Raw genomic sequence first — 72,089 nt, 5'->3', positions numbered from 1 at the left:
AAGGCATTTAGGTTGGAAAGAAAAATTAAAAGTGGAATTATGGAAACAAGTAATTCTACCACTCACAACTATAAATATGGAAGTGTTTTTGCTCCTAGCCTTCCATAACCTACAAGGTTTACACCACAACAATTGGAAGAAAAAAGAGAAAAAGGGCTTTGTTACATTTGTGATAGCAAATACACTAAAGGTCATAAGTGTGCTGAGAAGAAATTATTTTACATAGATTGTGAAGAGGGGGAAGAAAAGGATCAAGAAACATCAAAAGAAGAGGATATACATCGGGAACCAACCCTGGAGAAAGAAGAAATGAATCTAACCATATCTTGTACTACATTGTTAGGAATTACCACTCTTGAAACTCTCAAGATAGAAGGACATATCAAGAAGAAGAAGGTTCAAGCAATGAAATTTCAGGAAGAAAAGGATTAGGAAACATCAAAAGAAAAGGAGGCTAAAAGCCCATGTTAAGTCAATTTTTGTAATATAATTATAAAGACTCTACATTTCGTGGTTGCCGATTGCGAAGGTGTCATGTGTCAAAAAGGGTAGCCCACCCTTAGTTTAAGTTGGTTGGAAGAGACCTACCCATGGTTCACAGACCATGGGATTGTATAAAAAGAGCTAAGCTCTAAGTAGTTTAGGCATCAATCAATAGAATGGAGATCATGTAATAGAGTGATAGCTCTGAAGAAGAAGTCTAAGTCTTGGGTCGTAGCATAGGTAGAGGCTTTGCAGCTAAGTGCACAGAGGCTTAGGGTAGAAGTCCGCACCTGAGTGCGCGGACCCTTGCAGTTGTGTGCGTAGGGTGGATAGAGTATGTAACACTTAGGAGATATTAATAAAAGGATTTATTCTACAATTTTTGTGCCTTTGTTCTATTGATGGGTTTGGATATTTTATGTATGAATTTCCTTTATTATGCTTATATAATGCACGAATGAATGCAATTGCATTGAATAATTAAAAACAATTACGAATATCTACTTACGCAGTGATAACTTTAAGTATTTGACAAGATAAGAAAATCACATAGGATAATTGAGGAATCTGCATGGCATGCTGCCATAGTAGCACAAAAGTACCTGAGCCACACGTTAGGGCTATGCAAAGGTTGATCATATACTTTCATGAAGGTATTGAAGGCCGGAATAGAGGGTTTGTCTTGCAAGCCCTAGAGCGAGACCACTTGCACGAAGGCAGAGATAGAAGCAATTAAAAAACATCACAACCATCTCAGGGTGCAGAAACTTGGTTCCAGCATCCCCCCCGATACTTCTTTACGTGAGACTTCAATCTGCGCTCCGCGGGTTGATGCTGAAAGGGCCAATAGTGTAGGAATTTGTTTGGCTAATTAACGTTGAACCTAGGTCAGGCCCCCTCAATCCAACAAATGGTTCTGTTGTCGGGACCGAAATCTGCATAAGAGATGTGTGATGTCATATCACTGGAATCGAACTAAGAGGGAGATTGGATACTGGTTGGATAGAAATATCCACACATTCGTGGCGCAAGAAAATAGAAACCTGCGACTGACAAAGGAATAGTGGTTGGACATATACCTGTATACAGAGATCCACGAGATCTTTTTCTTCTCCTTCGCTATTTACCTATACGAGTGGATCGCAAAGCTAGTAGATAGCCAAGGAAGGTGGAAACTTGATGGTCCTATTGTGTGGACCCCCGAGCTAGTGCGACGGTTGGAAGCATCAGAGGATAAGATCACTTGCTCTGTTGATCATTAGCTCGATAACGTCATAGGAGGATTTGTGACTAAATTCACGGCTGACACCGCAATCAGCTATAGCGAGGCTGAGCGGCGCTTTTTCAAAGGACCGTGAGGTAAGTACGTAAAATATTTGAATGCCTGGATTAAAATGCTATTGTGCGAAAAATGAGTTTTGCAGCTATCTTGATGTTCAGGACTATGCGAAGCAGAAAAACTTACATGAACGAAGGAAAAAAGGGTCTGGAGTATATTCCCTTGATTTCACCTCTATGAGGTGACAAAGAAGGGATAGCGAAGGTTTCTCCGTCAAGTGCTATTCAGTTAATAAGACAAGGATTCCTGCAAATACCACCTCCGAATTCACCACCCTCCCCTCCAACTTCACCCATACCACCTCCACCTCCATCGCAGTTCAATATGGAAAACACAATGAAGTTGCCTTTGTTCAAAGGCTTGGCAAATGAGGACCTGAACCAATTTTGGTTTGTTGTGAGGGCTATATGGGAAGCTCAAGGTGTTACAGATGATCATATCAAGAAGGTGACACTAGTTAGTGCTCTGCAAGATCATGTGCTAACCTGGTATATTAAGTACTCTAATGATAACCCGAATGTTGGAGTAGCATACATTTAGGTAGCACTGAATAAGGAACTTAGTAGGCCTAAATCTGAGGTGTAGTCGATTGTGGGATTGAAAGAGATCGTGATGCAACTAGGTGAGATGCCTTGGGAACTAGATTAGAGGCTGAAATGTACAATCCGCGAAGCCAACATGAATTTGACATTTGGACAGCATCGCGAGTGGTTAGTGGCTTCACTACTACCACAATTAAGGAGTGCAGTATCGCAGTAGAAGATAACAACTCAGGCAAAGGCCTTGGAGATTGCCATGAGACTACATGAAACTCCGATGCAAGATCTTAATCTAGGAGTTCAACAGATGCATGCACAGCTGAAGAATCTGTGCCTTGAGATGCAAAGCCTGAAGCAGTACAAGATGGATCGACCAAAGGTACATGAGGAGGTATGGTGCTTGAAATGCAAGAGTCAGGGTCATGACAAAGACCATTTCCCGGCCTTTGCAGACTATATTTCAAGAAGGGGATTGATGCCTTTAAGGCCGGAAGCTCAAGCAGGACTTAGCATGGGGCCTGCATTATGGTTTGTTATCTGTCAAGTAGCCAGAAAACATGCCACGGATAACTGTCACTTGCTACAAAAGTTTGTACAGAAACCACAACAGTTGTTCTACAACTTTTTTTGGTCGATAGGGCATGATGAGCGTACTTGCAAGAGCTATGAACTGATGATGGATAGAACTCATGCCTATAGGGTTCAAGCCGAAATGTGGCCCCTTGACCAGAGTGCAGGAATGGCGTAGATAGGAATTCAGGGGCGTGGAAGAGGTCGAGGTGGAGGAGAACCTGGTAGGGTTCGAGAACAGTTGATTTGCTACAATTGCGAAGGACTAGGACACTATGCCCATGATTTCACTAATACAACGCGTCCATCATGCAAGTACTGCACATTGTTTGATCATGAAACAAAAGATTATCCTACGCTGATAGCTAGGATACGTGACGAAGTGGCGCTACCACCTCTGTCGACTCAGAACCTACAAATGATGAGATCTAAGCTGCGAAAAGAGGATCCAAATGTAAATATAGTGCTCAGAATTGGAATCACAACAAGGGATGACAAGGGAAAATTGCTAGAAGACAGTACATGGGTTCACAAAGCCCCGACAAAGGAAGATGAGTTTGAATTGGAGCATGCACGTGAAACCTTCATGGAAGCTAAGAAGATATTCGCCGAGGCCTCCACCTCAGGAAGCAAGGATAAGCCTAAGCAGGAGATGGACCCCTCTATGCTCACAAATTTCCTGGAAACCTGTATGAAGTTACTACGCGACAGTAAGGTTGTGAAAGGGTTACAAGAACTCATCAATAGATGCGTTGGAACCACACAAAGTGAGTTGCACATAGTATGAAATATTGGCAAGCATAAAACAAGAACGGGATGGGATATGAGACTGATCACATAGATAAGAGAGTGTGAAATGGATCACGACATTTTTGACCTGGGGTCAAATGCGAATGTCCTACCAAAGCAGGCATGGGAGTGAATGGGAAGACCTGCGCTACAATGGTGCCTGATTCAGCTAAGGATGGTGAATAAGCAGAAGATCATCCCCATGGGGCAACTGCAGGGGGTGATCGTGGATATTGAGGGAGGGAGCGCGCTGGCTGATTTTGAAGTAATAGAGATAGTGGATGATAGCAATCCCTATCCTGCGCTCCAAGGAATTGACTGGGCTACTGATATGAATGGGGTAATCAATCTAAAGAAGAAAAAGATGATCTTTGAGAAGAAATCGCTGTGCGTAATACTACCCCTCGATCCTGTTGAAGGATCACGCTATACTGAACCTGTCCGCGATTATGAGAGTGATGACGACTTAGACTGTATCTATAAGATAACTGCAAGAGACCAAGATTGGGTGTGTTGGGCGTGGAATCCCCCCCAAGGCATGTTTTGGGGCTTAAAGCCCAAGTTTTTACTAAGCCCATTGTAAATAATCCACGATTTGTGGGCGTGGAGCGTGAAATCATAATAGAGTCACAGGGTTGTCTGCCCTTCTTTTTGTAATGTAATGTCGGCTTGAAAGATATACCCATGGTCCGTATACCATGGGATTGTATAAATAGAGCAAGGCTCTAAGTGTATAAAGTAGTTAAGTTAATAAATAGAAGCATGATGATTCTAAAGAAGTGTTTGAGTCAAAATGTAAAGTGTGTCTTTGGCTCGTAGAGTAGGAGAAGGCTCTGCAGTTAAGTGCTCAGAGGCCTAGTAGTCCAAAGATGAGTGCACAGACCCCTCCAGCTGAGTTCACAGGGCAGATTGAGTCTGTAACCATGGGAAGAATTAATAAAAGAGAAGTTATACCTTATTTCTGTGTATATTTTCCTGTTTTATGTATTATTGGGTACAAATTGCAAGTTTACTATTTATTTGTTACGCGAACTCATATGAATGTGTTGTATAAATAAATATAACATAAGGCATCCATTTATGTGAAGATAACTAACTGCTGTAAGAAGATAAGTAAGATCTCAGGTGTGACTTAGGGAAACAGTGTAAAGCACTACTCTAGTAGCGCGGAAGCGCCACAGCCCCCGATTAGGGCTATGCGAAGGTGAATATATCAGGGCACGCAGGTCAGGGAAGTGCGCGAAGTAACCTACATGCAGGGACTAACAATTGGACCGAATCAACCTCTCAGACATCTCAAGGGTGCGGAAACCTGGTTCCAGCACCCCCCCATACTACTTCGAGTGAGACCTCAGTCCATGCTCTGTGGATTGTTGCTGAAAGGGCCAGTAGTATAGGGATTTGTTTGGATAATTAACTCTGAACCTGGGTCAGGCCCCAATAAGCCAACAAATGGTTCTGTTACCGAGAGGAAGAGAAGGACGGCACAGACCCACAACCGCGTCAACACAACTGAAACGCCAATGCCTGAGAGAGCGGGTGGGGCCACGCAAGAAGGTCAAGGCATCAAAGTTTTCTATTGACCCAATCACCCTTACTAAGGGTGATCTGCACGACATCAGTGAGACGGTACAAAATGTCACCTCCGAGGCCCTCCAGAACTTCGTGCAAGAGAATCAGATTGTGGTGGGGGCCCTCAGAGTGCAGCTTCAGGAGTTGTAGGTGCAGACTCCTCAGGCTGGTACCCTTTCAACCAGCCTTGTAGTAGGGACAACTGTAGTAGAGCAGATGCTGCGTGCTCGGATAAAAAACATAATAGTGTTGCCAAAAGGGGCACTGGTTACAACAAATGAGATCGACAGACCTACAATTAGCACACTGAAAGGTATCAAGATCAACATGGCTACACTCCCACGGGAAACTTTGTATGTTCTGCAGGACAGGATTACTGCAAAATTGTGGGCTAGGGAAAGTCACGCGCTGCAAGTGCTGAGTGAGCAAGAGATCAACATGGAATAGTTGATATTGCAGTATGATGAAGTGGTGTCACAAAATAGGCAAATGGTATAGGTACTGGAAGAAGCCTATCAGATGGTCCCTGAGCTGGCCATCCTAGCAGATGCACCAATAGAGGCGTGCATCCACAGACTAGCAGTAGGGTTGTGCAAGGCGCGAGAAGAAATGACCAAGGTTCAGCTAGAGCTGAACCTTCAAATATTAGAGCTATGTTTGAAGGCACAATCGTCCACCCCTCTAGAGGTAAGAGAACAGCGTGCCAGCGCTATTACATCAGGAATGGAAGAGATCAGCAGTGTAGTAAGGAACTACACCAGAATGTTGGAGGAGTCATTTGAGGTCCTCACTAATCTGCAAGAGGACCTTAACATCCAACGCTTGAAGACAGAGGTGAGTGAGCTCCAACAGTAGTACAATAGCATCAAAGGGACCACGCAGATGGTGGCCCTCACTCAGAGGCTCACGTGAATGCAACAGGCCAAAGCGCTAAAAGAAAAAGTTGACACCGCATGACACTGAGAAGCAATTCTAAAGGCATGCATTTAGCCTTGGATTGACAAGGCCTTCACCATTACAGCAACAACTGAATGCAAGATCACACAAATGCAAGGGATGCAGGAAAAGATGTAGGGAATCAAATCTAACACTACAGTCTCATAACAACGGGTATAGGATATTCAGTAGGCAGCCACTCAGTGCGTTGCTGACCTTACAGCGGTTCGAGCAAAGTTGAAGGAACTCCACGCGAAGATCTTCGCACCAACAGAATGACTCGAGGGCAAGTCATGATGTTTGTGTTGGGGGCTTGTTGGGCGTGGAATCCCCCAAAAGGCATGTTTTGGGGCTTAAAGCCCAAGTTTTGACCAAGTCCATTGTAAAGACTCCACGATTTGTGGGCGCAGAGTGTGAAGTCATAATAGAGTCACAGGGTTGTCTGCCCTTGTTTTTGTAATGTAATGTCGGCTTGAAAGATCTACCCATGGTCCGCGAACCATGGGATTGTATAAATAGAGCGAGGCTCTAAGTGTAGAAAATAGTTAAGTTAATAAATAGAAGCATGATGAGTCTAAGGAAGTGATTGAGTCGAAGTGTAAAGTGTGTCTTTGGGTCGTAAAGTAGGAGAAGGCTCTGCAACTAAGTGCGCAGAGGCCTAGTAGTCTGCAACTAAGTGCGCGGACCCCTGCAGCTGAGTGCACAGGGCAGATAGAGTCTATAACCGTGGGAAGAATTAATAAAGGAGAAGTTATACCTTATTTCTGTGCATATTTTCGTGTTTTATGTATTATTGGGTATGAATTGCAAGTTTATTGTTTATTTGTTGCGTGAACTCATATGAATGTGTTGTATAAATAAATATAACATAAGGCATCCATTTATGTGAAGATAACTAACTGGTGTAAGAAGATAAGTAAGATCTCGGGTGTGACTTAGGGAAGTAGTGCAGAGTGCTACTCCAGCAACACGGCAGCCCCACAACCCCTAGTTAGGGATATGCGAAGGCAAATATATAGAGAAGGCCAGGGAAGTGCACGTAGGGACTAATAGTTGGACCGAATCAACCTCTCAAACATCTCAAGGGTGCAGAAACCTGGTTCTAACACCCCCCCATACTACTTCGAGTGAGACCTCAGTCTGCACTCCGTGGACTGCTGCCGAAAGGGCCAGTAGTACAAGGATTTGTTTGGCTAATTAACTCTGAACCTGGGTCAGGCCCCAACAAACCAATAGGGTGAATCCCACTGTGGATGGACAAATTACATGGGATTGCGAGAGTTCCTGCACTTTGGACTCCAATGAAGAAATAGAATGCTGGAAAAATCGGTTACATGAAGTAACTATGCTGAATTGCAACATGATGACCCAGTCGTTGCGCTATGTGTCATCAGAGGTAAGAAATCTGCCTACTTAGGATAGTCTGAATGAGGTAGATATCTTTTTGGATGCATTTGAAAGGGAGGTACCAAAAAATCATTGCTTCCACGCATTGGACTGGGCACTGCGCACTATGCCTACAAGATGGTGGGGTATGCACAAGGGAAGCTTTGATGATTGGCGTGAATGTAGGAGGACAATGAAAACACGATTTGGGAAGCCTAAGATACGACTAACAGACAAGTATGATGGGAAGAATGATCTGTGCGCACATCTGGCCAAATGGACCCAAGCTTATGGAGAAAAGCCCCAACCTGAGTGGGTGCACTTTTTCTATCATACCCTGGATGTTGTTCCAATGAATTGGTATATAGAAATAGAGCTTTGCAATGGGACAGGAGAATGGGATATCCTGCATGAAGGATTCCTGACGACATTCAGTTTTTAGGATGAGTTTGATAGTATTGATGAAGCACTACAAGAGGTGAAAGCAGCAATCTTTAGGATACCGCAGGATCCTTTAAACCTGATTTGGCCTAAATGGGTTACTCAGCTGAGTCATGTGCTGGAATGTTATAATGTAACTATTGAAGAAGAGGACGAGGATCCATGGAAGATTAACATTCCATAAACAAAAGGTCACTGCAAGGTTAAAGGATCGCAGATTGAGAACCCTGATATAACTACGACATTGAAAACGAAACAAGTGAACATTGGTACGAAGGCAGAACCCAAATTTGTGAAGATTGGAGACTACTGGGATGACGTGATGGTGGATAAGGTTGATGAATTACTCTATGAATACTAGGATTTATTCCCTAGCAAGTTTTCGGATCTGAAAGGGATAATTGAGGACCTAGGAATGATGAAGAGCACGTTAAAGCCTTATGCGAAGCCAGTTAAGCAAAGGCCTTAACGTCCCAATTTGAAATATAAGGAGAAGGTCTGCTTATAGCTAGACAAGATGCTCGCAGCAGGCATCATTAATCTTGTGGAAGAATCTGATTCGGTAAGCCCAATGGTGGTGCAAGAGAAGAAGCAGAAGGATGAGATAAGGATATGCATGGATCTCAGAAAACTGAATGATGCTTGTGTGCATGATCCTTTCCTGACTCCATTCACTGATGAAGTGTTGGACAATGTAGGTGGTGAGGAAGCATATTCCTTCACTGATGGGTTCTCCAGGTACCACCAAATCAAAATCGCGCCGGAGGATAGGAGCAAGACAACCTTCGCAACTGAGTGGGGTTGTTTTCAGTACACTGTAATGTCATTTGGATTGAAGAATGTGCCTGTGATCTTCTCGCGTGTGGTTGTTGTGGAATTCAAGGAATTTATTCATAAGTTCCTGGAGGTATATTTTGATGACTGGACTATATTTGGGTTGGTTAAGCGCCATGTAGAAAGCTTGCGCCTAATGCTGGATACCTGTCGAAGGTACCAGATCGCGCTCAATCTCAAGAAGTGTCTATTTTGCATTCCTTTTGGAAACCTATTGGGGCATGTGGTTTGCAGACAGGGACTGATGGTAGACCCCACGAAGATCATGGTGATACTAAACTTGGAAGCGCCGAGGAGTGTGAAATAGTTGTGCACTACTCTGGGACATACGGGATATTACAGAAAGTTTATCAAAGGCTACACCCAGATCACCGCGCCTATGGAGAAATTGTTGAAGAAGGACGTCACGTTCTACTGGAATGATGATTGTAAGAATAGCTTGGATATATTGAAAGAAAAGATGGTTACTGTGTCGATTCTAGTTTTCCTAAACTAGAAGAAATAATTTCACGTACATGTCGACGCATCATGTATAGCGCTTGGAGTAGTACTGGCACAAGCTAGTGGAGAAGGATTAGACCATCCTATCATGTTCACAAGCCCTAGATTATCCAAAGAAGAGAAGAACAATTCCACCACTGAGCACGAGGGGCTAGCTATGGTGTATGTACTCCAGAAGTATAGGCACTACTTGTTGGAAGGCCATTTTAAGATGTATATGGATCACTACACGCTAAAGTACCTGGTCAATAAGCCTGTGTTGGGGGGGAGAATCTGCAGATGGCTCTTATTGTTCCAGGAGTACGATTTTGAAGTTGTTGTGAAGCCTAGACAATTGAACGCGGGACCAGACCATCTGTTGCACATCAAAACAGGGAGGAACATACTAACTTGGAAGAAGGATTTCCTGACATGCAACTATTTGTAGTGCGTGTCGCAGATGGTTATTTTGAGGATATAATACACTTCCTAACAACAAGAACTGCACTGGAAATATACATTGTCCAGAAAAAGAAGGAATTAGTGGTGCACGCAATAGATTTCTCTGTCATTGCTAGGCATCTGTATAAAATGGGGACTGATGAGATATTATGATGGTATGTACCTGAGTTTGAAAGAAGAAGCATCCTTTTGGACGCTCATGTGGGCGCCACGGGAGGACATTATGCAGGAAGAGCAACCGCACAGAAGATTCTACACGCAGGGTTGTGGTGGTGAACCCTTCATTGGGATTCAAAAGCATATTGCAAGGCATCTGATGTATGTCAAAGAAAGGGCAGGCCATCGTAAAGGGATGCAATGCCTTTGAATCCACAAATGATGTTGCAACCCTTCGAGAAGTGGGCAATAGATTTTGTAGGACTCATTCAGCAACAAGGAATGACATGAGCAAGGTACAATATCACTGCAACAGAGTATTTGACTCATTGGGTAGAAGCATAGCCGGTGAAGGATTGCATGGGCGCAACTGCCGTGAAGTTCCTATTTGAGCATGTACTGACGTGATTTGGTTGTCTGAATATCTTGATTAGTGATCATGGTATGAACTTCCTGAATGAGACGATCAGTGCACTGATGGAGGAATTTCATGTATACCACCAGAAGAGCACACCCTATCACCCACGGGCTAACGGGAGAGTGGAGGCATTCAAAAAAGTGCTCGAAAACGTGCTAACTAAGGTTTATAATGCTCATTGAAGTAACTGGGACCTATGCATACCTACAGTACTGTGGGCTTATAAAATGACATGTAAGAAGTTGACTGGACAAACCCCTTTTAGGCTTGTTTATGGTGTGGAAGCGGTAATGCCTATGGAATACATTGTACCTAGTCTGCACATATTAGTGCTCATAGGTATGACAGACCGCGGAGCCCTGGAGGAGAGGCTCGCACAGCTAGATGAGCTCGAAGAAGAAATATTTTTGGCTGGATTTCACCAACAGGTCCAAAAGAAGCGTAAAAAGGCATGGCATGATCGACACATGCTGTGCACATCTAAGGTAAATGACCTTGTTTTGTTATATGATAGTAAGTTTGATAAATTTCTAGGGAAATCCAAGATGCACTGGTTAGGGCCTTATGTTATTAATGAGATTACTGACAGAGGAGAGGTACAGCTGGTCAAATTAAATACAGAAATTACTTGCATACGAATTCTAAAACACAGAAAATAAACAATGCAAGAGAATAACACATATACACAGAGATTTCCCCCTGGATCCCAAAACCGGGACTACCAGCTTGATTTTTCATTATGTTCCTTTCAATGTTACAATACATATTTATACATGTCGAAGTATCCAATACCATGGACCGAAAACCATCGAATCCAAAACCATGTTTGAAAATCATGCACAAAACCATAGGTAGGTCCGTACATTGTTGTTTTCTTTCCATAGGGGGCCACAAGAGAGCTTAATCATTTATCCAGCCTTGCAATGCCCATTGTTTCTCTACACCAAGACAACTTCTCAGAGCTCACAGATTTTGTCAATGCATCTACAATATTCTTCAAAGTGTCCAACTTTACTAGTAACACCTTTTTGTCTTCTATCATATCCCTCACAAAGTGATACTGAACATAAAATTGCTTTGTCTTTGAATGGTAAGCAGGGTTCTTTGCCAAGAAAATTGCACTTTGGTTGTCACAGTCTATCCTTATAGCTCCCTGTACTAACCCCATAGTTGAACACAATCTCTGCAACCAAACTGCTTCTTTTTCTTGCATGAGTGGTTGCCATGTATTCTACCTCTGTAGTTGATAGTGCCAATACAGATTGTTTCTTACTCATCCAACTGACTACACCTCCAAATAGGTTAAACACATACCCACTTGTAGATCTTCTCTAATCCATATCTCCAGCCCAGCTAGCATCAACAAAGCCATGGCTATCTAAAACTCTGTCCAATCCTGGTCTTCCTTGGTAGCACAAACCATAATCACTAGTGCCACGCAAATACCTAAAAACCCGCTTCACTGCTCTCCAATGCTCCTTCCCTAGTTTTGACACAAACCTACTAAATACTCCCACTGCATGTGAAATGTCTGGTCTAGTACAGACCATCGCATACATCAGGCTACCGACTGCACTTGCATATGGAACACAGGACATATCCTCTTCCTCTTCTTGTGTCTTGGGACACTGTTTAGTAGATAACATTACACCTACTAGAATAGGAACCTTCACCGGTTTACTATCCTGTATATTAAACCTCTACAATATTGTCTAGACATACTTCCTTTGGTTTAACCAGGCTTCCTCTTTGCCCAATCTATTTTAATTTCCATGCCCAAAATATAGTTTGCAGCAACAAGGTCTTTCATGTCAAATTTGGAGGACAATTGGGTCTTCAAACCCTTGATAATTTATTTGTCATTTCGAACCAGCAACATATCATCCACATACAAGACCAGATAAATAACACAGTCACCAATTAATTTAAAATACACATAATGATCTGCTTTGCTTATGGTGAAGCCAAGCCCCCGTATAAATGTATCAAATTTCTGATACCACATCCTTGGTGATAGTTTTAACACATACAAAGACTTCTTTAACTTGCATACTAGTTCTTTCTTACCCTTCATAGCAAAGCCTTCAGGTTGCTTCATGTAGATCTCCTCTTCTAGATCCCTGTGAAGAAATGTTGTCTTCACATCCATCTGTTCTACCTCAAAATCAAAAGCAGCAGCAATAGATAAAAGTAATCTAATAGAAGCTACCTTGGCAACAGGAGAAAAAATATCACCAAAACCAATTCCCAGCACTTGGGAATAACCTTTTACTACCATCGGAGCTTTGTATTTTTCCACCTTTCCTTCTACATTTGTCTTCTTCTTGAACACCCATTTGCTGCCAATGGGTTTCCTTCCAGCCAGCAACGCCACCAAATTCCAAGCCTCAGTTTTGTGAAAAGATGCCATTTCATCTACCATAGCCTCTTTCCATAGTTTTCCATCCTCTAAATCTACTGCTTCCTTCACAGTTTTGGGATCATCATCAATGATATATAAAGAATAATTTGAACAGAAAGCAGATGGACTATACCTTTCTACCTGCCTTCTTTCTTGAACTGATATTCTCACACCCAGAGTTTGTGGCTCTTCATCTTTTGATTCCTCCTCTGTTGTAGAGTCTAATTCTTCCTCCTTTAGCTCAAACTATATCTTCTCAGGTTCCTTTGGTTGGACTTCATGTTTAATAACATCTTTCACCTCTCTGAACACCATATCTTGGCTCTACACAACCTTCCTTGTTACTGGATTCCAAATCTTATAATCCTTTAAACCATCCTTATACCCAATAAAGATGCACTTTTCAGATTTACTATCCAACTTGGTTCATTTCTCCTTTGGAACATGTATATATGCATCACATCCAAATACCCTCAGATGTGAAAGAGAGGGTTTCTTACCAGTCCATACCTGTTGTGGAGTCTTATCCTCCAACGCTGATGAAGGTGATCTATTGACCAGGTAACATGTTGTCTCCACAGCCTCTGCCCAGAACTCTTGTCCTAACCCATCACCACTGAGCATGCTTCTTGCCCTTTCCATCAACATCTTGTTCATTCTTTCTGCAAATCCATTTTGCTGAGGTGTATATGGAGTAGTCTTCTGCTATGCTATACCACATTTCTTACAAAATTCTTCAAATTCCTTACTGCAAAACTCTCCACCATTATCTGTCCCCAGCACCTTTATCTTCTTCTTTGCCTAGTTTTCTACCAGAATCTTAAATTCTTTTAACCTATCAAAGACTTTAGATTTATTCTTAAGGAAATATATCCATGTATTCCTTGAGAAGTCATCTATAAATGATACATAGTACACAAACTTACCCAATGATGGAACCTTCACAAGTCCAAACACATCACTGTGCACAAGCTCTAATATTTGTTTCGCCCTCTTACCACCAGAGGGGAAAATCACCCGATTCTGCTACCCATATACACAATTTTCACAAAAATCAAAATATAGAGAGAAATTACTCATGCCTTTTACCATACTTTTACCATGAAGTATTCGAAGGCCCTTCTCCCCAATATCTCCAAGCCTTTGATGCCACAACATGGTCTTCTCTCTAGAGACAACAAGATTTTTTGCTCCACTTTTAGGAACCATAGAACTGTTGCATCCATCAACAACATTGCTACCTTGCAACTTGTACAGAGTTCCAATCCAAACTCCCCACATCAATACCAATGCTCCCCAAACCATCTTTTAGGTATCCTTCTCAAACACTTTTTTTACACCTACATCATCCAGCTTGCTTACAGAAATCATATTTCTAGCCAATGTAGGAATATGTAGAACACCCAAAAGTGTTCTAACCCTTCCATCTTGCAACTTCAACTTTAATTTTCTGCAACCAATAATTCTAGCCTTCCTATCATCCCCTAAGAAGACATCACCACCATTTTATTTCTCATACTCACAGAACCACTCTCTATGGCGAGTGAAGTGAAAGGATGCACCTGAGTCAATCAACCATGCCTCATGATCTACATGTGTACTTGAAGAAGCCAAGTACATGTCCCCACCTTCATCTGAGGTGGTTTTCACCTCTGCAAAAGGAGCATCATTAGATCTCTTTCCTTTGTTGGGAGCTTTATATTTACAGTCCCTTTTGTAGTGCCTTTCCTTTCCACATTTCCACCACACCACCTTTACAAGTTTTCCTGGAGATTTAGATCTCCCACTCAATGACTTATTTTTGTTTCTGTTCTAGGACCGTCCTCATATAGACAAGGCACCACCATTCTGGCTCTCCATATTTTTCTATCTCGTCTCCTTCATTAGCAAAGATAAGACTATTTTATCAAACTACAAGGTAGTTGCATTGTTACCTATTGCAATAATGAGACTATCCCACGAATCTGGTAGAGAACACAACAAACTAATCGTCTTATCTTCATCTAAAATTTGTATATCAACAGAAGATAACTGACTTACCATAGTATTAAACACATTCATATGCTCTGTCACCGAGTCTCCATCTTTCATCCTCAGGTTATACAGCTTTTTCCGTATGAAAATTTTATTCACCAGAGACTTAGATTGGTACAAAATCCCTAACTTGTCCCACAAATGCTTCGTCGTAGCTTCCCCTAATACATTCAGCAATACTGAATCTGAGACACACAATCATATTGTGCTCTTTTCCTTCCGATCCAACTTCTTCCATTATTCATCAGACACTTCCGTTGGTTTAGTACCCAGATCTACCATGATCCACTGATATTTATCTACCAATAGATCCTCCATCTTGAGTTTCCACAACTCAAAACTATGACCATTAAATTTCTCGATCTCTATCTTTCCACTGCTCGCCATATTCTTTCACCACCAGAATCAATCCTACAGATCTCCCACTGAATGGGGTTTACCACATGCTCGAGAGAAACCCCTCAGCAACAAAGGCGTCCCCTTGAAGCCAAAATAGCTCTGATACCAAATGTAGATTCTAACCCCGTATAAAAATTACCTGCATACAAATTCTAAAACAAAGAAAATAAACAATGCGAGAGCATAACACATATACACAGAGATTTCCCCCTAGATCCCAAAACCGGGACTACCAGCTTGATTTTTCATTATGTTCCTTTCAATGTTGCAATGCATATTTATACATGCCGAAGCATCCAATACCATGGACCGAAAACCATCGCGTCCAAAACCATGTTCGAAAATCATGCACAAAACCATAGCTAGGTCTGCCCAACCTAATGTAGGCTAGTCATGGAAAGAATAACACAACCCAACATCTGAGGTATTTACGACTTTGCTAGCAGACATAGGAATTCTTGTAGAAGATCATGTGAGTGCCCCCAAAGTTATCAATACACAGCAAGTAGTAGAGGAGCCGACACAGGAAATGGAGAGAGAGGCCAAAGTAGCTACCCCAGAAGTGGCCGAAGTATTGTCAGAGGTCCCTAAATCTCAAGAACGTTGAGACCGAAGCCAACCCCAACCAAGGAGACCATGAAAGACAAGAAGGGAAAGCAGCCTTCCATATCGTGCGCACACCGCCAAGATGAAACCCACAAAATCCCACTGCCCAAGAGAAAGGCAAGGCTATAAACCTAGAAGCAGAGGAGGAGGATATCGAAGACATCCCAATGGATGATGAGGATGTGGGAGTGGAAATAGAGGAGGTTGAAGCCCAGGGTGCAGACCCTATTACACGGTTTCCAAAGTATGTCCCTCTGTGCAAGCCTAAGTCCAAGGTCCCCAAGGACATTGATGAAAGTAAGACTCCCCTGCAAACCCCTCTGCTACCAAATGAAATTGCTTTTGACGGTCCACGTTTGGCACGGGTGCTGATATTGCAGCTCGAAGACTAGGACTTAGCAGACCACAAGAAGTTCTCACGCCTGGCGACCGACTAGTTGATGCACCGCATCATATACACGAATATGTGGATGACTGCATTGGAGCCGTAGAAGTAGCTCAAAGGAGTAGAGAAGGCAAGATTACTCAACTTGCTCTGGGTGACGCACTATAACAGCACCCCCGTGATAGTTTTGGTCATCAAGTAGTTGTTGTGCTTGGTGCATCATGGGTGTCTGTGGCTGGAGGAGCTTATACCCATCACTGATATGTTGATTCATAGAATAACGCTTCTTCCATATACAGGATAAAATCCAGCTATGATATTTGGCGATAAGGGTGGCGAGAGAAGTTCAAACTAGTGAAGGAGTTGCGCTGGTACGATATCTCCAGCATCTGCGACCCTGCTGTGAAGGTGGCAATGTAGATCCTTGCAGGAAAGGTGATGTGGAAGTGCCGCACTGATGAGGTGTCGGCGCTTGTCATTGCACTCACATAGCAGTGCGTGGAAAGGGTCCAGTTTAACTGGTCGAACTACCTTTGCGGAGACTTCTTGGCGAACTGCCGCGAAGTGCAAGAGCAAAGCAAGACCTCGCACTACGCGTGGCTCTATTGTCGATCATTCTAATAGCATTGGAGCTGCAAGAGGAGATCCAATTCCCCTCAGTCACTCTAGACCTTCCTGAAGTAGCGAAGTACGCTTCGCTATAGGCGACCAAGGATGCAGAACGGGTTCAAGATAACAAGATCTTCTAGATCTTTATGGAAATGAATATCAGGATGGCCATCAATCGCAAGCCGCGATTTTCACCCACGGTATATGCTAATCTGCAGAGTTATGCCGAGTTTAAATCTAATTTCCATCGGATATCAATTAGGGCGTAGAAGGACCCTCCGCATAAGTGGCATGATTTGTCGTACCTAGCCACAGATGCTATTATCGATGCAGTGCTTGATAAATGGTTGGCGGAGTGGCGCACTACCATGGACTTGGCGGTGGGTGGAAGCAAGTCCGCCACACAGAAGAAGAATGAAGATGCCAAGCTAAAGATGGCACACCTAGTCTAAAAGAGGAAAAAGGAGACCGCTAAGAAGGCCCAGGTGGAACAGGCAAAAAAGGAGGCAGGAAAATAGATAGGTGGCACAGAATGGGGCTTTGACAAAGGCGTGCAGTCGCCTTCACCTCAGACCAAAGAGGAGGACACAGAGCAGCATGGTGTAGACCCTTAGGAGATGTCTGCCAGCATTAAGCGCCCGAGAGAGCTGGAGAAGGGAGGGTCCAGAAAGAAATCCAAGGCAACCAAGGCCTCACTGGACCCTATCACATTGATGGAGGGCAATTTATATGACATCGATGACACAGTCAGAGATGTCATCGCAGAGGCCCTTCAACGATTTGAAAAGCAGCAGCAGATCATCATAGGGGCCATCCATACCGAGATGCAGGAGTTGCAGATCTGTGCGTCGCAAACTAGTACGATGTCCACCAGCTCAGCTATTGGCACATCAAAGGCTGTCGATATGTTGCGCATGAAGGCTTTCAGTGCAATAGTGCTTCCAGATGGAGCACCCACCACGGAAAATGGGGCTAATAGGCCCTCTATTAGCACCTTGAAGGGAGTTAGACTGAACCTGGCAGCTCTTCCGTGTGAAGCACTCCACCTCTTGCAGGATGGAGTAATTGTAGAGCTGAGGGCCCGCGAGCACCGCACCCTCCAGGTGATCAGCGAACAGAATATAAACAATGAATAGATGGCCGTATAGAAAAAAATTTCCATCTTCGTTGAGGCCGCGGCGACCAGCCAGAGCAAAAAGATCATACAAGTCATGGAGGAGGCATGTAGAATTGTCCAGAGTTACCATTCCGGAGGAGGAGTCAGTCAAGGTCTGCATCCGAAAATTGGCCATAGGGGTGTGTGACACTCGAACAGCGATGGTGCAGGTTCAGATGGAGTTGAACCTATAGATTACAGAGCTCCAATTGAGGGCCCAACCTTCAACATTACCAGAGGTAAAGGAACAGCGGGTGGCTGCTGCCATAGAAGTAGTCGCAGCAGTAGAGAGTGTAGCAGTAGACTACACACAGTTGTTCGAACAATCATTTGAGATCCTGACCAACTTGCAGGAGGACCCAAACATCCAGAGGCTAGACACGGAAGCGCACGAACTCCAATAGCGCTATGACAAAGTTAAAGGCACAACGCGAACTGTCACGATGACACAGAGGTTAGCCAAGCTACAGGAAGCCAAGCAACTGAAGGAACAGGTGGACGCAGCGCTGCACAAGGAAGCAGTGCTAAAGGCATGACTAAAACCCTGGCTGGAGGAAGCTTACGTAGTCACAGGAAACATTAAAGGCAAGCTTATGACTCTACAAGCGATGCAACAACAGCTTCAGGCTAACAGCGCAGGGGCAGTAACCGAGAAGACAGTTGAAGACACGAAGTAGGAAGCAGCGCAGTGCACGATCGCAGTTGGGTCATCCGGGTCAAGCTAGACAGGCTTCATGCAAAGATCTCTGCACCTACCAAGTGACTCGAGGGCGAGTCATGATGTTTTTGTTGGGGTCCTATTGGGAGCAGGATCCCCCAAGGACAGTTTTGGGGCTAAAAGCCCATGTTAAGTCAATTTTTGTAATATAATTGTAAAGACTCTACATTTTGTGGTCGCGGAGCACGAAGGTGTTATGTGTCAAAAATGGTAGTCCACCCTTAGTTTTTTAAAGTAAAGTTGGTTGTAAGAGACCTACCCATGGTCCACGGACCATGGGATTGTATAAAAAGAGCTAATCTCTAAGTAGTTTAAGCATCAATAAATAGAATGGAAATCATGTAATAGAGTGATAACTTTGAAGAAGAAGTCTAAGTCTTGGGTGATACAGTAGGTAGAGGCTCTGTAGCTAAGTGCGCAGAGGCATAGGGTAGAAGTCCACATCTGAGTGCGTGGACCCCTGCAGCTGTGGGCGCAGGGTGGACAGAGTCTGTAAGACTTGGGAGATATTAATAAAAGGAGTTATTCTGCAATTTTTGTGTCTTTGTTCTGTTGATGGGTTTGAATATTTTATGTATGAATTTCCTTTATTATGCTTATATGATGCGTGAATGAATGAAATTACATTGAATAATTGAATGCAATTATGAATATCTGCCTATGTAGTGATAATTTAAAGTATTTGACAAGATAAGCAAATCACTTAGGATAATTGAGGAATCTACATGGCACGCTACCATAGCAACGCGAAAGTACCTGAGCCACAGGTTATGGCTTTTCGAAGGCCAATCGTATACTTTCACAAAGGAATTGAAGGCCGGAATAGAGGGTTTGTCTTGCGAGCCCTAGAAAGAGACCACCTGCGCGAAGGTAGGGATAGAAGCAATTAAACAACATCACAACCATCTCAGGTGCGGAAACTTGGTTCCAGTATCCCCCCATACTACTTTAGGTGAGACTTCGGTCCGTAATCCGCAGGCAGATGCCAAAAGGGCTAGTAGTGTAGGGATTTTTTGGCTAATTAACGATGAACCTGGGTCAAACCCCCTCAAGCCAAAAAATACTCACCAGGAACCAACCCCAGAGAAAGAAGAAATGAATCTGACCATATCTTGTAATGCATTGGCAGGAATTACCACTCCTCAAACTCTTAAGATAGAAGGACATATCAAGAAGAAAAAGGTTCAAGCAGTGAAAGATCACATCAAGCATTGACAACAAGTTATCCAACTTTTAAAGGATAACCCCACTTTGGTGTAGAATCGAATGAAACAATAGGCAGATCAACATCACAATGAAAAAAGTTTTGATGTAGGCAATTGGGTATTTTTACAGCTACAGCCATACAAAAAAATGTCCCTCAAGCAAGCTATTTATGAGAAGGAAATGTTGGCAATACTACATGCACTTAAGAAATGGTGACCTTACCTAATGGTAAGACACTTCAAGGTAAAAACGGATCATGGTAGTCTTAAACACTTTTTAGAACAAAGATTGTATTTAAAAGAAAAGAAAAAATCGGTCACAAAGATGTTGGGTTATGACTTTGAAATCATCTACAATAAAGGGAAGCAAAATTTTGTTTCATATGCACTCTCAAGAAAAGATGAGGATGTGGAAACATTGTTTTGTGCCATTTCTATTATCCAACTAAATTCGACAAATGAAGCAAGGGATGAGTGGAAGAATGATGAAGAAGGGTGGGAACTCACTGAAAAGTTGCAGAAGATCTTAGTTCAAATAGTATTTTGAGAACTTGACAAGGAAGGAAAAATCATATTGGAACCTGAAGCAGCCACAAAATCGAAAAATCAATAGCTATGAATAGATCAATTTCAGAGTATCTCATCAAGTGGAAGAACTTACCCGCTGAATATTCCATATAGGAGGACGAGAATTTTATACAGAAGCATCCAGAATTACTCAAGCATTGAGGACAACACTTTTTGAAGGAGAGGGGCATGTTAGGTCCCTATACTACTAGTTTAACCCCTTATTGTTATTAGAACAACCCCCTTATTATATTGTTGTACCCATGTAGTCCCCATATTTTTATTATTGTGCCCCATAGAAGCCCACTATTGTTATTATTGTGCCCTTACATTATTATTTTTATGTTGGGTCTGATTATATTATGTCCCCTTAGACTCCTATATATAGAAAGGAGGTCTTGTCATTTGTATCATCCAAGAATTGTTTATTTGTGTAATGTAAAGGAGGTTTCCCCCTTGAAGAGGCTGATTTCTAAGGCGTTCATCTATCTTTTCTATCTTTTTGTGAGCTGGTTTCATAACAAAAAATATCACCTTAATAGTTTTGTGAATGGAAAGTGGAAAGGACTCAAAATCCCATGATAAATTACTCTTTTAGCCAAGAGGTCATCATGGTTCTAAGAAAGGGAGAAAAAACCATTTCAGGAAAAAAAGAGGTGGGTCCTACTAATAGTATTAGTACTATTTACACATTGGATAATAATTTTTTCCCAATTAGCAATAAAAATGTCATCTCATATCAGGTAAGAAAAAGTGATTAATAATAGAGAATGGAGGAGTGAAGGGTGGAATTCAAGCAGGGTTTAGTAGGAAACCTTATCTTTCACATGCATTGAAGCAGCCATTGATTTTTTATACAGTAAACAAGTGAGAATTAAAGGGACCCTTAATGAAAATAATTCCTAGTCTAAAGGTTTAAAATGATTGTTATCTCCTAAGGTATAAGGGAACTAGGGAGTGCTAACAAAAGAAACTTGAATTATTAATTTTAGCTATTTGTGAAGAGGTTATGTCGATTCAAGTGATCATTCTTGAGGCTACCAAGGCAAAAGATATTTCATTGGATATTATTTCTAGGTGAATTTTTTAATCACTTAGTCACCAAGAGGATATCAAGAGGCTTAGTGGTATGTTGGTATAAGACTATATACGTTAGAAATTGTTGCTTTCTTAATTTTGTTAGTTTTTTGGAGTTATTAGATTATAATATTGATTTAGTTTGTAATGTCATTAATGGTAATGACACTTTCCTTGCTAGAGAAGGTTTCTAGGAGGCTCTTTTGGGGGATATAGCATTGATGGGGAGTGCGATAATGGAATATGACATGATTTTGATCTTAACATATGGTGAATTTTGGGGTGAATTTGAGAGGATGAACCATTTGGATTTCTTTTCTTACTTTGGAAGATTGATGAAGTAGTGTAATATGACTTAAAGCATGTATAAATGAAGCCAAGATAGGGGAGAAATAACATAGGGGATGGACTCATACCCAAAATATTAGTTTTGTTCTTGTTGTAGATAATATTATTGATAGTAAGGGTAGTATTAAAACTTGGACTAGGAAGGGGTGGGTCATCTATTAACATCCATAAAGTTTTACAAGCAGATGAAGTAGGCCCCAAAGCCTTCTCACCCTTTCAAATTAAAATTTCATTGGTTGAAGGAACCAAAGTTCAAGGAATTGGTTTGAATTAAATAGAGACACATTAATAGTCAACAGAAGGATTGCAATTTTTCAATTTAGTGACAATATGAATAGAATAAAATGGAGATTATTAAGTGTGCTCAAGATAAATATAATGTTACCTAAAACAAATATGGAATATTGGAAAGGACATTGCAAATATTTTAAAATAAAATTTCTTTAATGAAGATGAAAAAAGAGATTTAAAATATAAGAAAGGTTTCAAGAAAGAGCTCTTACATTGGAGGAAGTAAACTGGAGACAAATGGGTAGAGTGATATGGATAGCTCAATGCGATGAACATACTTGATTTTTTATAATTATGATATAATTAGGAAAGAAATTAATATTATTTGGAGTATTAGGAATGGGAGTGGGGACCAAGTATAGTTTTAGGGGTATGAAAGAAGTTGGTAAAAATAACTTCTTATAACTATTCAAGGGACTTCCTATGCCTATGATTTCATCTCCATGGCTATACAAATCTTGTGCATCCTCTAACTATATTGTCCTAATTTCTAAACTAAAATTTCCATTTTCACGTACCTCTAATTATGAAAAATATGTATACAACAATTTCTATTAGAGTTATGCATATGCAGAAAAAATCACTAATTAGGCTATAAATCATTCCAATTGTTCATGAATATGGATGCATAAAATCAAATTTTGATGCTTTAAAACTAATATCCTTTCATTTGACTTCCAATGACTATACCCACGTCTCACTGTGATTTTTGAAATAAAATTCATAGCTTTCTAAAATCAATAGTGCACCCTTTTTTGTACTCATTTAACTAGAACCACAATTCCAAGACAATAAATACTATCACCTATAGCTAAAAAAGTATCAAGAAAAAAATATTTTTGTATCGAGCATAGATATTTCTCATGATTATGAGTTGCTATGATATTTAAGAACTTAGGAGTTAGTTAATTTCAAGTTGTTGTACTATGTATATTAGCTAAAAGTGTGTTTCTTAGTGTCTTTATTTAGTATGCATTAGTTGCATTGTAATCCAACGGTCACGATATGTTTAATACATATAATGACGTGACAATCATGATATGCTCTAAATATAGAGTGGCTGAATGGGTCATATTCTCCTAGATACCAATGCCAATATTTTTATGTGGTTAAAACCCTCTGAGAGGGAAATAGTACACAACCCCAACTAATGCAACCACTTCAGGGAATTTTATTAATGCAACAGAAAATATTTTACATAAAAGACTTATGGAAATCAATCATCATCCATGACCCTCCTTGCCCTTTAAATAGAGATAATGGACCAATTGGGTGTTAATCCATGGATCAAAATCTATTTGTATCAAGGAGACAATGAGTCATCAGATCACTATGTCTAGAACATATCATGACTGTTGAATTACAATGCAACTAATCCATGCTAAAGAAACGAACTTTTACATAATAGAAACATTAGACCAAGTTGAACTTAACTAACTCCTAAGATTATAAATATCTTAACATCCCTTCTTAAAAATGACTTGGAAAGGATTGAAGGATTTATGAAGGTGACACACCATGAGAAGGAAGGAAGGATTAAATCTTATCCCCTCTTAATGACAACTTCATAAAGTACTAACATATATTTAAGTTTAGAAAACTTCACTTTTTTAAGATACACTATGAAAATATATGCAACTTGATCATCTGAAGGTAAAAAACACACTTAAATAACCAAATCATGAATGAGTTTTCTAATGAAGTGCAATTGTAGTTCAATGTGTTTTTTGCATTAATGTTAAACTGGATCTTTGAAAAACTTGATAGCACTTTGATTGTCACACTAGAGGGTGGTCAAATGATGTTTCCAGGATCCAAACCATGAAAGGATGTATCAAATCCACAATACTTATTATCTTGCATTAACTGTTGCTCGATACTCTTCTTTTGTCAAAGAAAGAGAAATATCTTGCTACATTTTACAAGACTAAGTGACAAGTTTATAAACAAGAATGAAAAAATAACCTGCAATAGACTATTGATCATCATGGTCACAAGCCAAATCTAAATCAGTGAAACCAACCAAGAAAGAAGCCCCCACACCCCCCCCCCCCCCCAAAACTATAATGTATTCCAAACTCAATTGTACCTCGAATGAATCAAACTATCATTTTTTTCCTTCTAATGACTTTCATGTGGTGTTTGCAAATATTGGGCAACAAGATCAACAACAAAAGAAATAATACGATGTGTATGAGTCAAATATAAGAGGCTACCAACTAGAAAGTAGAATTATATTTTATTCGAGATAATCATGCTTCCTAATGATTTTACACATAGTATTCCCCTATTTTACCTTTTGCGTTTTATAGAAACATATTTAAAAAAAACACATACGATTTTAGTTTTTCCTTTCTATGAGATATATTGTTTTGAAAACTCCCAAAAATAACATTACCAAACTCGATTCTCGAGTTTAATAAAAATATTTAACCTATCTCAAAAAAAAAATTCATAAACCTATCATGCTAATGATGATAAGCAAAGTTTCAAAATAAATCATAATGTAATGTGCATGGTTTATGTGTGTTGTTGTTATGTATGATTTTCCTTTTATTTAATTTCCTTTTACTTTTTATACGTAAATTTGTTATAATTTTTTTACTAAAAAAATTATTCAATTTTCCATTTTTAAAATATTATAACATACTATCATTTATTTTTCTTATTACTCGAAAGTAACTAGCAATTGATTTGTTTATTCACTACTATTATTTTAGCATTTACCAATGCAACTAATAATGTTTATCATTGAAAAATAAACATTTTTTTGTCAATATTATTAAAAAAAAAATATTTTTAAAACATTTGATTGGAACATAACTCTAATGTCTCATTGTAGCCTTTGTACAATATTATACAATGTGGATAAATATCCGAATATCTTATTCCATAATTTATGAATATAGTTGCAATATTCAAACATGCTTTTTAGATATTTTTGTAGTGATTTCTATTCTTAATAACATATTTACTATGTCTGGCCATAATTTAAGTGTTTGCATAAAAATGGATAAGAATAAGATATGAATAAATATATTTAGTAGGAGTTACTTCACACCATTATTTATGTTTTCCTTAGCATTTATTAAGAGTAAAACTATACTATGCATAAGTCCTCGTGTATGACCAAGTAATTAATTTATCCACTTCACATCTCAATTTATTAGATCCTACTAAAGAAAGATTCTAGGATTTGATTTTTCCTATGGACCACTCTTAATTTTAGCATTGACAGTGTAAATTATAATTTTTCATGCAAATTTTCCGAGAGTATAATTTTTAACTAAAGTGAGAGGAACTAAGTTGAATTGCACCACTTATTTTTAAATAAAAATATTTAAAACACCTCAAAAATAAATTGCTTAGGCATGATAGCCCATCATGCCTCTCATAGTAAACAAAGCTTATATTTTATGAAGATTTTGAAAAAATCACATTTCCAATATTTGGTGGACTCGTTTTGAACCAACCAGTGTGGTTCATCCTCAAGACAGGATGAAGAGACAGATCTACAAATAAGGTTAAATAGGAAGCTAGGTCACCCTAATGGCTAGAGGAAAACGGTTAGATTTGACCAAAGAGAAAAAATTATATTGCATCCTAATTCGCGTTGTTTATATATATTTTTCAAATCAGTTATCAAAGAAATATTATTTATATAAGATAATAAGTAATTAAATAAGGAAATGAATGAATAAATTATTTAATTAATTAAATAAATAATTATTAATTATTTAAACCGATTAAATAATTCCCTCCCCTGATCAAATATAGCCATTTGGTTACATTATAATCATATATAAATAAATAAATATATAAATTAATTAATTAACAATATAATTTTCCCTCTCTGCTCAAATCCAACTGTTTTTCTCTGGCCAAAGGTTGACCTAGCTTCCTATTTAAACTTATTTGGAGATCTGTCTCTTCATCTTGTCCTGGGATGAACCACACTCGTTGGTTGGTTCGAAATGCATAGACCAAATTTGGAAATGTGATTTTTTCCGAAAATCTTTATAAATTAACATGTTATAGATCGCAGAAGCTTGAATTCGATTAAAGCTTATACTTTTTAAATCTCATAAACCAATTATTAGACAAAATAACATTTTTAAGAGCATTTTTCATGGTTGATTTTAAGTGAAATCTTTTTAAATTATTTAATTTATAGAATTCAAATACCCACTATTTTTTTAAAGTATTAAATCCATTTATATATAATAAACAAAAAAAACACCATTATTTTTAAAATTATATAACCAAATTCCAATTTAAAAAACCATCTCATCTATACACTGACATTTTAAAACCAATAACCTCAAAATAATCTGTATAAACCCATGCAGATGCCCACGTCCATGCCCATACCTGGTCATTGCGGGTCCACACAAAGCCGGGTTTAGCGGACGCGCACAACGATGTGGTGTCCACTTAAATATTGCCGACATACCTCTTATATTTAGTTATGACCTAGAGGATTGATACAGCTTGAGTGGGCCTAATGGTTAAGAGCATGTGTTTCCTCCTAAGAGGTCACAGGTTCAAAACCAGAGGGGGGTAGAGTATGTATGCCTTCGTAGACTTAGCAGTCAAATCGCTGCGCGGAGGTGGGTCCCTTGTCCCACAAACAAGGGGGTCTCATACACCAATTTGGTGTCTGGCTTGGCTGTGACCTTAAAAATGGATATTATTATTATTATTATTATTTATAAGCTAGGGATCTTCTCTCATTATCGATTTCACTAATCATCTCTGCCCAACCGTTTGGACTCACGCAAATTATACCTTAAATCTTCATCAAGTTTGGAAATATGGCCGGATCTTCATCATCTTCAAACCATGCCTCTAATTTTATAAATGAAAAGTTGGTTTCTTTCCATTTGTCAGACGGCGGACCTGCAGAAGTTCTGCGAATAGGAGTTCCACTAAGGACTACAAAAGCAGAAACATCTTCTTTGATGGGACAAGTTATTGATGAAAAGTTGGTTTCTTTCAATTTGTCAGACGCAGGACCTGCAGAAGTTCTGCTTCCACTGAGGACTACAAAAGCAGAAACATCTTCTTTGATGGGACAAGTTAATATTACCCCCTATAAGCGCAAGCGAAATGGAGCAGAGGTGCCGTCTAATTTGGCGGTTCCTATTCCATATCCTAGCATAGTAAATGTCCCTGACATGGGTTGATATAATATCATATAACATTTCGTGCGTTTTTTTCTCTCTCATCATTGGGCGGCATATTATATGGTATTATATCGACCCCATGTTAGAGACATTTACTATACTATAAGATACGAAATAGGAACTTCAGTCTAATTTTATAAATGAAAAATTGGTTTCTTTCAATTCGTCAGACGACCTCCAGAGGTTCTGCGAATAGGGGGGTGGACTTGACAATTGACACCAGTGATCAAATTTGAAGGGCAGGTCTTAATTTCATTTAGAAGGGCACATATTCAGGTCGCACTTCTATAATGAAAAGCATAAAAAAAAAAGAGCAATTCAATTGACAACAGTAAATTATTTTCAAATTTCTTTTTATTTTTTCACAGGAAAATGGTGGAACAACAACCCCATGGATGTTGTATATAAGGCAGGTCTGATATGAGCCACAGGAAAATGGTGGAACAACAACCCCATGGATGTTGTATATAAGGCAGGTCTGATATGAGCCACAACTAATATATCGAATGCATTTACCATTAATGGATAAAAAGGAGACCTATATTCCTGCTCCAGTTTAGATAAGGATTAATTTTGTAGGAAATTTTTGTGACCAAAACGTTCAAGCCAATATACAAGTAGCTCAATCAAATTTAAGTTTATTGCATGAAAGAAAAAATTTAGTAAAATTCTAAACAGGTTTAGGATTCAACAAACGAATGTACAAATGTGTATATGTTTTTGGTATCTCCTTTTTTAATATGAAAACATACCAGGAATTGGGAATCCGCAAACAAATCAAATCCAGTATGTTAGGAAGCTTGTTGAATGCGCTCCTCTCCAAACATAAATCGTGCTTAAACCTTGCTTGAAAGTCGTTTGCTGAATGATGAATCTATGCTCCTCTCCAACTTAAATCGTCATCAAACCTTGCTTTAGGCAACCTTCAAGCACAACCCAGTGAAATTACAGACCTAATACATGGCCCATATTGACATCTAGTCGCTCTCAATTGAAACTACCAAATGTAATGGTATCAAGGGGTAGTTGTGACATAATAATTAATAAGAAATTCTATCATATGCACAATTAAAAAAAACAACTCGAAAAGAAACTGTTGTTTTTGAAATGGGAACAACTGCCAAATGTAATGGTATCAAAAGGTAATTGTGACATAATAATTAACTAGCATTTGCATCAGATGTTGCAAAGGAAACGCCGTAAGGCATAAATTGAAGAACACAAATACAACACAAGATTACTTTGATAAATAATAAAAATATATTGACCACTCAAATCAATGCCCCATTAACTGGAACCACTTAGTAGACATATCTATCAACATTAGGATTATACACAATGATCAAGAAATTTCCCATATACAAACAACACCTTCCACAACAACCTTTTGTCACGTCCACATTTTAAAAAATGCCTTGGAACATGATTGGAATCTCCCATATTGTCTTTTTCATTATGTAGATAAATCTTCCCTATTGCTATTTTCATCATGAATATTGTTAGTTCATTGTTGTAAAGTGTTAGTGTGTTAAAATATACAAACAGCACGTTCCACAACAACCTTTTGTCACATCCACATTTTAAAAAATGCCTTGGAACGTGATTGGAATCTCCCATATTGCCTTTTTCATTACGCAGAAAATCCTTCGATCAAGTCTTGTGTAATGTGCAAGACTAATCTTTGTGGGGAAGTCACCGTTGTACACTATGATCCTTTAGAGCCTTTCAGGATTTTAGACTCTCTTTCAAAATGTTGGTATTTATATCGGGGCCTACCTTCTAAAGAGTGGTTGTTACCGACGGAGTCACAGATGAGGCTTTATTTAATGAGCAAGGAATATTTTCCCTTGTACTCCAACTTTAGAGTACAAGACACTAAAAAAATTATGCAGCTGAAAGTGATCCATCTTCAAGATATTTTTCCTGTTAGTTACGAACAAAATGTTTAAAACCTCAATTCTGCGAAGAACTCTGTTAAGCTGGAATGTAAGAGTTTGCCTTGTATTTGACAAGAGCTTGAGAAAAACTTCGCAGAGGAAATCGTTCAATAGGAGGGTTTCCTTTTCCCTTTTTCAGTTATATCTGTGATCATGAGTTTCCATTAACCCAAAAGTTTCTTCAGATCAAGGTCTGATCCGTGAGTATTGAAAACTGTTTTCAGCACAAATTCACCTTAACATAAGCACGTTTCAGTCTTTTAACATACATCTCATAAGTCCTGACTAATGAGACAACCGGCTAGGCTAAACTGCTGAAACCTATGTGATTCCATTCTAACTAACTTGAATGCATGCTGATACGAATTGATTCAAGGTAAAATATTTGCAAAAACAATAGTTCCCAGAAGAAAAGGTTTCAAACATGTTGAAGAAAATAAATATGAAGAGATCGAAAAAACATAACTAATTCATATTGAAACGCCTGTCTGCTTAAAGTATTGCTTGCAAAGAAAAACCAAAGATGATTCGTCCTTTTAACTAAAAAGGAAAAATTCCTCCATTTGCTCATACAATGCAAATGTACCTATACTGTTTGTTGAGAAATTGTTGGCATCCATGCTCTAAATGCCTTTAAAGAAGATAATCTTGGGGAGCAAATAAACAATAGCAGGGATATATGCCTTCAAGATTAAAATTGATGAACAGGAAGATTGCACCGAGAGTCTTATTCTTTCTGGTGAAACACATCAGAGTGAATCTATTCCATTCACTCAAGTCGACTTGAGGAGGCCATGCCCTTGGTTCGATTCTCACAACAGAGGAATCCACTTTAGGGCATGGCGTAAAATGCCTCTTGCTCACATCCATAAGGAGCTTGGTACTGGCCAGGAGATCCACATTGACAGCCAGGCGATTGAAAAGGGAATCACCAGGCTTTGCCACGAGGCGGTGGCCAAATTCCTTCTGAAGCATGAGGGTGGCACTTCGAAACTTGGGCATGGTGTACAAAAGCTTGAAGATGAGCGGAGATGATATCTGGTAAGGTATATTGGCTACACATATGTCAAAAGTTGGCAAGTCTGTTCGTAGTATGTCCCCTCGCACCAACTGTCCATAACAGAAAAGAAAAAGGAGATAGTCATATTAGAGAAGAGCAACTTTGATTTATCGTAATCCCAAAAATTAATAAGGTATCACCAAAGACAGCAATCACAAGGAACAAAAAAGGAATTGCAAGAGACAATTACGAAGACACCACAAGGGAACCTGCAAAGCACATAGCTTAGGCTAACCTTGCAGTAAACAAAATCTCTTTCCAGTGCATTTTCCTTGTAAATATGGCAGAAATTTTGCCAGAATCTTGGAATTACAGGTTTGAATTGCATAAATTTAATACTGAGGTGCCCAATTGGACATAAGGGGGTAGGGAATCCATCTGCAACATCAAATTTGCAAAAAGAAGAAGTGTTTTATTGCCAAAATTGGCATTTTTCATTGCCAGACAGAAAGTGCAGTATGTTACAAGATTATGGCTTCCCAAAGCACACAGGTACTTCTAAGCATCATTAGATTGGAGAAAGGTAGTAACTGAAGAAAAGAAGGCTGCTATCACATAAGCATGAGGACTTCACCCCATAGCCAGTTTTCATCGCATAGGCATGAGAAATTCACCCTAAACCCAGTTTTCAGATTGGCAAAGATTTGAAAAAGTTTTAATGTATGTGGTATTTCACAAATAAACCTTCTTCAGTATTGTTGTCAATGTAGGGATTTTTTTTGGTTGATGTTTCCAGTTTACAAATGCAGCAAGCACACCCTTCTCCATTATGGGATTATCACGATGAACTGAAGTCAGGTCATGCAGAAAGCATGCCCATTTCCATTATGTGAATATCACAACGAACTGTAGCACGCTGACAACAGATATTCAAAAACATATGTCTCAGTGATTGTGGCAGAAGACCTACACCTTGTGCGATCCACATGGAGCCGGAGCCTGAGCCGCTGCTTACACAGGTGCATAGAAGCAACAGCTCATGAAGGGAAAACATGTCTCTGAGGATTTGAAACTTGGGGTGGGCATGAAGAGTCACAATCCATGTGGAATTGACATATTGTTAATGAGGTAAATAAGGTGAATGAATGTAAAAACAAGATGCAAAGGAAATTGGAACTCACCTCCAATCTCTGAGCCATTTCGGTCCCCTTTATGCGTTTGTGAACTACTTCGATCATCCGGGGATCGATCTCAACTGCGATGACTCTGTGGGCGGCCTGCAGCAACTCTAGGGTTAGATTTCCAGTACCCGGGCCGATTTCCAGGACGGTATCGCTTTCTCTCATGTCTGCTTTCTCAACGATGGATTTGAGAACATCGGGATTTGTGAGAATGTGGGATTTGTGAGAATGTGCTGCCTGCTCAGTACAGCCTTGGGATCAATCAACTCCACCCACATACAGTACAAGAAAATCCCGCCAACAGGGTTAGTGGGACGCATGTAGCACTAGAGAGCCCGGTTCAGGTGCCCTGATGAAACTATTCGATCCGCCAAATGAAACGCCCAAACCGTTTGGGCAACCCTTTTGAATCAACGATCAACGGCTGAAATTGTTGCAATCGTCTAACATATAATCGTGTGGCTTACACGATGACAGGTAAGCAGAGAGGGGAGTTGATTTCAGAGGGAAACGCCTTACGGTGTAATAAGAAGTTAGAACTTGCATTATATGCACAATTAGAAAAAACAACTCGAAAGGAAACTGTTGTTTTTCAAATGGGAGTTTCTAAAATGGGACTTAAGTTTTAACATGAAAAGAAATTTACAAATTCAACATTTCTAAAATTCTAATTTTTTCATTCCTAAAATTCTAATTTCAGGAAAAATGAAATTTAAAAAAAAAATTGACAATTTGACAGCACTTCTTAAATTTTAAGATATTATTCCAATTTTTTTTTAAATGACAAAAATCAATTTTTAAATTCTTTTTGACTGGTAAAATTTTCTTCTTACTTCTCTGACTTGCCAGAGACCCTTTGAAGGGCTCTGACGTGTTCAATTTTGATCCCTGATTGACACCACCCTCCCTCTCCGTTCTCGAAGCACAATGATAGACTAGCTACGTGCTTTGCCAAATTCTATTTCCATGATGGAGATATTGCTAATTTGATGTGTATGAACATCAATGCCATCATGATTGCCACGCATAGTCACGGGACTAGAGATACAATTTTTACCAAAAAAATAATTTAGAGTTAATTATTGATAATGCATTCTAAATTTTCTACTTTGATTTTTAATTCGTAACTTTTTCTAACTATGTATCATTAAATCAATCAATAATTTGCGATAATTTTATTACAAAAAACATTGAAAAAATACATTCAAAATAGTGGAATAATTGATTTTCAAACTTGATCTAGTTAAAGCTATAAATTATAGATGCATTGCATAATTTCATATTTAATGAAAAGTGTTTGTAGTAGGTCCTTGTAATGAAATTTTAACAAACTAACTAATTTTGAAACTTATTCTAGTTAAAGTTATAAATTCTAGATCCATTGCATAATTCCAAATTTAATGAAATCCATTTGTAAATAGAAATTGTAATATAATTTTCCCAATTTTATTGAAATATGTGTTAATATCATAATAAGGAAAGTAGTATGTATGCATTTAGTAGCATGCAGTCTTACCTAGTATTCCTAATTTCAAGGATTTACAGCAACATTCCTCGACTTAGTAGCTAGATATTAAGTATCAGTTTAGATAATTTTCAGATTCAACTGGCAGTATTCCTTGGATTATTACAACCGTATTAATTGATTTAATAGATTTACTACATTATCTTCATAATCCAAAATGAAAAATGAATTACTTAGCTATTCATGTCATTATGTTTGAAGAACCCATCGAATGTGCTAGAGTTGCAATTATTCTTCTCCACTTTGTCTACACCTAACTGGAGTGGCCTCAATGACCTAAGGTTCTCTGAAATTTAATAAATCAAGCCAACCTAACACATGTCTAATATCACCATGGAGTCCATATATAAGCTATTTTGTTTCCTCTCCTTGTCTTCAATATTGCTATTGTAGAAGTTATGAACCATGTATTTCAAGAATAGGTGGTGTTGTAGACACCAATATCGTTACAACACTAAAGGACAAGTGAGCATAGCTCAACATATGGAATTAATAATTAACACATCATGATAAATTGATCTATAGGATCATCTGTATAACTCAAATCATAGCTAATTCCCATGCGATATATAAGACATAGTCAACTTTGATCACCATAGAAACACTTAGATCTCCATATTTTTCTACTTTGACTTATTCACCAATCTACCTATTCTAGACCAATCGATTTGAAACAAGAAATAGTTGAAGTGAGTGGCAGTTGCATTTTTTTGTCAATAATCAATCTCAGTAGCAGGGGCATGAAGTTTTATAATTTATGAAAAGAATGAGCTAAAATCATATAAGAAAATCATTCATTAACAAAGAAATCAAAAAATTAAAAAATTAAAAAAAAAATGTTTAACAAAATGTTTCAAAGCAAGAAAATCCAATTATTTTGTGTTTTGAGGAAAAGGTGGAACACAAACTTGAAAAAAGTAAAAATTTAATTGAAAAGCAAATTAAAAATTACTTGTTATAATCTTCAAGAATATTAAATAAGTTCATGCTAGCTATACATAGGGCATATAAGTCCTTCTAGAGAGAGGTACAAGCCTCACACTACAATAAATAAACCAAAATAAGTGATGAGTGATGCAAGTGTCCAAAACAAATAGGGAATATATCACATGCTCCAACAAAGTAAAAGAATAATCTTAAATCACGTTAATGAAGGTACCAATTGGCAAAAACTTTCTGAGACTTTTTTTCAATCTGGAGTATTATTGCCTTGCTGCTAACTAAATTGTCTCATTGCAAATCAATTAAAATTGGTGCATGAGTTGCCACATTTCTCCTCTAAGATGCACAACAAAGTCAAATCAGTATGTTAGATGAGACAAGGCCAAAAAACTCAATTGAGGGGGGCAAGTTACAATAATTCTAAATCAACATCATAATTATTTCAAATTGAGATAAATGGAAAAATAAATAAATAAATAAAATTATATGTATATCAACACAGGATGACCAATCAAACCTATTTAATACAACTAACTTTCCAACACCTTGCATGTAAACATATATCAAATAAATTAAAAAGATTATATATTATGTGAACTAAATAAATATGGAAAAGAAAGGAACTAAATGGTATAAATTCCTTGGATAACTAGTTCACATAGGACCTAGCGCAGGGCCTGCATTATGGTGTGCTATCTGTTAGGTAGCCGGAAAACATGCCACGGATAATTGTCACTTGCTACAAAAGTTTGTACATACACCACAACATTGGTTCTGCAACTTTTGTAGGTCAATAGGGCATGATGAGTGTACTTGCAGGAGCTATGAACTAATGATGGATATAACTCCCACCTATAGGGTTCAAGCTGAGACGCAACCCCTTGACTAGAGCACAGGAATGGCGCAAGCAAGATTTCAAGGGCGTGGAAGAGGCTGAGGCGGAGGAGAACCTGGTAGGGGTCGAGGACAATTGATTTCTACAATTGCGGAGGACCGGGACACTATGCCCATGATTGCACTAAGCCAACACATCCGTCGTGCAAATATTGCACACTATTTGATCATGAAACGAAAGACTATCATACGTTGATAGCTAGGATACATGCAAAGGGGCGCTACCACCTCCGTCGACTAAGAACCTGCAAATGATGAGATCTAAACTACGCGAAGAGGATCCAAATGTGAATATAGTGCTCAGAAGTGGAATCACGACAGGAGATGACAGGGGGAAATAGCCAGAAGAAAGTACATGGGTTCGCAAAGCCCTAGCAAAGGAAGCTGAGTTCAATTTGGAGCATGCACATGAAACCTTCACGGAAGCTAAGAAGAGCTTTGTTGAGGCCTCCACCTCAGGAAGCAAGGATAAGCCTGAGCAAGATATGGACCCCTCTATGCTCACAACTTTCCTAGAAGCCTGTATGAATTTACTACGCAACAGTAAGGTTGTGAAAGGCTTACTAGAACTCATTAATAGATGTGTTGGAACCGCGCTAGGTGATTTGCGCGTAGTATGAAAGATTGGCAAGCATAAAACAAGAACGGGACGGGAGATGAGACTGATCGCATAGATAGGAGAGTGTGAAATGGATCATGTCATTTTCGACCTAGGGTCAGATGTGAATGTCCTACCATAGCAGACTTGGGAGTGAATGGGAAGACCTACACTGCAATGGTCCCCGATTCAGCTAAGGATGGCGTATCAGTAGAAGATCATCCCCATGGGGCACCTACAGGGGGTGACTGTGGATATTGAGGGAGCGAGCTTGCTAGCTGATTTTGAAGTAATAGAGATAGTGGATAATGGCAATCCCTATCCAGCACTCCAAGGAATTGACTAGGCTATTTATATGAATGGGGTAATCAATCTGAAGAAGCGAAAGATGATCTTTGAGAAGAAATCACTGCATGTAATAGTACCCCTCGATCCTGCTAAAAGATTGCGCTATACTCTACCTGTCCGCAATTATGAGAGTGATGACGACCTGGACTATATCTATAAGATAACTACACAAGACCAAGATTGGGTGTGTTGGGTGTGGAATCCCCCCCAAGGCATGTTTTGGGGCTTAAAGTCCAAGTTTTGACTAAGTCCATTGTAAAGACTCCGCAATTTGTGGGTGCGGAATGCGAAATCATAATAGAGTCACAGGGTTGTCTGCCCTTATGTTTGTAATCTAATGTCGGCTTGAAAGATCTACCCATGGTCCGCGAACCATGGGATTGTATAAATAGAGCGAGGCTCTAAGTATAGAAAGTAGTTAAGTTAATAAATAGAAGCATGATGAGTCTAAGGAAGTGATTGAGTCGAAGTGTAAAGTGTGTCTTTGGGTCGTAGAGTAGGAGAAGGCTCTGCAGCTAAGTGCTCAGAGGCCTAGTAGTCCGCACATGAGTGTGCAGACCCCTAAAACTGACTGCGCAGGGAAGATTGAGTCTATAACCATGGGAAGAATTAATAAAAGAGAAGTTATACCTTATTTCTGTGTATCTTTTCTTGTTTTATGTATTATTGGGTACGAATTACAAGTTCACTGTTTATTTGCTACGTGAACTCATATAAATATGTTCTATAAATTAATATCACATAAGGCATCCATTTACGCGAAGATAAGTAACTGGTAGAAGAAGATAAGTAAGATCTCAAGTGTGACTTAGGGAAATAGTGCAAAGCACTGCTCTAGTAGCACAGAAGCCCCACAGCCCCTAGTCAGGGTTATGCAAAGGCGAATATATCAGGGCACGCAGGTCAGGGAAGTGCGCGAAGTAACCTGCGTGTAGGGACTAACAGTTAGACCGAATCAACCTCTCAGACATCTCAAGTGTGCGGAAACCTAGTTCCAGCACTCCACCATACTACTTCGGGTGAGACCTCAGTCCGCACTCCGCGGACTGTTGCCAAAAGGGCCTGTAGTACAGGGATTTGTTTGGCTAATTAAATTTGAACCTGGGTCAGGCCCCAATAAGCCAACAAATGGTTTCGTTTCCGGGAGGAAGAGGAGGGCGGTTCAGACCTAAAAATCGTGTCAACACAACTGAAGTGTCAGTGCCCAAGCGAGCAGGCGGGGCCGCGCAAGAATGTCAAGGCATCAAAGTTGCCTATCGACCCAATCACCCTTACTGAGGGTGATTTGCACGATATTGGCGAGACCATGCATGATGTCACCTCCAAGGCCCTCCAGAACTTCACGTAAGAGAATCATATTGTGGTGGGGGTCCTCAGAGCGTAACTTCAAGAGTTGCAGGTGCGAACTCCCTAGGTTGGTACCCTTTCAACCAGCCTCACAGTAGGGACAACTGCAGCAGCGCAAATGATGCGCGTTCAGACAACAAACACAATAGTGTTGCCAGAAGGGGCACTGGTTACAACAAATGAGGCCGACAGGCCTACGATTAGCGCACTGAAAGGTATCAGGATCAACATGGCCGCACTCCCGCGAGAAAGGTTGTATGTTCTGCAAGACGGGATTACTTCATAACTGCGGGCTAGGGAAAGTTACACGCTGCAAGAGCTGAGGGAGCAAAAGATCAACATGGAATAGTTGAGCTTGCAGCGTGATGAATTGGTGTCACAGAATAGGCAGATAGTATAGGTACTGGAAGAAGCCTGTCAGATGGTCCCTGAGTTGGCCATCCCAACAGACGCACCAGCAGAGGTGTGCATCCACAGACTAGCAACAAGAGTGCGAGGTGCAAGAAGAAATGACCAAGGTTCAGCTAAAGCTAAATCTTCAGATAGCAGAGTTGTGGTTGAAGGCGTAGCTTTCCACCACTCCAGAGGTAAGAGAATAGCATGCCAACACTAATATATCAGGCATGGAAGAGATCAGCAGTGCAATAAGGGACTGCACTAGAATGTTGAAGGAGTCATTTGAGGTTCTCACTAATCTGTAGGAGGACCCTAACATCCAAAGCTTTGACACAGAGGCGCATGAGCTCCAGCAGCAATACGATAGCATCAAAGGGACTGCGCAGATGGTGGCCCTCACTCAGAGGCTCACGCAAATGCAATAGGCCAAAGTGTTGAAAGAGAAAGTGGACACCGCACGACACTGAGAAGAAATTCTGAAGGCACGTTTTTTGCCTTGGATTAACAAGGCCTTCACCATTATAGCAACAATTGAAGGCAAGCTTGCACAAATGCAGGGGACGCAGGAATAGATTTATGGAAGAAATTCTGACACCGCGGTCTCAGAACAACAGGTACAGGAGATTCAACAAGCAGACGCTCAGTGCATTTCCGACCTTGCAGCGGTTCGTGCATAGTTGGAGGGACTCTGCGTGAAGATCTTCACACTAACACAGTGACTCGAGGGTGGGCCACGATGTTTGTGTTGGGGGCCTGGTGGGCGTGGATTCCCCCCAAGGCATGTTTTGGGGCTTAAAGCCCAAGTTTTGACCAAGTCCATTATAAAGACTCTGCTATTTATGGGTGCAGAGCGCGAAGTCATAATAGAGTCACAGGGTTGTCCACCCTTGTTTTTGTAATGTAATGTTATACTGAAAGATCTACCCATGGTCTGCGGACCATGGGATTGTATAAATAGAGCAAGGCTCTAAGTGTAGAAAATAGTTAAGTTAATAAATAGAAGCATGATGAGTCTAAGGATGTGATTGAGTCAAAGTGTAAAGTGTGTCTTTGGGTTGTAAAGTAGGAGAAGGCTCTAAAACTGACTGCACAGAGGCCTAGTAGTCTGCATCTGAGTGCGCAAGGAAGATTGAGTCTGTAACTGTGGGAAGAATTAATAAAAGAGAAGTTATACCTTATTTCTGTGTATATTTTCCTGTTTTATGTATTATTGGGTATGAATTGCAAGTTTACTATTTATTTGTTGCGTGAACTCATATGAATGTGTTGTATAAATAAATATAACATAAGGCATCCATTTATGTGAAGATAACTAACTGGTGTAAGAATATAAGTAAGATCTTGGGTGTGACTTAGGGAAATAGTGTAGAGCGTTGCTCTAGCAGCGCGGTAGCCCCACAACCCCTGGTTAAGGATATGCGAAGGCGAATATATCAGGGATCAAAGGCTAGGGAAGTGTGCACAGGGACTAACAGTTGGATCGAATCAACCTCTCAGACATCTCAAGGGTGCAGAAACCTGGTTCTAGCACCCCCCCATACTACTTCAGGTGAGACCTCAGTCTGTGCTCCGCGCACTGTTGCCGAAAGGGCTAGTAGTACAGGGATTTATTTGGCTAATTAACTTCGAACTTGGGTCAGGACCAACAAGGCAATAGGGTGAATCCCACCGTAGATGGATGGATTACATGGGATCGCGATAGTTCCTTCACTTAAAACTCCGATGAATAAATAGAATGATGGCAGAATCAGTTACATGAAGTAACTACGCTAAATTGCAACATGATGACCTGGTCGTTGCACTGTGTGTCATCAGAGTTAATAAATCTACCTACTTATAATGGTCTGAATGAGGTAGATATATTTTTGGATGCATTTGAAAGGGAGATACCAGAAAAGCATTGCTTCCAGGCATTGGACTGGGCACTTTGCGCTACGCCCGTAAGATGTTGGGGTATGCACAAGGGAAGCTTTGATGATTGGCGTGAACGTAGGAAGACGATGAAAACACGATTTCAGAAGCCTAAGATACGACTGACAGACAAGTATGATGGGCAGAATGATCTGCACGGACATATGGCCAAATGGACCTAGGCTTATGGAGAAAAGCCCCAACCTGAGTGGGTGCACTGTTTTGTCATACCCTCGATGTTGTCCCAATGAATTGGTATATAGAAACAAAGCTTTTCCATGGGACAGGTGAATGGGATATCCTGCATGGAGGATTCATGATGACATTTAGTTTTGAGTACGGGTTTGATAGTATTGATGAAGCACTACAAGAGGTGAAAGCAACAATATTTAGGATACCACAGGATCCTTTAAACTTGATTTGGCTTGAATGGGCTACTCAGCTGAGTGATGCGTTGGAATGTTATAATGTAACTGCTAAAGAAGAGGACAAGGATCCATGGAAGATTAACATTCCATAAACAGAAGGTCATAGCGATGTTCAAGGACCGCAGATTGAGAACCTTGATATAATTGTGATGTTGAAAATGAAACAAGTGAACATTGGTATGGAGGCAAAACCCAAATTTGCAAAGATTGGAGACTATTAGCACTCAGGTTGTTCCCTTTCACTCCATAGGGAATACGGCTGAGGTAACCACTAACCAACCTTTTAGCCACAGGTCCTAGCCTACCTGCAACCAGAGAGGGCTCTCTCTTTCTGATTTAGCTTTGTTTTGGTGTAATTTTAGGCTAGTTATGATGCACAGAATTTTGTTTTGAATTTGTTGGGATGATGATTTCAGTCAGAGCTCGTATGTTTTTTCAGAATGATCTAGGCCATTGGGTGTGGAGTTGATGATGGTGAACTGCTGGAAATGTTTCTTCAGGGAAAAGATTATGGTACAGAGCTAGACAGGCATCTATGGAACAATTTTTCAAATCTATAATATGATGGGATGAAATCAGGGAATGAAAGGAAGCTAAGGATCTTTCACTAAACTGATAGAGGGAATGGTGGGAATATTATCTAGGAGCATTTAAGAATTCCTTAACAACATTCATAATGATAGAATGAATACAAACATGAGCAGTTAAGAATTCATGTTTATGATTAATTCTGAAGAAAACATATTTAACAACAAAGATTGAGCAGAGGGTGCTTTCAAACAATTCCTCAGCTATTCTTTTTCTCTTTTGCTAAGCTAATGAAACGTATATTTGAGTTAAGCAAACATAGAAAGACAAAACATAGTTCAGGATAACTTATTGTTCCATCAAATAACACAGGAATTCTATAGCAGAACGCATATCATCACTTTGACATCAAACGGTGTAGAAATCAGGAACTTTTCCAGCCATTTGTATTAGATAGTCTGAAAATTTACAAAACAGTGTCTCAGAGAGAAAATCACCAACCCCAAATACGTTGTATGGGGAGGTATATATACAAAAATTAGATACAAAATATCTAGCTGATGAGTTAATAGCTCATAAATTTTATGCCAACCCTTGAGGAATTACAACTAAAAGAGTAAATGCTGCAGTAAATATTTAGTGCATTAGTTGTCCATCTTGTCAGAAAGTTTTGACTTTTGTGACCAACTGAGTCGGCTGGAGCTGCGCTGTCCAAAATCTGCGCGTTTCCCTTCTTGGGCTTGTTGTCCCAGTATTTTGCTGAGTCATTATTCTCACCCGCTCTGCCAGTTGTCTTCATGCTGCATTAAATTTCGTTGACCTGAGGCTGATTAGGAGAGACAGAACTGAGATCATTGGGGAAAAATTTGCAGCATTGCTTGCCACCAATCTTCTTTAGGCAGTTGGTGTCTTCGTATTTTTATTAGAGTTTCATCTGCCTCTGTGTACCTGTAAAAATTTGGTGGGACCTCAAACAGGTGATTAATTTCACGCTCAATGTAAAATAAATTTTCCAGCTTGTCATAGAGGCTCTGCCCTGATGGAGGTCCTGCTTCTTCTGAAGTGGCTGTGGATGCTGTGATCTGATTTGAAATAAAATTGGTCATCCTAGTGCCATACTGCTCACGGGTGAGCAGTCTTCCAGCACCGGTCAATAGGCTGGGCAATCCTTTGCCTTCTAATACACCCATTTTTAGCTTGTAGTCATCTACCTCAGCCTGCATTTCCTGACATTTTCTCTCCAAATTCTGCACAAAATTTCTGAGGGTCAGCACCTTTTTGGCTGTTAGAATAGTATCTGTTCTGCTGTTGATATCCAAGGCTGCCAACTCCTCCTTTGTGTGAGTATTCAGGAAATGTATCATCCTGCTAGCCTGCTTAGGCATATTTCCTAGTGCTGCTCTGGCCTTTTGGCTTTCAATTTGAGCTTGGCCTATTAACTCAATCTGCTCATGCACTGTTTTGATTGATTTCCACTGTTTGGTGATAGAGTGGTCAATCCTGGTCCACAAAATTTTCTTTATTTCAGCCAGAGTCTTCTCTAAATTCAGTTCCTTCTCCAAGGCCTTTATTCTGTCTTTCATGGCCTTAATTTCTCTGGTCTGCTCAGCCACTGTCATTTTGGACTTGTCATATTTTGCTTCTAGCTCAGCCAATTTTTCTTTGGCTTGTTTAATCTCTGTTGCCTGAAGCTCTAGCTCCTTGACAGCTTTTTTCAAATCATCCATGCTTATGCTAGACTCAGGAGCTATTGTTGTTGCCGCTATAGCATCTGAAGTTGTTGTAGCCGTTGGAGGGGTCACTGCTGCTTCTGTAGTTGCTGCAATAGTTGGGGCAGTTTGAGGAGGCTGGGAGGTCGAATCCCCCTGCTTGCTTTGTAGTGCCTTTCCCAATTCTTCTTCCATTTGGACTATTCTTTGATTCATTTGCATTAGGAGGTCCAATGTATCTTCAGCTTCTTTCTCTTTTACTAGCTCTCCCGTTTGTGGATGCATGGTTGAGGAGAGCCTCATTTGCTTTTTTAGAGTAGCAATATCATCCTACTTTTTCTTCATTAGAGCCTTGATAGCCTCGGGATTCTTAGGATCATGCCCCAGGTCTACAATAATGTCCTCCAATGTTTTGATTCTGTTGTCTTTGGCTGTGGAGGACATTCTTTCTAAATCAAGCTGAGTATTAGTGTTCCTCAGAGATTCTTTTAACTCATGGGCCATTGTGGCCTTGTCTACCAATGTGGCATAGACCATTTCCCCAGTTTGCTTATGCAGTTCTATTTGATCCATGGGGTGAATGTCTTTTTCCATAACCTCCAACTTCGTTCTGACATAATCTGCAGCCGACTAAGGCTGCTGTACCTTGGGTTTAAAATGGCTGAGGATCATTTTTTCCTCTTTGATGTCATATGTTACCATCAACCTTTCTTGTTTGGCAGGTGTTTCCTTGAGAAACTGGTCATATAACTGCACTCTTAGCAGCTCATTTTGTGCCTTAATTTCTTTAAAGGTGGCCTTGATGCTGGTTGGCTTCTTGCTTTGCTGTGTGGAGGAGGACACCTCCATGCCATGCTGTCTTTCCTGCTCTTGTTGAAAAGAGCTTGTGGTTGTTTGTTGACTGTCTTCTCTATCTTTCCTTGGGCTTCCAAGGATTTCTTCACTGATTTCCTCCACAACTGGAGAATCAACTTTTTGCCTCTTAGCTTCGGGCTGCTGAGTGGATCCACTAGCAGGTGTGGATTCATCTCAGTCTCGTTTTCTGCCTCTTTCCTCATGTGCAGGAGTCTGCAAGGCAGGCACTGTTGGTCTTTCTGTTTGTTGTAGAGGAGCCTGTACTTGAGGTTGCTCCATTGAAGAGGCAGGCTATTCTGTGACCACTTCCTTTCCTGCACCCATTACCTCCTTCCCTTTTGTTGTACCTGTTGCTGATGTAGATGGTCCCTAGGCGGCTTGTGAGGCTACAGCAGCAGATGTACTTTCTCCAATTTGATGTGGCAACTTGAATGTTACCTGCTGCACAGAATCCAAGTCAAGAGTTTTTTCTAAATCCTTGACATTTTTCTCCATTATTTCCTCTTGATTCAATTCCTCAACTAATGTACCTTGCAACCACTCATCTTGGTTGGCATATTGTTCAATTTGTGGATATTTACAGTGTTCATAACCTAGCAGCTTGTATTTAACTCTTCTGGCACTGATAAAACCTTACAGGTCATAAGGGACCCACCAGAAGCTCCTCTTTAGCTTATATTTGTCCCTTAGAATTTGATCAGCATCTTGCCAACCTTCTTTCTTGTTCATGATAAAGGGGTCTAGATGGTCTTTGAATTTGAGGTGGGCTTTCTTTTTGGTACTATGAAAATGGGTGAGATCAGAACTAATGAGTTGCCTATAGTATTCCAAGGCAAACAGTCTCATTGGTACATACCTTGGAAGCCTGTAGGGACAGAGCTCACAGCCATAGATTCTGATGACAGTATGGTTTTGATATAGGTACCAATCACCTATTTTGTAGCTCTTGGACAACTGCAAGGTCTTCTGAATCTCAAATGACAATCTGGGAGGAGGGGATCTCATTAGGAGGCAAGAGACTAGGTATACAAATTGGTCAATAAACTCACAGTAAGAAAATGGAGAGTTTTGAACTTCATGGAAAACTGATGACCAAAAGATGACAGACCTCTTTTCACCCCTAGAATCCAATTTCTTGATGGGGCATTGGAAGCTTTCAGACTGATAATACATGAATAAGTGATAGATATATGATGAATATTTTAATACTCCCTCCCTATCCACTTTCAATAGCTGGTCATGTATTTTATTGGCTATAAACTTGGCAAAGTTATACTTGTAAGCAGGGGGCTGGCCTGGACTATATGCAGCTAATAATACCAACATTGTTTCATCAATGTGCTCACTAGTTTTAAAGCCCATCACATAAGAGATCATATCAACTAGAAGCTTACTCATCCCATTGAAATGGACATATAAGAAAGGAGGTGGCCCTGTAGGCTGGCGGTCTGCCCTCATGAATGTCTTGGTGATTTTTTCAATGTCAGCACTGGAGAGTTTGGAACCTGCATCCAGCAAATAGTTCATGGAGAAGGGAAAGAACAGCTGAGTCTGCTTGAAGTTGAGCATTTGGTTGATGGAGTCAGGAGTAATGTGGAAAAGTATGCTCCCAGATGGAGACTTAACAGCTCTCTGAGTTGGCTCATAGTTCTCAGCACATAAGCGGATGATCTCTGGGAAAATATTAACAGATGGGAGGAAGTAATAAGGCAGATTGGACTCCCATATACCATACATGTCATTGTTGCTTAGATAGTTGTTTCTCAACTGGCAGAAAGTCTGCAAGTGGTTTCTATCACCAACAAGATCTTGGATAAGGTAGTCTCTATCAGCAAGAGGCATGGCTTCAAGCTCTTTGTTTGGTGGATTCATAGGAGTGACACTAAGAGCTAATGGAGTAGCCATTACAGAACTTTCAGATGTTATCTTTAGAATGAAGTTTTTGAGCAGAACAGGCTGAGGATCTTATCTTGTGAGGACTTGAAGAGGAGTGGAAGAATGAGTTCAACTGAAGCCAAAGTCTTCAATATTTTGTTGCTGTATTGAAAAGAACAAACTTTGCAGAGTTTGATTTGAGCTTTGGTTTCTCTTGGCAAACTCTCTGAATTTAGAGACAGTGAGGGAAAATGTAGAGGAGAAAGGGATTACAGCTTAACGCACTGAGAGCTTGAAGTGAAACACGGCAAAAGGGAACAATGCCGGGCAGGTGTGAAACTATATTAAAAATTCAAGCTCGAAAATGGATTCTAGCACAGTGAAATTATGAACAATGCTTGGTTCTCTTAAATAGGGGGTGCATTAGATTATTTAGGCCAACATTTACAGAACATCACCATTAAATTTAGGAGTTTGTAGGCAATTGAGTGAAAAAATTCCAGAGAACGGGAAGAACACGGGCAAACAGGTGGAATGCGGCAAATACCTGGATTAGCTAGCGCCGAGGGTGGTCGAGTTGATTGAAGGGCGAAGATTGATGTCGAATTTGCAGGTGGCAATGTCCAAAGTGTTGAAATTTGAAATCTGGAGGTAGCTTGGTGTGAACAGCAGAACAGCGCAGCCGAAACTTTCCAATGAAAATGACCGAAAACAGTCACTTTCGGTGTTTTTAACGAAAAATTTGGCGCATACGCGCTTTTGGCGCTTTCCCGTGATGACGTCAGCATGATGTCATCAGCGGGCCCCGGGTACGGACGGGTGACATGGACGCTGACTGGGATGATGATGTGGTGGGACATGGTGGCACAACGTGGGCGCAGGAGGACGACGTGGCGGGCGACGTGGGGCAGCGGCGGAGACCGGGTGTGACGTCATGGTGACGGGACTGCTGACGTAATGGGACGGAGGGCAGTTTCTTGGAAGGCGGTTTCTGGTTTCCCCGCACCGCCTTTGAGCAGAGGCGGTTTCGGGGGGGAGGCCTCCGAACACCCCGGGCTGTCGACACGTGGCGGGGGTACGACGGCAAAATCGACCATCCCCCAGACGTTAAAGCCTGGCACGTTGACGGCTGAAAACACCCGCCCATCATTGGATCGAGCGCGGTGGGAGATCGACGGCTGGCGGGGCCTTTGGCGCGGCGTGCAAGTTCGGAGTGGGACCCGCCCATATTTAAATAATATATTGTAGCCGCGGGTTCTAACTTTAGCTCGGGTGGGTTTTTGGGGGTAGGATTAATGCGGGTTATTGTGGCACAATGTTTAATCAAAAACATTTTAACATTTTAACATTGGGTTTAGACTGCAAGGGTTTAGGTGACTGGGGGTTTAAGTATAGGTTATTAATCTTACCAGAGGTTAGATTAATTCCGGGGTAAGGACGCAGAAGGGTTGAATATAGCCCCAAATGGACTAATGTCTCCCATGACTATGTTACATAGCTATAATGCTAGGGGGTGGGATAGTTAATATGTTTTTGGGAACTTTATATAGTTTTTGTAGAAAAATAGGGGTGGGGATGTACTAGGGAGCTATATAATAGGGTTAGGAGTTAATATGGGTATGTGAGGTGAAGTGGAGGGAGAAATTGAACTTGAGAACTGAAACTTAAAAACCAGAAATGGATGAAGTATGAAGTGAGGATTTTACACAAGAAATGTGGCTTCTTTTTGAGGAAGAAGGTCACAACTTGACATGACTTTTTCAAGGGAGAAATGTAAGTAGGACTGTTTAGGCAGATCCTAAAGTCCTCAAGGGGATATTAGTAAGAAACCTTTTGAGGGGAATGAGGGAAGTTAGACATGCTTTGATAGTTTGCCATATAGACCATTGTCCTTGCCCTTCTCTTATTGATGAGATGAGATATGATTTTCAATATATCAGGTGGTCTCAGCTTGCTTCTGCAACCTCCAACTGCCTACCCTGCCTACTAGACCTAACATTTTTTCTTCTTTTGGATGGGTGCACTTAGCCTTGCAAACCCTGATAATCCTCTTTTCTTTTGGCTTCCCTCCTATCTAAATCTACCCTTATGTCTTCCAAGGGCCCAGATTAAGAAATTGGGCTCCTTCCTTTCTCTATCTAGCTACTCATCTGCCAAGCTTGAACTGTTTGGACAGGTATTCATTCTCTAGTCTAGAACAAGCAATTTAAAACATGGCATGGTCCAGTTTGAGTTGTTGGGCCATCCATCAAGATAGCAGTGGCACTTTGGTCAGCCACTTTCATGGTCTTTCCTTGGGGTTCATTTCAATTATTTTTTCTGACCAATTTATTTTCTTGCCTTTTGATTATTCTTTTAAGGCATACCCTCTTTACATTTTTTAACTCTCTGTTCATTTCACAAAACATGGAACCTTTGTAGCATCAAAGATGAACATTTTTGGCACTTCCACTATCAATCATGAAAAATGAAACCCTATTGGTATAGGAGACTAATAGAGACTACTTGGACGACGCGACGGTGGATAAGGTCACTGAATTTCTCTACGAATACTAGGATTTATTCCCTACCAAGTTTACGGATCTGAAAGGGATAATCGAGGACCTAGGAATAATGAAGATCATGTTAAAGCCTGACGTGAAGCCAGTTAAGCAAAGGCCTTACTATCTCAATCTGAAATATAAGGAGAATGTTTGCTTAGAGCTAGATAAGATGCTTGTAGTAGGCATCATTGAGCTTGTGGAAGAATCTAATTTAGTAAACCCAATGGTGGTGCAAGAGAAGAAGCAGAAGGATGAGATAAGGATATGCGTGGATATGAAATGAATGACGCTTGTGTGCATGATCCCTTCCCAACTCCATTCACTAATGAAGTGTTGGACAATGTAGGCGATTAGGAAGCATATTCCTTCACTAATCGGTTCTCTGGGTACCACCAAATCAAAATCGCGCCCGAGGATAGGAGTAAGACAACCTTCGCAACTGAGTGGGGTTGTTTTCAGTACACTGTAATGTCATTTGGATTGAAGAATGCGCCTATGATCTTCTGGCGCATGGTTGTTGCGGCATTCAAGGAATTTATTCATGAGTTCATGGAGATATATTTTGATGACTGGACTATATTTGGGTTTGTTAAGTGCCATGCAGCAAGCTTGCGCTTGATGTTGGATACCTATCAAAGGTACCAGATCACGCTCAATCTCAAGAAGTGCCTATTTTGCTTTCCTTTTGGAAACCTATTAGGCCATGTAGTTTGCAAACAGCGACTGATGGTAGACCTCACGACGATCGCGGTGATACTGGACTTGGAAGAGTCGAGGAGTGTGAAACAGTTGCATGCTACTCTGGGACATACAGGATATTACATAAAGTTTATCAAAGGCTACACCCAGATCATTGCACCTATGGAGAAATTGTTGAAGAAGGACGTCCCATTCTGCTGAAACGATGAATGTAAGAAAAGCTTGGATATATTGAAAGAAAAGATGGTTACCGTGCTGATTCTAGTCTTCCTAGACTAGAAGAAATAATTTCATGTACATGTCGACGCGTCATGTATAGCACTTGGAGCAGTACTGACACAAGTTGGTGGAGAAGGATTGGACCATCCTATCACATTCAAAAGCTGCAGATTATCCAAAGTAGAGAAGAACTATTCCACCACTGAGTGCGAGGGGCTAGATATGGTGTATGTGCTCCAGAAGTATAGGCGCTAGTTTCTGGGAGGCCATTTTAAGATGTATACAGATCACTACGCACTAACGTACCTGGTCAATAAGCCTATGTTGGGGGGCAAAATTTGTAGATGAATCTTGTTGTTCTAGGAGTACGATTTTGAAGTTGTTGTGAAGCATGGATGATTGAACGCGGGACCAAAGCATCTGTCGCACATCGAAACAAGGGAGGAACCTACTAACTTGGAAGAAGGATTGCCTGACGCGCAGCTATTTGTAGTGCATGTCGCAGATGGTCATTTTGAGGATATAATGCACTTCCTAACAACACGAACTACACTGGAAAGATACACTATCCAACAAAAGAAGGAAATAGTGGTGCACGCGACAGATTTATCTGTCATTGCTGGGCATCTGTAAAAAATGTGGGCTGATGAGATATTGCGATGGTATGTACCTGAGTTATAAAGAAGCAACATCCTCATGGACACTCATGGGGGTGCCACGGGAGGACATTATGTAGGAAGAGCAACCGCATAGAAGATTCTGCGTGCAGGGTTGTGGTGGTGAAACCTTCATCGGGATTCAAAAGCATATTGCAAGGCGTCAGATGTATGTCAAAGAACGGACAATCTGTCGCAGAGGGATGAAATACCTTTGAATCCACAAATGATGTTGCAACTCTTCGAGAAGTGGGAAATAGATTTTGTAGGAACCATTCAACCACAAGGAAAGACATAAGCAAGGTACATTATCACTGTGACAGAGTAATTGACTCGTTGGGCAGAAGTGAAGCCGGTGAAGGATTGCAAATTTATGTCTTAGATCCTTGAAAATCTGCCACCAATCCGACATTAATGGACCGATTTTGGGGGGAATGGTCGTATTCGAATTCAAAATTCCCTATAAATTACAAGTGGTTGTCCAGCGAAAAACACTTGGCATTTTGAGTATTCAGTTGTTTAGCTCTCAAGCGCCTATGAATCGTGAGCAATACAAGATTCTAATAGTTTCTGGTGTAGGTTTTAACCTCGTACAAACATTACCTGCATACGAATACTAAAACACAGAAAATAAACAATGCGAGAGCATAACACATAAAACAAATATACACAGAGATTTTCCCCTGGATCCCAAAACTGGGACTACCAGCTTGATTTTTCATTATGTTCCTTTCAATGTTACAATACATATTTATATATGCCAAAGAATCCAATACCATGGACCGAAAACCATTGCGTCCAAAACCATGTGCGAAAATCATTCACAAAACCATAGGTAGCTCCACCCAACCTAATATAGGGTCCAAAAACAATTTCTCCGGGGCGCTACCCGGACCCCATAGAGGGGGGCTACCCACCCTCCTCAAACCCCCCTATGACCTCCCCACTGCACAATCGGCGCAATGAAAGGGAGGCTCCACCCCCCCTCTAACCCCCCAGTTCACTACATGGGCTAGTCGTGGAAAGAATAACACAACCCAACATTCTCCCACTTGTTGTTTTCTCTCCACAGGAGGCCACAAGAGAGCTTAGTCATTTATCCAGCCTTGCAACGCCCATTGTTTCTCTACACCAAGTGAACTTCTCAGAGCTCATAGATTTTTTCAATGCATCTGCAATATTCTTCAAAGTGTCCACCTTTACCAGAAACACCTTTTTTTCTTCTATCATATCCCTCACAAAGTGATATTGAACATCAATTTTCTTTGTCTTTGAATGGTAAGCACAGTTCTTTGCTAATAAAGTTGCACTTTGGCTGTCACAGTCTATCCTTATAGCTCCCTGTACTAACCCCATACTTGAACACAATCTTTGCAACCAAACTGCTTCCTTGCTTGCATGAGTAGCTGCGATGTATTCTGCCTCTGTAGTTGATAGTGCCACTACAGATTTTCTTACTCATCCAACTGACTACACCTCCAAATAGGTTAAACACATACCCACTTGTAGATCTTCTCTGATCCAGATATCTAGCCAGTCTGCATCAACAAAGCCATGGATATCCAAAACTCTCTCCAATCTTGGTCTTCCTTGGTAGCACAAACCATAATCACTAGTGCCATGCAAATACTTGAAAACCCGCTTCATTTATGTCCAATTCTCCTTCCCTGGTTTTGACATAAACCTACTCAATACTCCCACTACATGTGCAATGTTTGGTCTAGTATAGACCATCGCATACATCAAGCTACCGACTGCACTTGCATATGGAACACGGGACATATCCTCTTCCTCTGCTTGTGTCTTGGGACACTATTCAGCAGATAAATTTACACCTATAGGAATAGGAACCTTCACCGGTTTACTATCCTGCATATTAAAACTCTGCAATATTATCTTGACATACTTCCTCTAGTTTAACCAGAGCTTCCTCTTTGCCCGATCTCTTTTAATTTTCGTGCCAAAAATATAGTTTGCAGCACCAAAATCTTTCATGTCGAATTTGGAGGACAATTGGATCTTCAAATCGTGGATAATTTCTTTGTCATTTCCAACTAGAAACATATCATCCACATACAAGACCAGATAAATAACACGGTTACCAATTAATTTAAAATACACACAATGATCTACTTTGCTTCTAGTGAATCCAAGTCCCTATATAAATGTATCAAATTTCTGATACCACATCCTTGGTGACTGTTTTAACCCATACAGAGACTTCTTTAACCTGCATACCAGTTCTTTCTTACCATTCACTGCAAAGCCTTCAGGTTGCTTCATGTAGATCTCCTCTTCTATATCCCCATGAAGAAATTCTGTCTTCACATCCATCTATTCTACCTCAAAATCAAAAGCAGAAGCAACAGATAAAAGTAATCTAATAGAAGCTACCTTGGCAACAGGAAAAAAATGTCACCAAAATCAATTCCCGGCACCTGGGAATAACCTTTTGCTACCAATCGAGCTTTGTATTTCTCCAACTTTCCTTTTGAATTTGTCTTCTTCCTGAACACCCATTTTTTTCTAATGGGTTTCCTTCCAACCAGCAACTCCACCAGAACCCAAGCCTCATTTTTGTGCAAAGATGCCATTTCATCAACCTTGGCCTCTTTCCAGAGTTTTCCATCCTCTGAATCTATTGTTTCCTTCATAGTTTTGGGATCATCATCAGTAATAGATAAAGAAAATTTTGAATAGAAAGTAGATGGACTATACCTTTCTGGCTGCCTTATTTCTCGAACTGATCTTCTCACACCTGGAGTTTATGGCTCTTCATCTTCTAATTCCTCCTCTACTATAGAGTTTGATTCTTCTTCCTTTAGCTCAAACTCTATCTTCTCAAGTTCCTTTGGTTGGACTTCATGTTTAATAACATCTTTCACCTCTCTGAACACCACATCTTGGCTGTAAACAACCTTCCTTGTTACTGGGTTCCAAATCTTATAACCATTTAAACCATCCTTATACCCAATAAAGATGCACTTTTCAGATTTACTATCCAACTTGGTTCATTTCTCCTTTGGAACATGTACATATGCATCGCATCCAAATACCCTCAGATGTGAAAGAGAGGGCTTCTTACCAGTCCATACCTCTTGTGGAGTCTTATCCTCCAATGCTGATGAAGGTGATCTATTGACCAGGGAACATGTTGTCTCCATCACCTCTGCCCAGAATTCCTGTCCTAACCAAGCTCCACTAAGAATGCTTCTTACCCTTTCCATCAACATCTTTTTCATTCTTTGTGCAACTCCATTTTGTTGAGGTGTATATAGAGTAGTCTTCTACTGTGCTATACCACACTTCTTACAGAATTCTTCAATTCCTTACTGCAAAACTCTCCATTGTTATCTATCCTCAAAACCTTTATCTTCTTCTCTGTCTGGTTTTCCATCAAAGCCTTAAACTCTTTAAACCTATCAAAGACTTAAGATTTCTTCTTAAGGAAATATATCCATGTATTCCTTGAGAAGTCATCTATAAATGATACATAGTACACAGACTTACCCAGTGACGGAACCGTCACAAGTCCAAACACATCACTGTGCACAAGCTCTAATATATGTTTCGCCCTCTTACCACCAGAGGGGAAACTCACCCAATTCTGCTTCCCATATACACAATTTCACAGAAATCAAAATCTAGAGAGCTATTACTCATACCTTCTACCATACCTTTACCATGAAGTATTCAAAGGCCCTTCTCTCCAATATTTTCAAGCCTTTGATGCCACAGCATGGTCTTCTCTCCAAAGACCACTAGATTTTCTGATCCACTTTCAGGAACCACAGAACTGTTGCACCCATCAACAATAGTGCTACCTTGCAGCTTGTAAAGAGTTCCAATCCAAACTCCCCGCATCAATACCAGTGCTCCGCGAACCATCTTGGAGGTATCCTTCTCAAACACTATTTTTACACCGGAATCATCTCGCTTTCTTACAGAAATCATATTTCTGGCCAATGTAGGAATATGTAGAACACCTGAAAGTGTTCTAACCCTTCCACCTTGCAACTTCAACTTTACTTTTCCACGACCAACGATTCTAGCCTTCCTATCATCCCCTAAGAAGACATCACCACCATCGTATTTCTCATACTCGCAGAACCACTCTCTGTGGGGAGTGAAGTGAAAGGATGCAACTGAGTCAATCAACCATGCCTCATGATCTACATGTGTACTTGAAGAAGCCAAGTATACATCCCCACCTTCATCTAAGGTGGTTTCGCCTCTGCAGAAGGAGCATCATCAGATCCCTTTCCTTTGTCAGGAGCTTTAGATTTATAGCCCATTTTGTTGTGCCCTTCCTTTCTGCATTTCCACCATACCACCTTTACAGGTTTTCCTAGAGATTTAGATCTCCCTCTAGATTTAGATCTCCCACTCAATGACTTATTTTTGTTTCTATTCTAGGACTGTCCTCATACACACAAGGCATCACCATTCTGTCTCTTCATATTTTTTGTCTCATCTCCTCCGTTAGCAAGGATGAAACTATTTCATCAAACTGTAAGGTAGTTGCATTGCTACCTATTGCAATCACCATACTATCCCACGAATCTAGTAGAGAATACAACAAACTAATGCACTTATCTTCATCTAAAATTTTGATATCAACAGAAGATAACTGACTTACCACAGTATTAAACACATTCATATGCTCTGTCATGGATTCTCCATCTTTCATCCTCAGGTTATACAAATTTTTCTATAGGAACAGTTTATTCACCAGAGACTTAGATTGGTACGAAGTCCCTAACTTGTCCCACAAAGCCTTCACCATAGCTTCCCCTAATACATTTAGCAATACTAAATTTGAGACACATAATCATATTGTGCTCTTTGCCTTCTGATTCAACTTCTTCCATTCTTCATCAGACACTCCCCTTGGTTTAGTACCTGGATCTGCCATGATCCACTGATATTTATCCACCAACAGATCCTCCATCTTGAGTTTCCACAACTCAAAACTCTGACCATTAAATTTCTCGATCTCTATCTTTCCACTGCTCACCATCTTCTTTCACCACCAGAATTGATCCCGCAGATCTCCCACTGAATGGGGTCTACCATAGGCTCGAGTGAAACCCCTCATTAACAAAGGCATCTCCTTGAAGCCAAAATAGCTCTGATACCAAATGTAGGTTTTAACTGCGTACAGAAATTACTTGCATAAGAATTCTAAAACACAGAAAATAAACAATGCAAGAGCATAACACATAAAACACATATACACAGAGATTTTCCCCTAGATCCCAAAACCGGGACTACCAGCTTGATTTTTTATTATGTTCCTTTCAATGTTACAATACATATTTATACATGCCGAAGCATCCAATACCATGGACTGAAAACCATCACGTCCAAAACCATGTGCGAAAATCATGCACAAAATCATAGGTAGGTCCACCCAACCTAATATAGGCTAGTCATGGAAAGAATAACACAACCCAACATCTAGGGTATTTGCGAATTTTCCAGCGAACACTCAGGAATTCTTGCAGAATATCATGTCAACGCCCCCAGAAGTTATCAATACACAGCAAGTAATAGAGGAGCCGGCACAGGAAATAGAGAGAGAGGCCGAAGTAGTTGCCTCGGAAGTGGCCGAAGTATTGGCGGAGGTCCCTAAATCCCCGAGAACATTGAGATCGAAGCCAACCCCAACCAAGGAGACCATGAAAGACAAGAAGGGAAAGCGGCCTGCCATATCGTGCACGTGTCACCAAGATGAAACCCACCAAAGCCCACTGCCCAAGATAAAGACAAGGCTATAAACCTAGAAGCAGAGGAGGAGGATATCGAAGACATCCCGATGGACGATGAGGATGTGGGAGTGGAAATAGAGGAGGTTGAAGCCCAGGGTGCGGACCCTGTTACACGGTTTCTAGAGTATGTCCCTCTGCAGAAGCCTAAGTCCAAGGTCCCCAAGGACATTGATGAAAGTAAGACTCCCCTGCAAACCCCTCTACTACCAAATGAAATTGCTTTTGACTATCCGCATTTGGCACAGATGCTGATATTGCAGCTCAAAGACTAGGACTTGGCAGACCACGAGAAGGTCTTGCAGCTGGAGACCAAGTAGTTTAGGCGCTGCATCATAGACACGAATATGGGGATGACTACATTGGAGCTGTGGAAGTGGCTCAGAGGAGTAGAGAAGACGAGATTACTCAACCTGCTCTGGGTGCCGCACTATAACCGCACCCCCGTGACAGTTTTGGTCATCAAGCAGTTGTTGTACTTGGTGCATGATGGGTGTCTGTGGCTGGAGGAGCCGATACCCATCACAATATGTTGATTCACAGAATAACACACCTACCGTATACAGGCGAAAATCCATCTATGATCTTTGGCGATAAGGGTGGCAAGCAGGCGCTCGCAGAATCAATAAAAGAGAAGTTCAAACTAGTGAAGAAGTCATGCAGGTACACTATCTCCAGCATCTACGACCCTGCTATGAAGGTGGAAACGCAGATCCTTGCAAGGAAGGTGATGCAGAAGTGTCATGCTGATGAGGTGTTGGCGCTTATTGTCACACTCGCACAACAATGCATGGAAGGGGTCCAGTTTAACTGGTCGGACTACCTTTGTGGAGAGTTCCTGGCAAACTGTCGCGAAGCACAAGAGCAAAGCAAGACCTCCCACTACGCGTGACTCTTACTGTCGATTGTGCTGATAGCATGGGAGCTACTAGACGAGAGCCAATTCCCCTCAGTTCCGCCAGACCTTCCTGAAGTAACAAAATACGCTTTGTTGTGGGCGACGAAGGACGCGAAGCGATTTCGGGACAACAAGATCTTCTAGATCTTTATGGAAATGAATATTAAGATGGCCATCAATCACAAGCCGCGATTTTCGCCCACAATATACGCTAACCTACATAGTTATGTAGAGTTTAAAGCTGATTTCCATCAGATATCAATCAGGGCACTGAAGGACCCTTCGCAAAAGTGGTACGATTTGTCGTTCCTAGCCACAGATGACATTATCGATGCGGTTCTTGATAAATGGCTGGCATAGTGGTGTACTACCACAAAATTGGTGGTGGGTGGAAGCAAGTCCATTGCACAGAAGAAGAAGGAAGAGGCCAAGCTGAAGATGGCACAGCTGGTCAAAAAGAGAAAAAAGGAGACCACTGAAAAGGCCCAGGCGGAATAGGTAAGAAAGGAGATAGGAAAACAAACAGGTGGCACAGAGTGGGGCTCTGACAAAGGTGCACGGTCGCCTTCACCTAAGACCGAAGAGGAGGACACAAAGCAGCACGGTGTGGACCCTCAGGAGATGTCTTCCCGCATTAAGCGCCTGAGAGAGTTGGAGAAGGGAGGGTCCAAAAAGAAATCCAAGGCAACCAAGACCTCACTAGACCCTAACACATTGACAGAGGGCAACTTATATGAAATCGGTGACACAGTCAGAGATGTCACCGCGGAGGCCCTTCAACAATTTGAAAAGCAGTAGCAGATCATCCTAGGGGCCATCTAGACCGGGATGTAGGAGTTACAAATCCACGCGTCGCAAACTAGTACGATGTCCACCAGCTCAGCTATTGGCACGTCAGAGGCTGTCGATATGTTGCGCACGAAGCCTTCCAGTGTGATAGTGCTTCCAGATGGAGCACCCACCATGGAAAATGGGGCTAACAGGCCCTCTATCAGCACCTTGAAGGGATTTGGACTGAACCTGGTAGCTCTTCCATGCAAAGCACTCCACCTCTTGCAAGATGGAGTAATTGCAAAGCTGAGGGCCCGCGAGCACCGCGCCCTCCAGGTGATCAGCGAACAGAGGATAAACAACGAATAGATGGCCTTACAGAAAAATGTTGCCATTGCCATTGAGGCTGAGGCAACCAGCTAGAGAAAAAAGATCATATAGTTCATGGAGGAGGCATGCATAATTGTCCCAGAGTCACCATTCCGGAGGAGGAGCCAGTCGAGGTCTACATCTGCAAATTGGCCACAGGGGTGCACAACACTCGGACAGAGATGGTGCAGGTTCAATTGGAGCTAAACCTACATATTATAGAGCTCCAATTGAGGGCCCAGCCTTCAACACCACCAGAGGTAAAGGAACAGCGGGCGACCGCTGTCACAGAAGTAGTCGCGGCAGTAGAGAGTGCAGTAGCAGACTACACACAATTGTTCAAACAATCATTTGAGATCCTAACCAACTTGCAAGAGGACCCAAACATCCAGAGGCTAGAGACCAAAGCGCGTGAACTCCAATAGCGTTATGACAAAGTTAAGGGCACAGTGCGAACCGTCACACTGACACAGAGGTTAGCCAAGCTGCAGGAAGCCAAGCAGCTAAAGGAACAGGTGGACGCAGCACTGCACAAGGAAACAGTGCTGAAGGCACAACTAAAACCCTAGCTAGAGGAAGCTTACATAGTCACATGAAACATTAAATGCAAGCTTACGACTCTGCAAGTGACGCAACAACAGCTTCAGGCTGACAGCACAGGGGTCGTAACTGAGAAGACAGTTGAAGATGCGAAGCAGGCAGCAACTCAGTGCACAACCGAAGTTTCGGTCATCCAGGTCAAGCAGGACAGGCTTCGCACTAATATCTATACATCTACTGAGTGACTCGAGGGTGAGTCGCGATGTTTGTGTTGGGGTCCTGTTGGGAACGGGATCCCCCAAGGGTAGTTTTCGGGCTAAAAGCCCATGTTAAGTCAATTTTTGTAATATAATTGTAAAGACTCTAAATTTTGTGGTTGCAGAGCGTGAAGGTGTTATATGTCAAAAAGAGTAGTCTGCCCTTAGTTTTGTAAAGTAAAGTTAGTTGTAAGAGACCTACCCATGGTCCACAGACCATGGGATTGTATAAAAAGAGCTAAGCTCTAAGTATTTTAGGCATCAATCAATAGAATGGAGATCATGTGATAGAGTGATAGTTCTGAAGAAGTCTAAGTCTTGGGTCGTAGCGTAGGTAGAGGCTCTGCAGCTGAGTGCGCAGAGGCCTAGGGTAGAAGTCCACGGCTGAGTGCGTGAACCCCTGCAGTTGTAGGCGCAAGGTGGAAAAAGTCTGTAACACTTGGCAGATATTAATAAAAGGAGTTATTCTACAATTTTCGTGTCTTTGTTATGTTGACAGGTTTCAATATTTTATGTATGAATTTCCTTTATTATGCTTATATGATGTGTGAATGAATGCAATTACATTTAATAATTGAATGCAATTACGAATATCTGATTATGTGGTGATAGCTTTAAGTATTTGACAAGATAAGAAAATCACTTAGGATAATTGAGGAATCTGCACGACACATTGCCATAGCAGTGCAAAATTACCTGAGCCATAGGTTAGGGCTGTGCGAAGGTCGATCATATACTTTCGTGAAGGTATCAAAGGCTGGAATAGAGGGTTTGTCTTGCAAGCCCTAGATCAAGACCACCTACACGAAGGTAGGGATAGAAGCAATTAAACAACATCACAACCATCTCAGGGTGCGGAAGCCTGTTAGATTTTGTATCTCAAGCAGAAGTGATGGCGAACCAAGCGCTTTCCAAGCAGTTGAGGAAAGGTTACTCACAGAAGCCCCTTCATCTATGATGGTACCAACCATGACCATTCTGTAAGTTTGCACTATGATTCGGAATGGTACATTACATGGTAGGCGGGGTCTGCCTAGTAGATTCCAGTCAAAGGAAACGACTAGGTTGCTTGGAGGTGGGACCGGATAAAAGGTCGAATACATCTCTGATGAACTGCCTTCCTGCAGTAAAGGAACAGATAGATTTCCCCCATGTTCATTGGGGTCTGTGTTTACAAAGAGGATTTGAACGGTTTCATTCTCATCCTCTTTGGTGACTGTGTCATCTGAAGGTAGACCTTCTCAAGACAAGACTGGGTCGACTGCCATCTCGACCTGTTGACTTTGCTCTGATGTGGACTCAGAGGGTTTATCTTTAATGATAGGTGCTTCGACCGACAACAAAGGTGTGCCAATGGGATTTTCAACTAGCGATGGACTCGGCAAGAGTTTCCTGTATCCAGGAGGAAGTCACTGCGGTGACGCAGGATGGTTATCCAAGACTCTTTTAGCTTCATCCAGGAAGGGACAACGGTGGAGGGCATGATCACCTTCACACAGTCTAGAAGGAAATTTATATCTTCCTTTTTGTCCATTGACTTCCTTTTCACTAGTTGACATTGTACTCTCAACATGATCGTCAGAGGTTGACGACACCGAATTGTGCAAATGAGGAGACCAGTCCCTTAAGATCCATGGGATGCAAGGACAATCTCGATGATAGTGGTCCCCTTTGCAGATGACACATGGAGATTTAGGTTTGGACGGTGCAGTGTGTGAATTTTTGCTAGATGATGTATGGTCACCCCTTTTTTTCATTGGCTCCTTCTTCTTCTTCTCCTTCCCTTTCTTCTTCTTCTCAGTTACTTGGTTTTTAGTTTTACTAGCTTCACCAAGTGAAGAGGAAGAAGGAGAGGGAGAAAGAAACGAAGTAGAAGGTTGGGGGGTTACTTTAGTATCATCTCGTTGTTGATTTGATTGCTCAGGAATCACGTGCTTTGAATGACAGAGGTCAAGAAGAGCCATACTAGCAGGCCAATTGTCAGTCCTAGAAGGGACAATGTGGCCATATGAGGTGCACCAACATCTCCCCAAGAGGAGAAGGGACTAGGATTTCCCCCAAGGGGAAATCCTTGATTGGTGGACTCCATTTTCTCAACCTAAGACCAACGAGGGAACAATGATGTTATTCTAATTAAAATAAATTTTATGACACTTTGACACAACTTGCTTTTTCAATTTTTAAGAGTTGAGAAAAAGCTAAATATGACTCTAGTCGCCTTCGATTTTTAATAAGCCTAAAGTGACAAGTGCTTAGATGGACCTTTTCCTTTAAGGAGTCTGAAAAGGAATGAAAGAGACTACTTTGGAAATCTAGACAGAGGGATTGCCAAACCAATCGCAAAACTGCTGAATACTTTTTACGGTACGGCAGTCAATCTTCCCGAATGTTGTGTTTAGTGCATTGTGATCGATAGGGTGGCAGACACAGCTTCCTAAGGATAAAGGATATAGCCTATTGTGATCTCCTAATATATACTCGATGGTACGTGGGAGCACAAGTCCGTACTGGCACTTGTCATCTCAAAGAGGAGGAATCACCCAACCTACGATGAAAGCAACAGTTACCAGGCTTTACGACACCAGAATACATCTCTAGCCTAGACTTCTAGATGTTGCGCATTAGGTTCCAAAGCGTTTTTATGTTCATTGAATTTATTTTATAGTTGATCTTTCTTAAGAATTTTTCCTTTAAGGTTCACCACGTGATGTAGATATACAACTCCTAAATATGCAATCTAAGATGAGAAAGAGTCGTTTACTCTTCTTTTCGCAATGAAAATCCTAGCTACTAAGGAAAGAGAAGCAAAATTCTTTCAACATAGAGCAGAGAGCACACATTAGATGCACTGTCCTAAATCAAAATCAACAAGCAATCTAAATGAAAATCCACATGCATGTATTTGTTTTCCGCTTTCTTAATGTGTGAATGACAAAAATAATGTTAAGTACAACTTTGAACTATCTTTTCTTTCAAAGCAACAATACTAACAATTTTCTCTTCAAAAGATGAAAGGAATAAAAGACAACACTTTGCAATTTCAAATTCAAAAAATGAAAGGAAGACTAAGACAACACTTTGCGATTTCGAATTCAAAAAACGAAAGGAAGGCTAAGAGCGACACTTTCAACTTCAATTTGAAAACTACTTTAGACACTTGAAATACTATTAATTCAAATCAAATACAAGGGTAACAGTGTAATTGACCATCAAAAATAGTGGGATTCTTTTCTTTGACTAAAAATGACACTTGTGACACTTTCAAATCAAAAGACGACAGTTCGATTAAGCTACTTTTTTGTAAAGGAGAACTGTGAATGGAGAAAAATACATAAAAACATTCACAATTATTTGTACAATGGAGGCTGAATAATGCAAGGGTGGGAGTTTCAACAGTGGTATACTGATCACAGACAACAAAACTCCTTAATAAAGCTGAAGATAATGAAGAAAAAAACCAAAATCTAGAGGCAGAAATAGTCTTTATCTGATCATCGCACCTGTAACACAAGGAAACAGGGATGCATCCCACCTACTGCACATGGGAGGTGTGATGCATCCACAATGTCAAAAGGAGACAATGCGATGATCCAGGGACAAGACTTTCACTTGGTCTTTGGTCACAGTTTGCAGCTTAGTTCAGGGATTTAGGCTGAGCTAATGATAGGTAGTAAATACAAAGTATAGGGGCTGATCTAATGAGGTTACTTGAGCTACCACCAGGGCTCTTAGGTTGTTTGCAAGTCAGTTGTTCAGTTCATAAACAAACCCGGAGATTGACTAAAGCAATGTTGATCTACTTTGCACTTTCATAGAAAATGCAGTTCGAAGGCTAGCTAGCTTAAATTCAAGCTCCATCTGTAGTTTATGAAGCAAACAAATAGAAACAAGAAATCAAACTATTCGCTCCTCAGTGGAGTCGCCATTTTGTTATCGGGAAAACTAGTGTCCATTCAGAGCTGCTAGTCCCACTAAGATGGGTAGCTATCTTAGAAACAAACAAACTAAAGTCACTTGTGTTTTCCTTTATGAGAGATAGATGAGAAAGAAGTAGAGAGTACCAACCTCATTCTTTCGCTTGGCTCCTTGCTTGTTTCCTTTCCCCTTTGACAGAAATTCGCCACTCCTTCCTTACTTGTCCCGCTTCAAAGAGCACCTGTAGAGTCAAAGCAACATAATACCACCAAAGCATAGAGATCTATAACCATAAAAAATATAGGATCATATGTATATTAACCATACAAATGCATATATCAATACAATATTCAGAGATATACAAGAATATGGAGGAAAACTCAAATAGCTTTATTGATAGAAGTAGCAGAAGAGAGGATTACAACCCATTGGTCTAACCCAACGCCATCCTCCCAGCATGAAAGCCCTCTTCACCTCATGAAAAGCTTATATCACCCAACAATACAATGTTGCACAGAGAAACCAACAGCACTTCCTTATAAAATACAAGATTCCAGCCTTTGGATCTCTAGGATGAGGGATCCATATATAGATGTTTGCAGGGTGGTGAGTTAGTTTCTGGGATTTGATTAGTGTCATCTCTCTGATAGCTCTTGGTTCCACTTGGAGATTTCATGATCTCGAAGTGTCAAATGAGCAGCTTCTAGAAGATTCTCAAGGTCTCCACCTAGCAAACCTATTTTGCCATTTGTCTTCTCTCGCTCATCGCACACTACAAAAGGGCTTTCCAGTATGCATCACACTTTTTGCATGTGGCAGGTGAGATGCATCGCACCTTTAGCACTGAGCAGTCTGTATGGTCCAGTTTTGACCAGTTCTGAGTAGTTTTCAGGGAGAAATTATGGGAGATGATGTAATCAGCTGACCTTGCTCCTTTAGGGTATGAAACAACACTTTTAGGGACTTATAATACCTTTGTTTATGGACGTATGTGTTTGGGGTTGCAGTGCCCAAATATGTCTATAACACTAGTTCAAACAATATTGTGAGAACTTGACAAGGAAGGAAAAATCATATTGGAACCTGAAGCAATCATAAAACAAAAAAAATCAACAACTACAAAATAGATCAATTTCAAAGTATCTCATCAAGTGGAAGAACTTACCCGCTAAATATTCCACATGGGAGGACGATAATTTTATACAGAAGCATCCAAAACTACTCAAGCGTTGAGGACAACACTTTTTGAAGGAGAGGGGCATGTTAGGTCCCTATACTACTAGTTTAACCCCTTATTGTTATTAGCACAACCCCCTTATTATATATTTGTGCCCATGTAGTCCCCATATTTTTATTATTGTGCCCCATAGAAGCCCACTATTGTTATTATTGTGCCCTTACATTATTATTTTTATGTTGGCTCTGATTATATTATGTCCCCTTAGACTGCTATATATAGGAAGGAGTTCTTATCATTTGTATCATCCAATAATTGTTTATTTTTATAATGTAAAGGAGGTTCCCCCCTCGAAGAGGCTAATTTCTAAGGCGTTCATCTATTTTTTCTATCTTTTTGTGAGTTGATTTCATAACAAAAAATATCCCCATAATAGTTTTGTGAATGGAAAGTGGAAAGGACTCAAAATCCCATGAGAAATTACTCTCTTAGTCAAGAGGTGGTCATGGTTCTATGAAAGGGAGAAAAAAGCATTTCAAGAAAAAAGTGGTGGGTTCTACTAATAGTATTAGTACTATTTACACATTGGATAATAATTTTTTCCCAATTGGCAATAAAAATACCATCTCATATCAGGTAAGAAAAAGTGATTAACAATAGAGAATGGAGGAGTGAAGGGTGGAATTCAAGCAGGGTCTAGTAGGAAACCTTATCTTTCACATGCATTGAAGCAACCATTGATTTTTTATATAGTAAACAAGTGAGAATTAAAGGGACCCTTAATGAAAATCATTCCTAGTCTAAAGGTTTAAAATGATTGTTATCTCTTAAGGCATAAGGGATATAGGGAGTGCTAACAAAAGAAACTTGAATTATTATTTTTAACTATTTGTGAAGAGGTTATGTCGATTCAAGTGATCATTATTGAGGCTACCAAGGCAAAAGATATTTCATTGGATATTATTTCTAGGTTGATTTTTTAAGCACTTAGTCACCAAGAGGATATCAAGAGGCTTAGTGGTATGTTGGTATAAGACTATATACGTTAGAAATTGTTGCTTTCTTAATTTTGTTATTTGTTTGGAGTTATTACATTATAATATTGATTTAGTTTGTAATGTCATTAATGGTAATGACACTTTCGTTGCTAGAGAAGGTTTCTAGGAGGCTCTTTTGGGGGATATAGCATTGATGGCGAGTGTGATAATGGAATATGACATGAATTTGATCTTAACATTTGGTGAATTTTGGGGTGAATTTGAGAGGATGGACCATTTGGATTTCTTTTCTTACTTTGGAAGATTGATGAAGTAGGGTAATGTGACTTAAAGCGTGTATAATGAAACCAAGATAGGGGAGAAATAACATAGGGGATGGACTCATATCCAAAATATTAGTTTTGTTCTTGTTGTAGATAATATTATTGATAGTAAGGGTAGTACTAAAACTTGGACTAGGAAGGAGTGGTCATCTATTAACATCCATAAAGTTTTACAAGGAGATGAGGTAGGCCACAAAACCTTCTCACCCTTTCAAATTAATATTTCATTGGTTGAAGGACCCAAAGTTCAAGGAATTGGTTTGAATTAAATAGAGACACATTAATAGTCAACTAAAGGATTGCAATATTTCAATTTAATGACAATATGAAGAGAATAAAATGGAGATTATTAAGTGTGCTCAAGATAAATATAATGTTACCTAAAACAAATATGGAATATTGGAAAGGAAATTGCAAATATTTTAAAATAAAATTTCTTTAATGAATATGAAATAAGAGATTTAAAATATAAGAAAGGTTTCAAGAAAGAGCTCTTAGATTGGAGGAAGCAAAGTGGAGACAAATGGGTAGAGTGATATGGATAGCTCAATGCGAAGAACATACTTGATTTTTCATAATTATGATATAATTAGGAAAGAAATTAATATTATTTGGAGTATTAGGAATGGGAGAGGGAACCAAGTATAGTTTTAGGGGTATGAAAGAAGTTGGTAAAAATAACTTCTTATAAATATTCAAGGGACCTCCTATGCCTATGATTTCATCTCCATGGCTATACAAATCTTGTGCATCCTCCAACTATATTGTCCTAATTTCTAAACTAAAATTTCCATTTTCACGTACCTCTAATTCTAAAAAATATGTATACAACAATTTTTATTAGAGTTATGCATATGCAGAAAAATTCACTAATTAGGCTATAAATCATGCCAATTATTCATGAATATGGATGCATAAAATCAAATTTTGATCCTTTAAAGCTAATATCCTTTCATTTGACTTCTAATGACTATACCCATGTCTCACTGTGATTTTTGAAATAAAATTCATAGCTTTCTAAAATCAGCAGTACACCCTTTTTTTGTACTTATTTAACTAGAACCATAATTCCAAGACAATAAATTCTATCACCTATAGCAAAAAAATTATCAAGAACAAAAATACTTTTGTATCGAGCATAGATATTTCTCATGATTATGAGTTTTTATGATATTTAAGCACTTAGGAGTTAGTTAATTTCAACTTGTTGTACTATGTATATTAGCTAAAAGTGTGTTTCTTAGTGTCTTTCTTTAGTATGCATTAGTTGCATTGTATTCCAACAGTCACGATATGTTTAATACATAGAGTGATGTGACAATCATGATATGTTCTAAATATAGAGTGGTTGATTGGGTCATATTCTCCTAGACACCAATGCCAATATTTTTATGTGGTTAAAACCCTCTGAGAGGGAAATGGTACACGACCCCAACTAATGCAACCAATTCAGGGAATTTTATTAATGCAAAAGAAAATATTTTACATAAAATACTTATGGAAATCAATCAACATCCATGACGCTCCATGCCCTTTAAATAGAGATAATGGACCAATTGGGTGTTAATCCATGGATCAAAATCTATTTGTATCAAGGAGACAATGAGCCATCCTATCAATATATCTAGAACATATCATGACTGTTGAATTACAATGCAACTAATCCATGCTAAAGAAACACACTTTTACATAATAGAAACATTAGACCAAGTTGAACTTAACTAACTCCTAAGATTATAAATATCTTAACATCCCTTCTTAAAAATGACTTGGAAAGGATTGAAGGATTTATGAAGGTGACACAAGGAGAAGGAAGGAAGGATTAAATCTTATCCCCTCTTAATGACAACTTCATGAAGTCCTAACATATATTTAAGTTCAGAAAACTTCACTTTTTTAAGATACACTGTGAAAATATATGAAACTTGATCATCTGTAGGGAAAAAACGCACTTAAATAACCAGATCATGAATGAGTTTTCTGATGAATTGCATTTGTAGTTCAATGTGTTTTTTGCGTTAATGTTAAACTGGATCTTTGAAAAACTTGATAGCACTTTGATTGTCACACTAGAGGGTGGTCAAATGATGTTTCCAGGATCCAAACCATGAAAGGATCTATCAAATCCGCAATACTTCTTATCTTGCATTAACTGTTGCTCGATACTCTTCTTTTGTTGAAGAAAGAGAAATATCCTGCTACATTTTACAAGCCTAAGTGACAAGTTCATAAACAAGACTGAAAACATAACCTACAATAGACTATTGATCATCAGGGTCACAAGCCAAATCTAAATCAGTGAAACCAACCAAGAAAGAAGGTTTCCCCCCGTCCCCCCCCCACCCCGCCCCCCACAAACTATAATGTATTCCAAACTCAATTGTACCTCGAATAAATCAAACTATCCTTTTTTTCCTTCTAATGACTTTCATGTGGTGTTTGCAAATATTGGGCAACAAGATCAACAACAAAGGAAATATCGCAATGTGTATGAGTCAAATATAAGAGGCTACCAACTAGAAAGTAGAATTATATTTTATTCAAGATAATCATACTTCCTAATGATTTTACACATAGTATTCTCCTATTTTACCTTTATCTTTTTATAGAAACATATTAAAAAAACAAATACAATTTTAATTTTTCCTTTCTATGAGATATATTGTTTTGAAAACTCCCAAAAATCACATTACCAAAGTCGATTCTCGAGTTTAATAAAAATATTTAACCTATCTCAAAAGAAAATCATAAACCTATCATGCTAATGATGATAAGCAAAGTTTCAAAATAAATCATAATGTAATGTGCATGGTTTATGTGTGTTGTTGTTATGTATGATTTTCCTTTTATTTAATTTCCTTTTATTTTTATCGATAAATTTGTTATAATTTTTTTACTAAAAGGATTATTCAATTTTCCATTTTTAAAATATTATAATATACTATCATTTATTTTTCTTGTTACTCTAAAGTAACTAGCAATTGATTTGTTTATTCACTAGTATTATTTTAGCATTTACCAATGCAACTAATAATGTTTATCATTGAAAAATAAACATTTTTTTGTCAATCTTATATATATATATATATATATATATATATATATATATATATATATATATATATATATATATATATAACATTTGATTGGAACATAATCTAATGTCTTATTGTAGCCTTTGTACAGTATTATACAATGTGGATAAATATCCCACATATCTTATTCCATAATTTATGGATATAGTTGCAATATTTAAACATGCTTTTTAGATATTTTTGTAGTGGTTTCTATTCTTAATAACATATTTATTATGTCTGGCCATAATTTAAGTGTTTGCATAAAAAATGGATAAGAATAAGATATGAATAAATATATTTACTAGGAGTTACTTCACACCATTATTTATGTTTTCCTTAGCATTTATTAAGAGTAAAACTATACTATGCATGCAAGTCCTCGTGTATGATCAAGCAATTAATTTATCCACTTCACATCTCAATTTATTAGTTCCTATTAAAGAAAGATTCTAGGATTTGATTTTTTCCTATGGACCACTATTAATTTTAGCATTGACAGTGTAAATTATAATTTTTCATGCAAATTTTCCGAGGGTATAATTTCTAACAAAAGTGAGAGGAACTAAGTTGAATTGCACCACTTATTTTTAAATAAAAATATTTAAAACAGCTCAAAAATAATTTGCCTAGGCATGATAGCCCGTCATGCCTCTCATAGTAAACAAAATAGTAAACAAAGCTTATACTTTATGAAGATTTTCGAAAAAAATCACATTTCCAATATTTGGTGGACGCCTTTCGAACCATCAAGTATGGTTCATCCTCAGGACAAGATGAAGAGACAGATTTGGGAATAAGGTTAAATAGGAAGCTAGGTCACCCTAATGGCTAGAGGAAAATGGTTAGATTTGACCAAAAAGGGAAAATTACATTGCACCCTAATTCTCGCTATTTATATATTTTTCAAATCAGTGATCAAAGAAATATTATTTATATAAGATTAATAAGTAATTAAATAAGGAAATGAATGAATAAATTATTTAATTAAATAAATAAATAATTATTAATTATTTAAACGGATTAAATAATTCCCTCCCCTGATCAAATATAGTCGTTTGGTTAAATTATAATAATATATAAATATATAAATTAATCAATTAACAATATAATTTTCCCTAGTCAAATCTAACCGTTTTCCTCTAGCCATTAGGGTGACCTAGCTTCCTATTTAACCTTATTCGGAGATGTGTCTCTTCATCTTGTCTTGGGGATAAACCACATCCCCACTGGCTAGTTCGAAACGCATCGACCAAATATTGGAAATGTATTTTTTTGGAAAATCTTCATAAATTAACATGGTATGGATCACAGAAGCTTGAATTTGATTAAAGCTTATACTTTTAAATCTCATAAACTAATTATTAGACAAAATAATGTTTTTAAAGGCATTTTTCATGATTAATTTTAAGTGAAATATTTTTAAATTATTTAATTTATAAAATTCAAATCCCCACCATTTTTTTAAAGTGTTAAATCCATTTATATATAATACACCCACAAAATAAATAAATAAATTATTCTTATAACCAGATTCCAATTTAAAAAACCATCATCTATAAACTGACATTTTAAAACTAATAACCTCAAAATAATTTGTATAGACCCATGCAGATGCCTACGTCCATGCCCATAGTCGGTCTTTGCACGTGCACACAAAGCCGGGTTTAGCGGACACGCACAACGATGTGGTGTCCACTTAAAAATTGCCGACATACCTCTTATATTTAGTTATGACCTAGATGATTGATCTACTTGTATTTATATGCAGTGTTCAAATTTGAACACATCACAGCCCTTCTGAAGCCCTCTAGCACGTCAGAGAAGTGCTCAGCGAAATTTACTAGTCAAAAGAAATTTAAATTTTGATTTTTACAAGTTTTTAAAAAAAAATTAAATAATATTATAAAATGTCATATGAAGGGCTACATGTCCATAGGACATTTCAAAAAATCTCAGTGCTCTAACTGATGTAACACTCTAAAGTCTGCAGGAGGTTCTACCAACACTCTAGAAAGTGCAATGGGACATAATAGAGGTTGTTCATCCATTCCCAGGTCATTAGTCATAATGGCAGCACTGATAGAGTTAGCATTCATGATATGAGGTTTATGTTCACATTCGTTGATAACAGAGGTTTCTTTTCACATTCATTGATAGTATAGGAGAAGTAGCTATGTATTGGTATCCATGAATAGGGCATATTTTGAAGGTATCGGAGATTTAGAAGAAACAAATGACAAAAGACAGAATTAACGATGACTGAGGTAGATTATTCTGAGCCTGTGAATCTTGCCTTCATTGATTTTTCCAATCCCAACCTTACGGCCAGTGCAGCACAAGTTCGCAAAGTATTTTTAACTCTCAGTTTTAATTTTCAACTTTCATTTCCCTCGCCTTTCATTCAGTTCATTGATTTAGGTGTAACCGATTAAAATTATTATATATGGAATGGTTGATTGATCTTTATATAGTCATGTGTAGACTCTAGATTATTTTTATATCATCTATCATGTCATTGATGAAGATTTTTTGGACTAAGTCTTTGAACAAATTCAAAGGCTTTTTGCCCTTCCTGAGGAGGAAACGATGAAATTGGTGCGAAATGAGAACCATCAAGGTTACACTCCATATCAAGCAAAATCTCTTAATCTTTCCATTCAACCCGAAGGTTTGATGTGGATTTGTGTCTTGTTATATTTACTTCTGCTTGTAATTACATCTTTCTCTGCTCAACTCTAACAAATAAATCCATTGAAGTCTTTCACTTCATATTTTTTCATATATTAGTTTTTCCAAGGGATTGGAAAGGGAGTTATGAAGCTTCTGAAACGTCGATAAAGGCAAGCGATTTCACGGTCCCAATAAATGGCCTTCAACAGGTATGCAGTTCAACATTTGAAACGGTATTTTTCATATTTGTCCAGCGCTTAAAAATAGATTAAAGTGACAATACTAACATTTTTACATCATAACCACATACTACATTTTTTGTGGTATCTCCATTTTCCTTAATTTGTAAAATTTTATTCTTTCTTGTCAACCCACTATTAACACAAGATTGTTCAATTATGAGATTACCCCATTAGATGGTGATAACTATGCTTACTGATTCACAAACCTTTTTTTTATCTTGTAAATAACTACTACCATATACTACATCTTCAAGGATGCCGAATATATTTGAGTACTGATCATGCCGAATATATTCGAGTACTAATCATCCTACCACTATGAAAACATCATATCTTCCATCCTACCTTTATGAGGAAATATTCATGACATTACTTTGATGTTCCACATAGATATCTTGACATAGTATAATAAGGCTAATAAGGTTCCTTACATTTTCCATGAAGACATCATTACTTTGAAACTCTCATGTTCGACATGGAAATCTTGAGATAACATAATAAGACCGATAGGGTTATTTATTTAGGGTTTCTTTTTAGAAAACATCGGTATATAGACAGAGTAATCTCTTTATTAATTTGAATTCTTATTTTATAGTAATAAATTAATACATTCTCGTTTTATAGTAATAAATGAATAATTTTTCATTTTATAGTAATAAATTAAATAAATTAGTTAAAGATGTAATTTTATGGTGTTTAAAAATATATTAAAGTGATAATATTGATGGATTTACATCATAACCGCATTTTCTATTGTATCTTCATTTTCTTTCCTAATTTGCAAAATTTTCTTTCTTTCTTGTCAACCAACCATTTAGACGAGATTGTTCCATTTTGACAACCATTTAAACAAGATTGTTCAATTATGAAATTACCCATTAGATGGTGGCAACTACGCTTAGTGATTCTCACATTTTTTATATTCTTGTAAATAACTACTACCATCTCTTTTCTATTTTTAGATTATTCCGTGATTGACAACCATAATGCTTACAAAATCCTAGCATTGTGGCCATTTGAACTTATTGTAATCAAGCTTACTGTTAAGCCTAGAATTTGTAAAATCAAACTTTATTTAAAACCCAGTATTTCTTCTCTTATCTTAAAAATCATTTTTCTTTATAAACTCTCCAGTTTTTGAAAACATAGAAATTAATTCTATAAAAAAAATTGAGAAATAATAAGTGTGCTTCCCATAAAACTATGTAGAGTTTTGAACCAGGGAGAAGTGTTAAAATGAAAATCCAAGGCTCTATTAATAACCACACAACTGAAGATTGGTCTGCCTAGAAGGCTACAACTTAATTTTCTTTTTCTAGTTGGTCTTCCCAAAAGATATAGAACGCCAATAGCTATCAATAGTACATACAACTACTATTGTGTCTCCCGCTTCATTCTCTCCATTCGGCATCTAGGAAATAAGTTTAAGTTGTGTGTGTGGGTGTCCATGTAGCTACTGATATGAAGGGTTTTTAAGGAGATGTTGAAATCATAGAAAAATTAAATGACATTGTTAATGAAAAGAAACCATATTATTATAAAAAGACATCAACGAAAAAACCACATTATTAGAAAAAAATATCAACCAAACTTGAATTCATTGTAAGGACCAAATTTGAAAACCATTCTTAAACAAAAAAAACAACCAACCAAGCCATACAACAACAACATTACAAATGTGTATTACATATTACAATATTTCCCTATTAGATATGGAAAAATTTCCTTTTAATTACATAAATTTTTGAATCTATAAAGCTTGAAGTTTTTAATGGAGATGAAAGTCTATTGATAGTGTTCTTTGATTGAGCAATGTTAAGAGAAAAGTTCAATTCCCTTGGTTGTTGAAGGTATATATTTATTTTTTTGGTTTGCTTTAAATTGTTTCAAGCTGAACAAAACATATAGTATAAATTAGAAACAAATCAAAACTAAAAAAAACTTTTTCCATTGTGCAAATAGATTTATATTTTCAATGAAAAAATTCAAATACTTTTGAAGATTATCTAATGAATAGAAGAAACATATGTTTCACTTTTTTTAATAGAATTTGAGAAAAATGTTTGCCTATTTACTAAATTCTATTGATATTTTATAGTGTTTTAA

The 72,089-nt window shown here is 39.3% G+C and overlaps 1 pseudogene; it reads right to left on the bottom strand.

The window, feature by feature from the left end:
* Positions 1-29,957: 29,957 nt before the first annotated feature.
* On the bottom strand, positions 29,958-41,807 carry LOC149224096 (ribosomal RNA small subunit methyltransferase, mitochondrial pseudogene; annotated as a pseudogene).
* Positions 41,808-72,089: the final 30,282 nt, after the last annotated feature.

This window comes from Pinus tabuliformis, chromosome Q (assembly GCF_031772625.1).
Source record: "Pinus tabuliformis cultivar Carrire ecotype Pingquan chromosome Q, CPIR1, whole genome shotgun sequence".
In the NCBI taxonomy this organism is placed as follows: domain Eukaryota; kingdom Viridiplantae; phylum Streptophyta; class Pinopsida; order Pinales; family Pinaceae; genus Pinus; species Pinus tabuliformis.
This window is presented reverse-complemented; position numbering and strand designations above follow the sequence as displayed.